The sequence below is a fragment of the Callospermophilus lateralis genome, unplaced genomic scaffold (assembly GCF_048772815.1).
Source record: "Callospermophilus lateralis isolate mCalLat2 unplaced genomic scaffold, mCalLat2.hap1 Scaffold_82, whole genome shotgun sequence".
Lineage (NCBI taxonomy): Eukaryota > Metazoa > Chordata > Mammalia > Rodentia > Sciuridae > Callospermophilus > Callospermophilus lateralis.
The window spans coordinates 1445499-1512173 of record NW_027516260.1 but is presented as its reverse complement, the minus strand read 5'-3'; the positions used below and the strand labels follow the sequence as shown (position 1 = coordinate 1512173).

At 37.5% G+C, this 66675-nt stretch overlaps 1 protein-coding gene and 1 pseudogene across 4 annotated transcripts; both read right to left on the bottom strand.

Annotated features, from left to right (window-relative positions):
* Window positions 1-22090: 22090 nt before the first annotated feature.
* On the bottom strand, window positions 22091-23341 carry LOC143641022 (sprouty-related, EVH1 domain-containing protein 1 pseudogene; annotated as a pseudogene).
* A 6535-nt stretch (window positions 23342-29876) lies between these two features.
* On the bottom strand, window positions 29877-30562 carry LOC143380401 (core-binding factor subunit beta). Of its 4 annotated transcripts, none has more exons than XM_077108471.1 (2): window positions 30155-30562; window positions 29877-30067 (listed from the first exon to the last, which is right to left on the bottom strand). In XM_077108471.1, the coding sequence occupies exons 1-2, from the start codon at window positions 30560-30562 to the stop codon at window positions 29999-30001; spliced, it is 477 nt and encodes a 158-aa protein (XP_076964586.1). In that variant the 3' UTR covers window positions 29877-29998. The 4 variants fall into 4 exon arrangements, with proteins under 4 accessions (XP_076964586.1, XP_076964588.1, XP_076964587.1 ...); XM_077108473.1 differs by having other exon boundaries at window positions 29877-30163; window positions 30281-30562; XM_077108472.1 differs by having other exon boundaries at window positions 29877-30280; window positions 30398-30562.
* Between the last annotated feature and the right edge of the window lie 36113 nt (window positions 30563-66675).

Sequence of the window (66675 nt, the reverse complement as noted above, 5' to 3'; positions counted from 1 at the left end):
TTCTTAACCACTGAGCCACATCCCCAGCCCTTTTTACTTTTTGCTTTGAGACAGTTGCTAAGGCTGGCTTTAAACTTGCAATCCTCCTGACTCGGCCTCCCAGGTCTCTGGGATTGTAGATTGCACCCCTGCCTGGCCCTACTGAAGGGTTTTGAGGGGCTGTGTGGAGCAGAAGCTCAAATAAGAACTATTCAGTGATCACAGCTCATTTTCTGAGTTTGGGGCACAGTCTTTCACAGGACTCAGTCCCTGCACAAAGGGATGTTACAGAGAACTGTAGAACTGCAACACGTGGTTACCCTGTGCAATCAGCATGGGTGTGAGTGGCATTGGATTCCAGTGGTATTCTGCATGGCAAGGCCAGAAAGGTCTCCCAGAGTTGCAGGTTCAGGATAAGCTCTGGGTGGCACCACCCTGCCAGAGAAGCTTGGGTTTCCATACCGTTTTGGGTTGGTGTCCCCATACCCAGTGGGCAGCCACAGAAGTAGGGTGGCCGCTACCCACAAAGCCACAGCCCAGTGGTTCCAGCCAGCTGCTCCTGAGACCTATGGTTCCTGGGCTGACCTGTTCTGAGGCTGTGGCGGCTGGTCCTCCTGATTGTGGATCCCCCTCACTTAAATACATCCCCAAGTGTCCAGGGCACAGAAAGTCCCCAGAAAATGAGGAAAATAAAAATCCAAGAACTGAAACACATGGGTGAAAGAATCTGTGGGTTGCTTCTGGTGTGTGCAGAGGAGAGCAGAGTGCCTTCCTTGGAGCTGAGGGCCACTTCTGAGACCAGTGTCTGCAAGTATGGAGCCAGGCCTCCTCTTGCAGACTGACTCATCAGCATAGTTACTTGGAACTTGCTGTTAAGGAGGGTTCTGAGGCAGAGTTCCGGCTCCGTGGGAAAGACTGTTGTGATTGATTAGCCACGCTCTCTGGGTTTGGAAAGGGGTGAGAGCGGGAAGGCAGTCTTTAGGTCCAGCCCCCTCCTGCCCCCCCCAAGACAGGAAAACTGAGCCCCTGGGTGGGCCATGGATCCCCCAAAGGCATGTTCCACTAAGGGCAGGAAAGCTGCCAGCCTGGGAAGCTGTCTTTAGGTCCTGACAACCGTGGGGTTTGACATCTTGGCCTGCAGGGTCTGACTTTCTCAGGAGCAGCTCATGCCTCCAGGCAGTGACAGAGCATCCCATGCCACAGTCCCCTTCTGGAAATGACAGGAATGAAGAAGGAGCCCTCGTTGGCTCAGCATGTGCAGGAAACCAGCAAGGAGCAGGTTACACATGCAGCAAAGCCCTGAAGAAGCTGATCGGGCCTGATTCCTGTGTCACAGCTCCCGGTCTGGGTGGGACCACCTGACAGCTATCTCCCAACTGCCTGTCACACTTGGTTTTCCATTGCTGAAGCTCCTGGAGGTGCAGCTTCCACATCCCTCACTGCCCTGTCCATTCCCGTGTGTGGGAGGTCAGCAGCACCCCGGCAGCATTGTGTGCACAACCTGGCTCTGGAGGGGATGGTGGCCCTGCTCGTTGCTCACTGGTGCCAGGTCATGCCACACTGTGCCTCATGCACTTGCCCTGATCTGTAGGAGGGCCTCTCCCTGGAGCTGCCCACCACCACCCACTCTGGAGCAGCCTGAGCAGGGAGCATCTGACATGTGAGCCCATCCTGGGAGTGCACCACCTACCAGCTGGACTTGCCTCCAGCTCCTTCCGAGTAGCCTTCAGCAAAGCCAGGTGTTTGAGAGTCCCATCCTTGGGGCTCGGGGGTCTGGGTTTGAGTCCCAGCCCTGCTTTGCTCCCTGCACAGCTGTGGGTGAGTTATGAGCCTCAGTTTCTCGTGTGTAAAATGGGCAGAGTAACTTACCTCACATGTAAGCCTGGGGAGGAGACAGAGGCCTTGAGGAGAGGCAGCCCCAGGTCTTCAGAGAAAGGAAGAAGCCCACCAGTCCCTGCACCACTCGGGGGTCAGTGGGATTGACAGCAAAGGGCTGGAGCTTTGGGGAAGGTGGGTCTGCTGGAACCCCAGACCGCCTCTCCATCTGAGCAACTTTGAGCAAGTGACATCATCCTCTCAGGGCTGATTCCCCATCTCCAAAGTGCACACGTCACTCCTGACTTTTGGGGTGGTTGTGCGGGTTTGGTCCATGGTAATCTATTTAAAACTCTGAAGTGACCTAGAAGCGAAAATGGGCTGTAGTTAAGAGAAGAGCGCGGCTGCTTTAGCAGGGACAGGCAGCTTCTTCTCGTGTTTACCATGGGGGCTCCAGGGAGTCCAGCAGATCTAACCCTGGGTGCGCGCCCCAAGAACTGGAATCCGTGAGCACAAAACCCAGGCATGAATGTTCATAGCAGCGACTTGCTCTGGATAGCCAGCGACCCATGGTCTGGGTGATGGGTCAACAAGAGGTGGTCATCCTGTAGTGGAACGTAACTTGTCGATGAAAAGGAGAGAGTGCTGTCAGCTTCACCAGCCAGGAGAAGCTGGAAACCATCAAGCCAAGCAAGAGGACTTAATCACAAAAGGCCACATGTATGATTTCATTTCTGTGAAATTCAGAGTGGCCAAATCCACAGGGACACCGTAGACCAGCAGTTGTCTAGGGAAACAGGAAGATTGGGGAAGGTGCAGGCCACATAAGTCAGGGGGTTTCCTTTGGGGTAAATATTCAAAGTTGATTGTGGTGAAAAACCCCAGAGTTGAATGCTTTTAATGTATAAATTCATACACTTTAAACTTATAAACTCACAATAAAGCTATTTAAAAAATAGGGTCATACTGAATCGTTTTCAAATACAGCATTCCAGGCAAGATCTTTGGTTGTGTGAGCAATTTTTCTGATTATATCCTAGTGAAGAGGAGGACAGATTTCTATTGAATAAATGCAAATAGCCACATAAATCCATCCTGAGGAAGGAGACTCAGGAGAGGTTCTGAAGTCAGGATTAAAAGCCAAGTCGAATACAACCCACTGTCCTTGTTTAGCACCTTCACACTCTGGAATAAGCTGACCCTGTGCTTGAGGACAGGTCATGGGGTTCTTTGAGGCCAGGACTAATTTAATAATAATACTAAGATGCTGTCAACATGCAGAGCATTCATGGTTGTTTTCTTCAATACATCCATAAAAAACTTTTAAAAACTGAATTCTCAATTTCAGTTTCCCACCACATCCTCAGCCCTTTTTTGTATTTTATTTAGAGACAGGGTCTCACTGGGTTAGTACCTTGTCATTGCTGAGGCTGATTTTTAACGCTCAGTCCTCCGGTCTCAGCCTCCCCAGCTGCTGGGATAACAGGCCTGCACCACCACACAGGGACTAAGTCAAATATTGATAATGTTGATTAAGTTCTGCTTTGTACTAACTACTTCATCATTTTTTTTCATTAATGATAACGATGAGCATTTGCTTCATGTCTTATTTGTCAGCTTTTTGTCACTTTCACTAAAATACCCCAAAAGATCAACTTAGAGGATAAAATATTTATTTTGATCTCATGGTTTCAGAGGTTTAGTCCATAGTCACTCAACCCCATAGCTCTGGGCCCCAGGTGAGGAAAAATATTATGGTGGAAGGGCATGGCAGAGGAAAGCAGTTCAGTTTGTGAGCCTGGAAGATTGTGGAAATCATGAGATTTTGGGGGACACCTCATATTCTAATCATAACACATGCAATTATCAATATGTTCTAAAGTATCTTTCTATAAATGATCACTTTGATGCTTTTTTTGTTGGATGGTGAATTTTGGGTTGGTTCCATTGCAAGAATATTTGGAGTTTTCCTTTGAATTGTGCATCATTGTGCAGATTAGTGCACCAAGATTTATCCTAGTATCTCTGATGCAAGTACAGTGGACTAACTATAGAGATGCATGCTTGCATACACCTTCTCCATTCATTGCAATACATTGTGGTAGACTCAGAAAGAAGTCTACTGGGAGACTTGTAGTGGGAGCAATTTTTTCCCTTGCATTTGTACTGTACCCAATGCAGATGGGAGTTTGATTAATCTTTTGGGTGATGGTCAGAGCATTGATGATGCTGACAACAATGAAGAATAATTAGGTTTCCCTTCAAACACAGAGAAAAGACTGATTTGTGCCACATGATGAGTTTTGGCCACCTAGGGTCTTGAACGTTTGAGTTTCCTGAGCCACTGCTGATTTTAGAAGTCCCTCCTGCTAAAGGAATATCTTTACTTCCCAGGATGCAATCACAGGCAGGCCCTGACACAGCTAGAAAATCTGCTGACTGTAATCAGTGAGTCAACCAGCAGTTCCTAAAACAAGCTGACTGTTGATGTGCTCTCCTGCTCAAGTCAGACTCAATGTTGAAGAATAAGGAGTTCATTCAGTAATAGCGGAGCTGACTTTCCCCCCAGATCCAGAGGCGAAATTAAAGCAATGCAACATTTTTGCCAGTTACATTCTGTTTGGAAAAGATAAATCATCCTCATGTTTGTACTCAAAGGCATCTAGTTAGAGGCACGATGATTTGCAGACTAATTTTGTCTGCAGGAATCACCTTTAACAGCAGATCAATATCAGTATATGTGTTTGCTCTGGTGAGGAAGAAAAAAAGCATACACTTTGCTGGTCAGGCAGGAGAAAGCTTGAGTTGCTACTTCTCAAATATATTATTGCAATGTTTTTGCCTAAGTCAAAAGGTCATATACCATAACATTTAAAATGCTAACAAAATCTTCATTAATGGTTTGAGTAAGCCCCAGTAATAACCTAACACAGTTGCTTACTCTTCCTTTAATCAGTTTCAAATGGGTTGAGATTGCAGTTTAAAGTGCATCTATTTCCTGGATTTCTTTCCCTTTATCTTTCTGGTTCTGGATGAAGGAGTCTGGAAGTAGGCAAGAAGGACTGAAGGAAGCCCCCCAAAAGCAGAGCCAGTGTCAAGGGCATGAAATGAACTTCTGAGTCCTGGATTACTCACTGATTTATTTAGCTTTGGTGGCTAGAGAAGGATGCATGAAAAATTTTCTGTACACAAGAATCATCTTCAATAGCAGCATTTTCAGTGCAAGCTAAGGATAGAAATGATTGGTGGAAAATTTCATTGAACTTTAGATAAAAATGAAAGTGAGCAAGATTATTTCTATTCATTTTTATTATGAGAGTGAATATCATTGACCAATTAAAATATTGAATGCTTTTTTTTTTTTAGTTTGGGGCCAGCATTACACATAATAAGATAACAAGTTCAAAAAAATTTATGCCCAAAGAATTCTTTAGTTGTCTTACTATTTTGCTTCCTCTGTTTCAGAGTGCTAGGCTCAATAAGGACAGAGCCATATTTTGTATTGTTTCTCTTTCATGATTTTTCTCATTTGCTAACCATTTGTGTAGATCTGCAAATTATGTAAACTAGTCTGTCTTTTTATTATACATGCAAAAACCACTGCTGCATGATTGTTAATTATTTTAATTGACCATTCCTGCTTTCTTCACTATGCTATTATCATGGGAGTGGATTAGTTATCTAGTGAGTTGGTTATCTTAGGAGTGGGTCAGTTATTATTGACAATGACTTTGTTATAAAGGTAAGCTCTCTTTCTCCCACATGCTTACTAGTTTTCTGTCATGGGATAAGGTAGCAAAAAGACCCTCACCTCGTGATGGCACTTTGATATTGGACTTTCCTGCCTCTAGACTATAAGAAATAAGTATATTTTAAAAATAAATTATCCAGTTTCTTTTTTGTTTGTTTGTTTGTTTGTTATAACAGCACACACATGCGGACTCTCTGAAAGCCACTAAGCACTGTAAACTGACTATACCCCATTTCTAACTAGCTTCAAACCTGTGTTGTTAACTTCAGCCCGAGGGTGTCCTCTGAAGAGTGTGAAGAAGGACAGCATTTTCTAAGCCATCATAAAATGTTACAGCCATTCCAAAGGTAGCCAAGTGACAAGCCCTTAAAAGTGTTGAGAATGCACATTGGCTCTGAAAAATGACTGAAAATGGAACCAACAACAAAACAAGACCTGTTCCTAGGAGTCTTGTGGCTTTTTTCTGTCATGCCCTTATAGCTGTACTTATTTCTAGGATCTAAAACTTGGAAGCTTGTGTTCATGTTGTCCAATTTGATATCTCCCAGAAAAAGATGGAGTGTGAGGCAAGGAACTGGCATTTTTTTTTCCAAAGATGAAGTTTGCTCAGTATGACAGCCCTTTCCCAGATCCATTTTAAAATTCTAAAGAGGATTTACCTATGTCTAGAACTACCTAGAAACTTCCTATAAGAGCTGATCAGTTGGCATTTGCCATGATGCTGAAGCAAAGTTATCAATCCTCTTTTGACATTTTCTTTGAGGTCAGTTGACCCAAGTGGTTGAAAGAATGAAGCTCTGCAGGGTCACTTAGATTCCAGGATGGCACTTGAACTGCAAGGGACATTCAGAGAAGGTCTACCATTTTCTTGATGAAGTTCTGGAGGTGTCAGCCGAGGCAACGTTGGATTCTCCGAGCATTTCTCTCTTTCATTAGCAGAAGGTAATTGGAATTGACGGAAGAGCCACAAGTGATTGCTTTCCTGGCCTCTTGGCCACCCTGACTCCTTCCATCATCAAATTAATTGTAGCTCACGAGGCAATTGTTTAAATGGCAGGGAACATTTAGAACCTGAACAGAATGCCTGGGAGAAAGGTTGCAATGTGGAGAGGAGAATTAAAGAATTCACTAACTGGATCTATTCAGGTCAGAACCATTACATGACTCTTAAGAGACAAAGTACTGCAGGAGCTGGCCCAAGGAGCTGAATGAATGCCAGGGAGGAGGTCAGAAGAAGGCAGAGCCTTCAAGGGCAGTTGCAGTACCAGAAGAGGTCATAACTACAGCAGCTCTAAAGATAAAAATGCAATGTTGAAGCAGATGTGTAAATTACTTTATGTTGTAAATTGGTGGTGGTTGTCATTCTTAATATTATTTGGCTTTGATGTTGTTTGGGAGAGTGTGGAGCTGGGACTTATAGAGTCTTAGAGCAATGTTTTTAAAAATATTCTTCAAGGAACATTAATTCAGTTGGAAGTTAATAGGCATTAAGAGAAAAAGAAATGAGATATGTTGGTCAAATAATTCTGGGAATTTTGACTGTCAAATAACCATGTGTTTCTCAAACCTTCAATATATATTTATGGGATTGAAATCCATGAGGTTTGTGTATCAGATGCAGGGTTTCCCCAAATTATCAGAGCATGAAACTAATCACAGCAGACCATCTCTACACAGTTAGTCTTCAGGAGAACAAATTTGAGGGGATGTTGGTCTAATGCATGTAATACTATCTTGAAAATCAAGCTGGAGAGAAGTACTCAATTCTGATTTCTGGATATTTTAGCCAGTAAGAAAAGGGTAAAGAAGGTCAGAAAAAATGGATATTTACCAACTTCACAATTTTTCCCAATCCTGGATCCAGCACCAGTATTTAAAATAAAATACTAAAGTTATAAGAAAAAAAAACCTGAGGAATATAGTATATAAAAACAGTGGTCAGTTAATCTCTGGATAAAAAGAGAGATTCAAATTTAAGTCCAGCATTTAGAAATTCTGGAACAATTAGATTGGGTTCTCTTGTTTCAAGATTATTTCTTAATGGGTTTGTGGGATATGTTTTGTGGCATTCATGAGGACTGGATGCCATTGTGGTTGAGGGGAGGCGATCAGTAATGTCATCTAGGCTTTCTAAGTTGTTATGGTTTGGATATGAGGTGTCCCCCAAAAGCTCAAGTGTGAGATAATGCAAGAAGGTTTGGAGGGGAAAGGATTGGGTTATGAAAGCCTTAACTTAATCAGTGAATTGATTCCTAATGGGATTAACTGAATGGGAAATGGAGGCAGGTGGGGTGTGCTGGAGGAAGTGGTTTGTTGAGGGCGTGGCTATGGAATATATATTTTGTATCTGGAGAGTGGAGTCTCTTTCTCTCTGCTTCATGATCATCACATGAACTGCTCTCCTTTGCCATACTCCTCCACCATGCTGTTCTGCCTCACCTGGAGCCCCGAGAGATGGAGCTGGCCTTCTATGACTAAGATCTCTGAAACTGTGAGCCCGCAAATAAACCTTTGCTTCTCTACAGTTGTTCTGGTTGGATGTTTCAGTCAGACTAGCAAAAAAGCTGACTAAAATATAAGTCTTAAGGGGCTCCTCATTAAGCTGAATATGTTCCTGGTCCAATAGTTGCTGGGGGTGGAAGCTGAGGGAGTTCTGTGTGGTAAACTTGTTTTGAACAGTCTCTTTGAATTAGGAGACGATTCTTGGCTGGAATTGTGGAAAAGACAGGAGAATTTATGGTCAGCTGTTTTCGCATGTTGAGTTTTGGTGCTGACCAAAAGGTGCTTGCTTACTGGTTTGTGAGCTCTAAATTTCTCTAGATCTTGGTATTCTGATTGGAACTTGTACCAAATTTGTGTAGAAAGAATATATGGTACAGTGGAAAAAAACAAAACAGACTTTAGAAAGCCAGAGCCAATCTCTTTTCTATGTCACTAATTAGGACTTTGGAATACTACTCAATTTGTTTGTAGATTAGTTTTCTTGTCTCTAACGCAGGTATAATGATATGACCTGCTCTACTCTTCTCTCGTAGATAATCACTTTGTTTCTTAATTCAGCAAATATTTTTGAACACCTTATTTTGTCCTAGACACTCTTCTAGGCATGGGAGTTGGAGTACACCAACTGAATAAGATAGAGTTTAATGCTCTTGTGGGGAAGGTAGAGAGCACCTAAATAAATCTATAAGATAGTGAAGAGTTGTTATAAGAATATATAACAGTATTAGGTGAGAGAAAGGCACCCCAGAGGATATGAAGTTTTAAAGTAGGAGGCTGAGCCAATAAATACCTTTTAAAAATATTTTTCCATAATTTTCCATGGGAATTTATTTATAAGCTAATAAAAACTATAACTTATAGGTTTGTAGATTTTTGTTCCTGTCCTATATGATTACTTTTGTAAAAACGTTAGCACATTATAGTTATACATAAAATGGGATTTATTTCAACTTAATCATATGGGCATGGAATATAATTTGCTCCATTTCAGTCCCCAGTACTTCCTCTTTCCCTCCCCTCATCTCTCCCCTTGTTCCCCTTCCTCTACATTACTGAAGTTTCTTCTATTTTTTTTAATTGATGATTTATAGATATGCATAAATGTGAGATTCACTATTGTATACTCATGTATGTGCATACATCATTTGGTCAATTTCATTCCATAGTCCCTACCTTTTCTAATATCCCCTCCTCTGCTTTTATCGCCTTCCTCTATGCTGCTGATCTCCCCTCTATTTTCATGCCCCCCCTTCCTCCTTATTTGCTCTAGCTTTTGCATAGGAGAGAAAACATTTGACTCTTGACTCTCTGAGTTTGGCTTATTTCACTTATGATTTTCTCCATTTCCATCCACTTATTAGCAAATATCATAATTTCATTCTTTATGGCTGAGTAAAACTCTATAGTGTATATATGCCACATTTTATTGATTCATTCATCTGTTGACAGGCACCTAGGCTGGCTGCATAACTTGACTATTATTATTCAAGTTCTAGAACTTAATTGTGCTGTTATAAACATTTATGTGGCTGTATCACTATAGTTTGATGATTTTAGTTCTTTTGGATAAACACCAAGGAGTGGAATATCTGGGCAATGTAGTGAGTCTATTCTTATCTTTTGGAGGAATGTCCATACCACTTTCCAAAGAGGTTGTACTAATTTGCAGTCCCATCAACAGTGTATGAGTATACCTTTTCTCCTATATCCTTGCCACATTTATTACTATTTATATTATTGATGATTTCTATTCTAATTAGAGTGAGAAGAAATCTCCATGTGGTTTTGATTTGCATTTCCCTAATTGCTAAGGATATTGAACACGTTTTCATATTTTTGTTGTCCATTTATATTTCTTCTTTTGCCCATTTATTAATTAGGTTATTGGTGTAAGTTTTTTTTAGTTCTATGTTTATTAATCTCCTATCATAGAATCACTTGCAAAGATTTTCTCCTATAGTCATTCTTTTCACATTCTTGTTTCCTTTATTGTGCAGAAGTATTTTAATTTGATGCCATTACTATTTATTCTTGAGCTATAGGAGTCTCAGTAAGGAAATTGTAACTCTGGCTAGAGTTTCAAGGACTGTGTTGAGCAGCAGTGGTGAGAGTGGACATCCTTGTCTTATTCCTAATTTTAGAGAAAATGCTTTCAGTTTTTCTCTGTTCAGTATGATGCTGGCTTTGTGTTGCAACATACAGCCTTTGTGATGTTGAAGTAAGTTCTTTCTCCAGTGTTTTTCACATAAATGGGTGCTGGATTTTGTCAAAGGCCTGTTTTTTAATCTATTGAGATAATCATATGATTTTTTGTCCTTAATTTTATTTATATGGTGACTTATATTTATTGATTTGCACATGTTGAATCACCCTTGTGTCCCTGGAATGGAACCTACTTAATCATGATATATTATTTCTGAATGTGTGTTTTATTTATTTATTTATTTATTTATTGTTTTTTAATTTGTTCTAATTAGTTATACATGTATTTTGAATGTGGGTTTTCAGTATTTTATTAAGGATTTTTGTGACTATGATCATTAGGGATACTGGTCTGTAGTTTTCCTTCCTTGATGTTTCTTTGTCTGGTTTTGCTATCAGGGTGATACTGGCTTTATAGAATGAATTTGGGAGTGTTCCATCCCTTTCTATTTCATGGAATAATTTGAGGAAGACTGGCATTAGTTCTTCTTTAAAAGTTTGGTGGAACTCAGCTTAGAATTCTCTTTGTTGGAAAGTTTTTAAATTACTGCTTCATTCTCATTGCTTGATATTGGTCTATTCAGGTTTTGCAAATCCTCATGATTCAACTTGGGTAGAGCCACATGGATCTAGAAATTTGTCAACATACTCTAGGCTTTCCTGTTTATTAGAGTAAAAATTTTCAAAAGTTATTGATGATCCTTCATATTTCACATATCTGTGGGTATTATTTCTCTTTTCATTTATAATTTTGTTGATTTGGGTCTTCTTTTGGTTAGTTTGTTAGGGGTTTATCAATCTTGTTTATCTTTTCAAGAATTCTTTGTTGCAATGATCATTTGTATTTTTTTTAAATTCTCAATTTCATTAATTTTTCTCTGATCTTAATTATTTCCTATATTCTACTGATTTTGTTCTTCCATTTCCATGGCCTAGAGATGTAACATTCGATTATTCATTTAGAAACTTTTTTTTCTTTTTTTAAATTTGTTTTAATTAGTTACACATGACAGTACAATGATCTTGACATTTGAATCAGATGAGATATAATTTATCATTTTCTGAGTGTACAGGTTGCAGAATCACATTGGTCATGCAGTCATGTATATACCCACGGCAATAATAATGTCTATTTTATTCTGCTGTCCTTCCATTCCCCTCTTCCCCTCCGCTCCCCTCCCATCACTTCTCTCTACCCAATCTAATGTGACACACTTCTTTTTTTTCCCCCTCACATTGTCATACCTGAATTCTGTATAACGAAGGGGGTCTCCTTCCCTCTTCCATGCAATTCCCACTCTCCTTCCCTTTCCCTCCCACCTTTCTTCCCTATCTAAAGGTAATCTTTTTCTCATGTTCTTCCTCCCTACCCCATTTTGAGTCACCTCCCTTATATCAGAGAAGACATTTGACATTTTATTTTGGGGAGGGAAGGAATTGGCTAACTTCACTTAGCATAATCAGCTCTAATGCCATCTGTTTCCCTGCAAATGCCATTATCTTGTTATTTTTTAGTGCTAGTAATATTCCATTGTGTATAAATGTCACATTTTTTTTTATCCATTGAAGGGCATCTAGGTTGGCTCCACAGTCTAGCTGTTGTGAATTGTGCTGCTATAAACATTGATGTGGCTGTGCCTGTAGTATGCCATTTTTAGGTCTTTTGAGTAGAGTCCGAGAAGAGGAATAGCTGGGTCAAATGGTGGTTTCATTGCCAGTTTTCCAAGAAATCTCCATACTGCTTTCCAAATTGGCTGCACTAATTTGCAGTCCCACCAGCAATGTATGAGTGTACCTCACTCCCCCCCCACCCCCACCCCCGCATCCTCGCCAGCTCTTGTTGTTGTTTGACTTCATAATGGCTACCTTTCTTACTGGAGTGAGATGGTATCTTAGAGTAGTTTTAATTTGCATTTTTCTGATTGCTAGCAATGGTGAGCATTTTTTCATACATCTAATAGAAGAAAAAGTAGGCCCTAATCTCCATCACGTGGGCTTAGGTCCCAAGTTCCTTAATAAGACGCCAATAGCACAAGAATTAAAACCAAGAATCAACAAATGGGATGAATTCAAACTAAAGAGTTTTTTCTCAGCAAGAGAAATAATATGTGAAGTGAATAGGGAGCCTACATCCTGGGAACAAATTTTTACCCCTCACACATCAGATAGAGCTCTAATCTCTATTTTTTTTTTAACATAGGAACTAAATACTATAAACTTTCCTTTTATAACTTCCTTGATACTGTCCCAGAGATTTTGATAAGTTGTATTTCTGTTTTCATTAGTTTCTACGAATTCTCCCCCAATTTCTTTTACAATCCATTCCTCATTTATAAGTGTATTGTTTAATCTCTAGGTGTTAAATGTTTTCAGTTTTTATTTTATTATTGACTTCTTATTTTATTCTATTATAATCTGATAGGATGCAAAGAACTTCTCTATTTTTTTTTGTATTGCCAAGACTTTCTTAGTTTCATAATATGATTATTTTGGAGAAGTTTCCATGTGCTACTGAGAAGAAAGAAAATTAAGTTATTAGTGAATAACATTCTATAAATATATTTTAAGTCCCTTTAATTAATAGTAATTTTTTAGAATTGAAGAGTCTTTACTTTATATCTATATGACCTATCTCTTGTTGAGAGAGGTGTGTTGGAATTAGCTAGTATTATTTTATTGGGTTTTATTTGATTTTTTTTAATATTGAGCAGGGTTTGTTGTATGTATATAAGTGAACTGACACTTGGGGCATATATATTAACAAGCATTATATCTTATTGTTGGGTGATTCCTTTAACCTGTATGATGTGAACTTCTTTGTCTCTTCTGATGAATTTTGGCTTGAAATCGGTCAGATATGAGAGTAGCCTCTCCTGCTTGCCCTGTTTCCACTCTGACATTTGCATAATTTATTCTTTCTCATCCTTTTACCTTCAGCCTGTGGATATCTCTTCTTGGAGGGTGAGCCTTTGGTAAACAACATATGGGTGAGTCTTGTTTTTTTAATCTATTCTGGCAATCTATGTCTTTTGATTGGAGAGTATAGACTCTTCACATTCATTGTTATTATAGCGATGATATTTATTTCATGCCATTTTGATTTATTTCTAATGTTTAATTCAGATTTGGTTCTTCATTAATTGACTATTATTCTAGTGAAAATCATCCATTACTGGCTCTGATATTTATTTTTTATTTCTTTTCTGTGAAATATCTCATTGAATATGTTTTAAAGTGCTTGGTTAGTGACTATACATTCTTTTATTTTCTGATTTGCTTATCAAGGAATGTTTTTATTTTTGTTGAAGGTAGCATTTATGGATATAGTAATCTTGATTGGCATCCATTATTTTTCAGGACTTGGTATATATTGCCCCAAACACTCCTAACTTTTAGGGTCTAGACTGAAAAATCAGTAGAAATTATAATTAACTTACCTATACATGTGACCTGCCATTTTTGTCTTGTAGTTTTTATTTTATCTAATTTTCTAATTGATTTTATTTTTTAAAAATGACAGTGGAATGCATTACAATTCTTATTACCCATATAGAGCACAAATTTTCATATCTCTCTATATAAAGTATGTTCACACCAATTCATGTCTTTATATATGTACTTTGGATAGTGATGTACAACACATTCCACCATCAATTGTCTTATAGCTTTTAAAACTCTATCCTTAAGAATAAATCAATAAATCAAAATTCTATTCTTATTCTGTGTATTAGGCATTTTAATTATAATTTGCCATGGAGAGAATCTTTTTTTGATCTTACCTTTTGTTCTTCTGAATAGCTCTTATATTTGTATTTCCATCCCATTCTTAATATTTAGAAAATTTTCTGATATGATTTTATTGAAAATGTTTTTTACCCTTTAGTTTCTTAACGTTGGAGGTTTGTGGGCTATTTGGGATGTTTTTTCCCTTGCTTTTTCCTATTGTTTATATATCTGCCTGTCTGCTGGAATGATTATCTCTTCTACTTTTTGCAAGGGACTATTTATTAGCCTCTCTTCAGTGCCTTAGGCTGGGAAAATATCCAAGTACTGATATTCCCCCTCAGCCTGTATCCTCTGCTGTGCCCATTACCAGTGCCACTGTGAGAAAAGATACTAAATCCTATTAACTGCAATCACTTCAGAGCAAAGCCATGTACTAATAAACTTTAAGAAAAAAGAACTTACTGAAAGTGTCCTCCCCAGTTCCTCTAATATAGTTATAAAATTGTAGTATTATTTTGGAATAGGTTGGGAAATTAGTTATTAAAGTAATAAAAATACTATCACACTATAATAAGTTATTAAAGATAATAGGTATTAAAGATAATAAAACTACTATCACACTATAATAGGGTTGAAAAGGGAAAAAAGGAAAGAGAAAAGCTAGAAAAGAATAATGCCAATCAAGAAAGATAAAAAATGGTGGTGGTGGGGGGCGGCAGGGATTGAAGTAGGAGAAGATAATGCAAGAGGAAAAGGAAAGACTAAGAGGAGCAAGTGTCAGTGGAATTAAGAAAACAAAGATAGAATGAGTCCAGTTAATGCTTTAAAACATTAGAAGAAATGCAATCAAATGAGTTGAAGGCTGCAAAAACAAATAATATGGGAACATCCATTGATTCAATAGAAAAATATCAATAATATCAAAATTGGATTTAGAGCGATTTATGATAACCCATCCTGAAGTGGAGTTGTTTTTTATTGAATTTCCTTATTAGGATTTCATCAGGATTTGGGACTTTTGGAAGATGCCTACCATTCCTTGGCTTTACCTCTAAATTTCCTTGGGTGAAGAAATATTGATCACACTAGCTCACCTCTGTTGCAATTCTAGGAGGCCCTCTGACCTTGTGTGTTGCCAGGTAATTACCAGCTTTCTGTTGGGTCAGAGGAGATTATTCCTAATCATTTCTGAGTTAGCAGCCAGGTTATTCCCTATTAGGGAGTGCAGTCTTGTGAAGAAACGCTCAGTGTATCCAGTGATGTCAATTCCAGTGTAGGCTTCCCTATGTACTTTTCTGGAGTGTGTGGAGTGTTTGGTCTAAGGTTGAGGTATTGCAGTCTAGTTGATGTGGCACTGGGTAGCCTTGAAGGGCTGCTGCATCCTCTGGGGTACATAGATCACAGGTCAGTGGGCTGTATCTGGGCACATGGGGTGATGGTTGGTGTCTGAGGTATGCTCCTCTGTAAGCCCCTTTGTGGGATGTACTTCTATTGTGAATGCATGAGGTTCTCTGTTGGCTGTTTGGGGTTATCCTCAGGAATTGACTTCTATGGGTCCATGCATCTGAATAGGAATTGAGTTAACTGGCAACTCCAGGTCTCACAGCTGTGGACCCTCTCATAGGTGCTGGGGGCGGGGGAAGGAGCTGCTTTCCAGGTAGCCAGTCAGTACTTGTTTATCAGCCCAGTGGCCCAAGTCTCTGTGCTTGAGGGTACTGAATATGCTGGCTGTTTCTATTAGGTACAGTGGTGCAGGGCTCAGGGCTGTTGTTAACTGCTGTGGGATCCTGAGCACCTGCTCCCCTCCACTGTGGCTTCTATGTAGGGTCACCGTCTAAATTATTGGTGGTTGTCTGCAACTGTGGGACCTGTTGGTGCAGGCTTCCTATGGGCAGAATGTGGCACAGAAGCCTCTACTCTGGATGCTGCAGATCACACACTCTGATCAGGGTTGGGTGTCACTTGGCCCATTTCCCCCTGAACTCCTGCCAAGGGTATGTGGTCTGCTGGTTGAACTTAGTGCTCCCTGGAGTAATTTGGTCAGTTCCATCACACTCCCCTTGTCTTTGGTGAGGCAGAGTGGGTTTTGGTAGTCTTTAGCCAACAGTGATCCCTCTATAATTCCTTCTAGACACATTACTGAGACAACCCATTTTAGGGGCATTCCTTATGATTTTTATTTATTACTATCTGTTGGAGGGGAGAAGATGTATTGATTTAATATTTACTAGGGAGCCTAGCTAACTGTAGACTACAAAATGGCTGCCCTGCCTGGCAGAGCATTCAGCCTACAGTTTGGGCTAAGCTTTGTGATCTTTACGGTCTTTGCTGGCCCTGGTGCTGTGCTAACTCATTCTGCTTTTGTTTCAACCAGTGTTAAGCAAATAACCTTATGGGCTTTTCATCTACCTCTCACTCTCTGTTACACCCCTCAGGCTCCGAAGCCTACCTGGTCAGGATTCAAGGTCAAGGAATTCTGTCCTTATTTTTTACTCTGGTAAACAAATTCCAGGTCTCTAAGTCTCAAGCTATTCCATATTGAATTTTAGAGTGTTTACTCTGTCACCCACCTGCCTGGTCAGTTGTTTTTTCACTGCTTCATGCTATGGAGTGGCACTGTCTAAATGCTTGGTGGTTGTCAGCAGTTGAGGGCTGCTGCCTAGCTCTGACCCACCATCTTCCGGTCTTGCCAGTGAATATCTTGGAGGAGAAGAAATATCAGGTGCCAAAGTGGGAGGTATAAATGTATTTGGCAGGACAAGAGACATTCCTGCCATCAACAACAACACAACAGAATGCACCCTGTCTCAACAGCTAAATCAATGAAAGCTTATATTCCACTTATAGTAGAGTCTGTAAGCATCAGTAGATATGGGAGTTTTTTCCTACCTCATCATTCAGGATCCAGGCTGGAGGGGGATAGTGCTACAATGGCTCCCAAAGTTGCCATGGGGATCATCATCAGTCCAGTTTGAAGAAAGCACGGAGTGATTGTAAATATTGCTGGAGTGATTTTTGGAGACAGGGAAATATAAGCAAAATAAACCATTAATGTGTTCCTCAATCTTATTTCACTTTTAGAGTCTGATTCTTTGCAGTTGCTTCTTGGGTCTCTCATCAATGTCTGCCTTTTTCCATCTCTGCCCCTGGGTGTCCTCCTGAGCTATTCATAAAGAAAGTTCCTCATTGTGTCTCTTGGAGTTTCCTCAGGGCTACTTATTTCTTTTCCACATGTTTTGATGCAAGCATTTTTTGAATCGTACCAGAAAATGACCACCAGGAATCAGACCTCTTCTACAAGTGCTCTTTAAATGTTTCATGGACTAAAAACCTTGAAGTTTGAAGTTGTCCAGACAAGCCCCAGGAGTAACTGTCACTTTTATGCATGTGAAGGCAACAGAATCTGCCATGAAAACCACCTGAACAATAACAATGACTGTGAGATGTGGTTGAGTGCTAGATGAATTCCTATTTAGGAGGGGCCCAAACATGAAAAAACTCACGTGTTACAATTGTCTGAATAATGATTAAATTTAAAGGATGAATAGGTTCCTTCAGGCTATTAAAACATCAGATACCAACTTACTGGTGTATTTCTAAAAGAAGCCACAGAATGGGGTTCAAAGTAAAAGCATCTACAGGTCAGTAATAGTGTTGCTCCTAGGACCTAAGAGACTATACCCACTGTGCCATTCACCCACAGGTTCAGTGAGGCAAAGGGAACTCTGAGTTTCATCCTCTCCTACTGAAGTCTTCTATCTAGTAGGACTTAAGCTGGGTTACTCAGGGGGCTGAACATCATTCTGACCCATCAGCCTATGGCATGGAAATTCTCCTGCTTCTGTGGGTTTCTGGTGGCCTGAGTGAACCAAGGCCACCATTGCAGTCCATGACATTTTAGCCTTATTCTAAGTTGGGAAGTGTTCCCACTCTGCAGGACAGGAGTGAGCTTGTTCCTCCTTCAGCCTTACATGTCACATGAGGACTGTGCTCTGCTCTGGACCTCAGCACTATTGGCTAGATCTTACCATGTTACCTAACTCTTCCCAGTTCTCTCCTGGAGAACAAACTCCTTCTCTATTTGCTCCTTAGCAGATGGCTAATTGGCCACTTTTGTCCTCGTGTTCCATTACATGAACTTTGCCCACATGTTAAACACCAGTTATAGACACCTCTGTACTGCCTGGTTCTCTGGAGATTGTATGGGAGTTCTTGTTTTCCACAGGTATTAATTGGTTTTCTTCAGCCTCATCTCACTATGATGCCCTGCCCTTCAGGACAGGTGAAGGCCTGCAAAAGCTGCAATGGGAACCCATCACTCAAGTCAAGATTTATTAGGGATACACATGGATGGAGCATAGAGACTTTCACAAATCTGGTGCCTTAAGGAGTTCTGTCTCTAGAGAAGAGCCACCTGAGGTTTTCAGAGAGTTCCAAAGTCAGGTTAAAACGAGAGAATGTCAAGACAATGATGTTTTAAAGATTAACTTACATATTGAGTCGCCAGTGACTATTTAACTTCGTGTTCCTTGAGGAATTTATAACCATCACAAGTGGATTGTTAAACTGTGCTCCCTAAAGCCCGTGGCTGGGAACTGTTAAGACTAAATTATTAACAAGAAGCCATATTTATAGAATGGATGAGATTCTAAAATCAGGTTTTCTGGAGTGTTTAATTAAAATGGCCTATTTAATTTTTTCCCCATTTTTGCTTTGTTCCTTATATTATCATCTTAAATTAAAAATCTTAGCACTATGGTTTTATTTTATTAGACTTATATTTGTTTGACTTCATATCATTCATCAATTGCAGGAATAATTATGACCATTTGATCATCATTGCCATAGTTATATAGGACTTCTGCCATGTTTCAAAATATTCTACCTCCATATCTTTACATCTTATTGTGTATGTGACAGTCCTTTTCTTTGATTTTTTTCCACATTTTGTATCCATGTATTACAGTTGTACATAATGGATTATTGTTAAACATTCATACATGTACACAATATTACAATATAATTTGGCCAATATTACTCTCCAGTACTTCCCCTCTCCCTCCCTGTCTCTCACCTCTTGGTCCCTTTCCTCTACTTCCTTAGATATTTTATAAAGGTGTTTTAGGATAGTTTTGGGGAAAATTTCACTTAACTGCTACCAAATACCCAACTAAATTATCAGGAATTAGACAGCATGAAATTATAGCTCATTCTCTGAGAAGTCACACAGACCCAGGTTTGGAAGTTAGTGCAAGTGACAGAATCTAGGCTCAGTTTCCAGCAGAGCCAGAATGCCTTTGGAGTGGGGAAAAGAAATAGCTTTTTAAATATCAATTTGTATTATTCCTTTCTTTACGTCAGTGGGCTCTGGTATAAGACTTGACAAATCCAGAGCATGTAAGGAAGTCTTTTAAGTTAATTTAAAGAGTTTATTTTTCTCTTTCTTTTTTGGAGTAGTGACATTGCCTTGCTTCTTCTTCATTTTCCTCCTTCTCATTTTCTATTTGATTTTGTTTCACTTTTCTTCTGGTTCTGAGGTAACCAGAATCCCTTCCAGTAGCTTTACCACATGGGCCTTTGAAGGACGATCGAGATTTCAACTATGGCAGTGACTATGATAAACTTCTTGGTTTGAACTGGCCCAAATCCAAATTGGAAGATACATAAGAAAATCAATAGTCAGCTTATTGTGTCACAAGTACCAGAAGGCAGTATGCAGAGGCCAGCTCAGCATTGCTGTTGCTCCTTTAATGATAGCTACTTGTTCTTCCTCAATCTCAGTCATTGTCTGCAGTCTATGTACTTTCCTGGAGAGTGTACTCAGTCTTTTTTTTTTCATCACATAGTTTTTAATGAAGAAACTTGTTTAAAACTGTAAAGGAAAAAACAGGGATGGGACGGTAAAATCTTTGCAGCAAAGTGGTTAAACAAATTGAAAATATTAATGCACAAACATTAAAATATTAAAGCATATATGTTGCATATAAAATACAGTACAGAACCAGGAGTTGCACTATACTGATTAGTGCTTAACAGAAGAAATGATTAAATTTGTTCTTCCCAGAAGTATATACACAGTTCATTTCCACAGCATTTTTCTATATAGCTAGCAAGTTATTTTCTTCAGTCATTCACACCTCGCTCAAACCTGAATTAAAAATTCAGTACTTACAAATATGAAAATTCATTCAAAAAGAGAACCATTATTTCCATTTCATCCATAAAAAGGAATTTTGAAAGTTAACAGTCTATTCTAGGAAACCAAGTTTAGCTGTAAACTTCAGGGATGAAGATCACCAGGTGTAGCAGCATTCAAATATATAAACAGTAAAAATAAGACTTAAAACTGCTGCTACAGTGTCATGTTTTGGATTTAGTTCATCCAATTGATTTTTAGTACAAAACTAGAAATAACCTCTTCTTCATAACATCTACAGTTAACAATATAATTTTCTTCTTTTCAATGTGAAATAATACTTCAAGATGATCTATGTACACAATGTTGTCAGTTCAAGCTGTCATATAAATATAAATGCTTTCTTTTTTTTAAAAAAAGTATTTTACACACAAGATAGTGTTATATACATTGTTCAGTTTCAAAGGGAGCAAAAGAAGAATGCTAACACAAGCTTAAGTTTGATATGTAAAACAAATGAGATATAAATGACATTTAAAACCTGCATAGAAAATGAGTTTCAAATGGTAGTGTGATTTTAATTTCTATCACCTCTAGTACTTCGAGCCATTAATTAAAAAAAAAAAAAAGGCACACGTCTCAACTTTATTACTGTAAGGGAATGTTCTTAAAGAATTCCTCATTTGGTTAGTTTTGATGTTTAAAAAAAATGACCCCATGGTATTTTAAAATGGTATGTTGGAACACATATCCTACTACTTTGTAAATTAAACAGCAGTAATACAATGTTCTGCAAAATAAATAAAATTTATATCTACAAGATATTTCATTCACAATGATGTTGGATTAAATACTTTCCTGGGATACATTAGCATACATTTTAACAAAATAATTTTGTTTTCGGCCAGTTTAATTAAAAAAAAATATAGCTGAGAAAGATCAGTGTTATATGAATTGTAAGTACTGAGGAGTAAGCTAAAACATTAGTAATGCAGCTGAACATATTTCGGTGTAGCAGAACAATAAATGGAGATTTCAAGAGGAAACTGTTTTACACCAACTATGCATTTACACTTTTTGCCTTGTAAAACGTTTGTTTTTGCAATATTATTTTTTGAAGGAGGAAACTCTGAAAGAAAACAACTTGCTGGTTGAATACCACAAAAAAAACAAAACAACCAAAACCCTTAAATTTTCTGTTTACTCAGTCTCTTTTTATATAAAAATAAGGGTTAAGTTCCCATCAGAACATTAGATAATTACATCTGTACTTTAAAAAAATGTTGGTCACACAAGGCTATTAGAATATCTTAAAGGTTTTTAGATTACCAGAATGTACAGATATAACTCAATATAAATTGTAGCCAAAGATAAACAAGGATGAAAATATCAATCATTCACATGGAATAAAAATGTTATTAACTAATGAGTTAAATATTTAAAATATATGGAATGTGACAGTAGATAAATGTGTATCTACTTCAGAATTAGGAAGGGCAAGAAAGGTTTAATATGTAATAATTCATACCTTACATTTAGTTAAATATAAACATTTTGTTATTTATACATAAAACTGCTTTCAGAAAAACAACTAATAAATGATTTAGTTGCACTTATTTTACTTCTTATAATTCCCAAGTGTTAACTTTTCTTAGATTGAAATCAACTGTCCCCTAGTGCATTTTTATTTTTAGTTCATGAATTCAAACCTTTAAATTCCCATCACCTAATGCATAAATATACAAAAATGCCAAAAATTAATCCCTTTTTGTTGGATCATATTTATGCTGACTTTTTATAGTCAATAGCCAAAAATGATTTCCTTCTGCAAATACTCTACAACCTGTAATGAAACATGCCATGCACTCAAGGAAAAAAATGCATGGCTAGCATCTGTGAAATGCCAAGAACTGATGAGTTCTGCTTCTTTCACGTGTGGCCCCAGTGATACCAGACAAGATTCCATATTGCTTGCCAAAAGCTTCCACAAAACCAAGTTAGCTAATTCCTGGAAACAAAGATTTTAAGCTCCTTTTGGCACTGGATCATTTCATCCAGCAGCTTTATGTTTCCCACCACAGCACCCACATGCCTCACCACAGCGATGGCACATTCTCAAAGGGACGTAGCAGCACATACATGGTACAATGAAAGACAAAGCTACCAGGGCTAACCATCGTAAGCAGAACTTGTCATCACTAGTGTCACATGAACAGGGATCAGAAAAATCTCCCTCTGAGTCTGACATACAATGATACAACATGCTCTGTGCACAGAGCATACAACTAACTTGATATATGCATCTTTTAATAGGATCTGGAGCATCCTGACATTTTCCCCTGACATTTTCTTCATGATTAAACCTTTCCTGGCAGTATACGCAGCGAGAACGTTCACCATCCTCTTTTCTTCATTTTGACTTCTTAATTTTTAATGAGGAAGAAGGCTGTGTCTTAAATACCACAGAGTCTTTGAGTGAACTTAACTTAGTCTCATCCCCACAAGAGTAGAGATAGTCTGACTTTTTACTGTCTGGTTTAGGAAAGTGAATATTGGAGTCAGTATCATCTCTCTCCAAGTCATTTTTCCACATGTCAGGATGTCTGTAGTCTGCATACCGACGTATTAAGATATCTCGAGGGTTTATTCTGACAATCTCATCCTCATCTTGAAAGCTGACATGTCTGATTGATTTCAAAGGGACCCTGTTTTGGGTCGTTAAGCTTCCACATTCCTTGGGTATTTGCCGCTGTACATATTCCACACTTCTGCTCTGAATGTCTAGGCCTGGCTGTCCAAATGTTATTTGTAAGTCATCAGCTCCTTCAGCTTCATTTTTCAATGCTGGGCATCCTTGAGAAATATCCTCGATGGCTCTTCGAATGCCTCTATCAAAAGCCCTAGCAACAGCAGGACTTTGAAAGGTAAGGCCAAATTTCTTGTCATCAATCTTCCAGTGGTGAAATGTTGGAGTGACCTTATTATAAATAAGGTCTTTTTTAAGCATACATTCCAAAACCACCATTTTGTCCCTGAGTCGCTCTCCACGGATAAAAAAGTCAGCCACAGCCATTCTCTTCCTGATGAGGGACTTTGAAGACAGTGACGCTGCTTAGTCCACTCCCTCCAAGGGGTAACCATCCACCACTTGAGTCATCTAGGGTCATCACCATAGCTCGCACTCGTGCATAACTATTATCGTTGTCAGAAGTCGCCGTCTCCTCGCTCATCTCCCTCACCGTGATCCGATCCGGAGATGGAGCAGCAACAGCAGGCGGGGTAGTAGCAGCAGCACCGAGGGGCAACAGACAGCGGCGGCGGGGGCGGGGGGGGGCGCGGGGGCAGCGGCTCAGGGGCCTCACCATGGTGGATGCCTCACCCAGAACGGTGCCCCCCCAGCCGGGAACCCCGGCCACCCCCGCAGGGGGGTGGCAGCAGGAATCTTTGCCGTGGCGACCCCAGCCTCTTCCCTCACCTCAGCGCCCGGCAAGGGAGATCCTGAGAGGCCGGGTGGAAAAGGGAAAATGGAAGAGGGGCTGCAAAGGCTGGCTGGAGAGCTGCTCCTCCAGCCACTGGGGTGGAGCGCCGCGGGGTCGGTCCGGCCAGGAAGAAGCGGGCGGGCGGAGAAGCCGGGAGCAGAGGCGGCGCTTCCCTCAGGGATGTGGCGAGGAGGAAGCAGAGCTCCGCTCGGTGGGGGCCGGCGGGGGTTGCCAAGCCCAGGCTGGGGGGGGGGGCGGCGGCGCGGTCCTGCCGGAGCCCACCCCACCATCTCCCGCCCCGCCGCCGGCTGCCCGCTCAGCCACCTGCGGCGCTGGGGTCGGCCCTCAGGCACGAGCGGAACCGGACAAGGGGGCCCGCGGCGGCGGACTCCTCCTGAAGGGGGAGGCAAGGGCGGCGAGGAGCGTGAGAGGCGAGGGGCAGACGAGCTGGTTGCTCACACCCGAGCCGGAGAAGAGCGGGCCAGCTCGTAGATACAGGGTCCCGAGAAGCCGCAGCAGAGGAGAGCAGCCGCAGGTCCCCACCAACCGCTCCGAGGGCCAGCTCCTCTCGCCCGCCAGAGGGGAGCTGCGAGGGGGGCCGCGGAAGCGCTCACACCGCCGGCTCCTTCCGCCGCCGCCGCTGCCCGAACCCTGGATTTTTCTTCTTTTCTTATAAATACATTTAATGCTACAAATTTCCCCTCAGCCCTGTTTTCACTGCATTCTACAAATTATGATGAGCTGCTTTTATTTTTATTTTGTCCAAACATCTTAATTTCTCTTGCAACTTCCTCTTTAAGCCATTATTTTTTAGAAATATGCTATCATTCCTTACTTTGTACGTTTAAAAAAAAAATTTTAAGAACTAAAATAATTTATAAAATGTCAGAAAGAATATTGGCCAGACATTTTATATATAAGGAATACATTTTGTCTTTCAAATTTTACTACAGAACTCATTGCTTGCTTTAAACAAAAGGAAATGAGACATGTTAGCATGAGATTAAAAAATAAAAACTTGGTAAATTATCATACAATAAAATTGTTTTTTTTTTTTAATTTTTGGTATTCCAGTCTATAAATTATAACACAAGTATAGATTCTTGAGCCGGTACCAATAAGGAAGCAAACCAGTTACACGACATCAACAACAATCCTCCCTTTTGCCTTTAAAATCATATACTCCCTTCAAAGCTAACATCTGGCAAAGACTAGTATGTTCTCTATAACCAGTTTCATCTTTTCATATTAATTTATGCTAAGTAAACAGAATCACATTGATCACTGAATCTTTAAAAGTGGCTTCCTTGATTCTGTATAATGCATTCAAGATTCAACTAATTTGCTACATACATGAATATTTTGTCTTTTAAGTTACTAATGTTATTTCATTGTGTTAATGCATTATATTGTATTCACCTGTCAACAGCTGTTTCCAGTTTTTTTTTCAATTATGAATACAACATTTAAAATACTTGTTGCCAGGTTTTTGTGTAACCATATATTTTAATTTCTCTGTCATAAATATCAAGCAGTGAATTGTTGATTGACTCTATAAGAAACTGTCAAATTATTTTCCAAAGTGGTTTTATCATTTTGCATTCCCATCATCACCCTATGACAGTTCCATTGATCCATATCTCATGAGCTCAGTACTGTACAATTTTTTGTTTTTAATTTTAGCTGTTACAATGTGTATGTTTCATTATCATTTTAATTTGCAAATTCCCAGAGGTTAATGAAGTTGAATATTTTCTTCAGATGTTTACTCAAGATCCTTAAATCCTCTTTGGTGAACGATCTGTTCAAGCTTGCCTATTTTTCAATTGAGCTATTACTTTTCTCCTTTACTCCCTATTGCTTTTTGAGTTACATATATATTTTTCAAATTATTTATTTACGTTTATGTGGTGCTAAGGACCGAACCCAGTGCCTCACACATGATAGGCAAGTGCTCTGCCACTAAGCTACAGCCCCAGCCCTAGTTACTTATGTATTCTTGAGACAAGTTCTTTGGTGATTTCCAAATATTATATTGATTTCATAGTTAGCTCCACGACATACCTTTTCATTCTTTTAACTTTGGATTTTATACTACAAAATTTTTAGTTTTAATGAATTCTGGTTTATTAACTTTTTCTTTAATGGATCACGCTGTTTTATGTCATGGACTCTGCCTAACCTCAGATCAGGAAGGTTGTCTATGTTTTATATTGAAGGTTCAATAGTTTATTTCTTTACCTTTCCACATAAATCCTGATGTCTAATTCCCTGTGTCTACAAAATATACTGCTAGAGTTGCAAATGGAATTCTTCAAAAATCTGTAAATCAAATTGGGAAATACTGACAGTTTAAAATTTTTTTTAATCTTCCAATCCCTAGACACAGTGTGCTTCTACATTTATTTAGGTCTTTCTTAATTTGCTTCATCATTGTTTAGTATGTTATATGTATAAAGTATATTATTCCCTTGGATCTACTGTGAACTGGGTTTGTTACTTTTTTTAATTGTACATTGCTAGTAAGCTATCTCACAATTCAGAGCAATTTGGTTCCAGAACCACCCACAGATAACAAATCCATAGTTGCCCTAGTCCCTCATACAAAATGGCATAGTGTTTATATATAATCGATACACAACCTCCCATATACTTTAAAAAAATAAAATAAAATAAAGAGAGAGTGAGAGAGGGAGAGAGAGAGAGAGAGAGAATTTTAATATTTATTTTTTAGTTATCGGCGGGCACAACATCTTTGCTTTGTATGTGATGCTGAGGATCGAACCCGGGCCGCACGCATGCCAGGCGAGCGCGCTACCGCTTGAGCCACATCCCCGGCCCCCATATCCTTTAAATCATCTCTGAATTACTCATAATCCCTAATACAATATAAATGCTACATAATCAGTTGTTATACTATATTGTTTAGAGAACAGTAACAAGAAAAAAGACTATGTGTTTAGTGCAGACACAATTTTTTTTTTCAAATACTTTCCATCCACAGATGGTTAAACCTGTAGAGGCAGGACCTGCAAACACAGAAGGGCAACAGTACATAGAAATAGAACTGCAGGGGGCGCTGGGTTTGTGGCTGAGTAGTACAGCGCTCGCCTAGCACATGGAAGGCCCTGGGTTAGATACTCAGCACCACATTAAAAATAAATAAATAAAATAAAGATATTGTGTCCAGTTACAACCAAAAAATAAATATTAAAAAAAGTTAAAAAAAACTGCAGGGAAGGGTAAATGCAATGCATTCTGGAACCTTGTTAAACTTCAGGTTTTTTGAGGGATTCTCTACATTGCCTCTTATCTGTATGCCTTTATGTCCTTCTGTTACCATATTAACACTGATCAGGATGTCTAGAAAAATATTTAATAAAATCCTTGTCTTATTCTCATTCATGGAGGAAAATAATCTTCATGCTTTCATCGTTAACTATGGCATTAACTATAGATTTTGTGGGTAATGGTATATTATTCTGTTTTTGAATAGTAGGATCCACTTTCCCTTTTTTTTTTAATTTACACAACTATACTTATGAGGTATTCTAGTCCACAATTTTTTTTCCTTCTTTCCTCCTTCTTCCTTTGTTGTTTACTGTCTTTGTCTGGTTTTGGTATCAGTTAATTCTGCTTCATATAAAGTTGGGAAGTGTTTCCACTTCTCATGTTCTGGAAAACATCGTCAGTGAAATAATATTATTTTTTCATTAAATATTTCATAGGCTTGACCATTTTAACTATTCAGGGTTTGAATATTTTTGGAAGGTTTTAACTATTAATTCAACTATTTTTTCTTTAAATCAGGGATTGAACCCAGGAGTACTTAACCTCTGCCACATCTTCAATCCTTTTTATTTTGAGACAGGACCTCCCTAAGTTTCTTGGGGTCCCATTATGTTGTTGAGGCTGGCCTCAAACTTGAGATCCTCCTGCCTCAGCCTCCTGGGTGGCTGGGATTACAAGTATGCACCACCAAGGCCAGCTGAATTCAACTTCTTTAATAAGGAATTAATTAAGCTTATTTGTTTCATCTTAGGTAAAGTTTGGAAGTTTGCTGGAAGGAACTGGTCCGTTTCACCTAAAATGTTAAATTTATGTCCAGAGAGGCTTTCTACATTTCCTCATTGTCCTCTGGATTCCAGTAGACTAACTACATTCCTTCTTTCACTGATAACACTGGTTCTTCCTGTCTTATCTTTTCTATCATAATGTTAAAGATAATCAATTTCTACTGATCTATGAAAAAGAAACCCAGCTTTTTTTTTTTTCACTACACATAAGTTTATTGTGAAAGTAAAACATGTAACACACAATATGGCTAATGGTGGCATAAGCAATCTGGTAGCTTAAGGCAAGTTTTGATGGAGATGAATTTAGAAAAGCTGATACAATGATGTAATTTTGCTTAAATATGGATTATGAAAACATATCAAATTGCATCAATAACTTAAAAAAAGTAGTTTTCAAGGCCTGAACTACTGGAGAAAAAGGGCTTATAATCTTAATGCCAGCATTAAGACAGACAGAAGCAACACAGTACTAAACGACACAGGGAAATCCAGTATTTACAGAAGAATGGCAACAGGAACATTTATTTATTAACATTTGATCTTATACTGGTGGACTAAAAGCCCTTAGCTGGAAGCAATAGAGAAAAATGTACCATCATCATGTTATTAAAAAAATACAAAGTGCAGAAGTCAAAAACCAAGGAGCTCTGTGAGAAAGTAACCTTAAAACACCACTGTAAGGATCACTTAAAAGGCGATTCCCTCAGGGGAAATTAGGGCACTGAGTGTGTAAACATGTGAGCTGCACAACACCAAATACCAACCAAATTCATTCATAGTACTTAGTTACACAAGATCAGCATGGTTTTTTATGATGTATTATTGTTTATAACAATTTAAACACACTCCTTACCATGCATGACTTCAAATATATAACAAATATTTTTTATTCTGATACAGGATATCTGTTTATGAATTAAAAGACCTATATACATCGAAAATCACACCTCCTTCATCAATCAAGTATATTTATATGCTTTTTAAATGCAATGACCTTATTCAGATTTCATTTTCTGAATTGTGTGTCAGTTTTTCTACTCTTCAAAATAATGCCATTTTGTTATGATAAAATACATTTTTGCAAAAATTCAGAAATGTATTAACATTTAATGAACATGACCATGAAAAGTATTCGTAAGTTTGTGCCAAATGACTCAGCACTTTCTTCCAGTCTTGTATTTAAAAAAAAAAAAAGTTGCACCCAATTTGACAGTAAGCCTATTTAAAAAATATTCTTAACTATTCATCTCAAAAGGTGCTAATAATAGTCCTTTTGCAAAATACCATATATAATTGTGAATGTTTTCCCCCAGAATAAAGAAAATGTATCCTCTGCACAGATGAACATTTTCTAAGACTAATCTTTCATTACCCAGTATTGTTTTTACAAAAGCATGCACTATAAAACACATAAAAGCAGCTATCTTAAACATTATTTTAATACAATATTACCTTTGTAGCTGATTCATCACTGTCTCCAGTTTAATATGTTGTTACATACATAAAGAAGCTCCAGTATCCCTTTTGATTGATTAAAAAAAAATCCCTGAATAAAACAGAAGCCAGCCTGTGACTTCTTTAGGCATTTCAGTAGAATGTTATCATCTATGGAGAATATCTCCACACAAACTCATGATTACAAAGCAGAATCTAAAACACACCTGGGGCAGATTACAGAGTTAATAAAATTTAAATTTTTATGTTTAAAAAGGAAAGAAAGGGTGCTCGTTATTAGCATTTAAAACGATACTGCAACTTTAACAACTGTAAACTTTGTGTAGGAAGGCTGTGGCAGACAGTTCTATGCTACTAGGTTTTTAGCTTGTAAATAATGCAAACGTATCAACAGTTTTTAAATGCAACAGACAATAAAAACAAAAGGAAATGAAGGAAAAAAAATCAAGACTGCCTATTTAAAAAGAAACTGTAACCAACACATCTAAAAGTATAAAAAAAAAAAGCAACTGATCAAAGAAAGCCCTTTGGATTAAAAACTTAAATTTGTTTTAAAATGACATGAACTTTAAATTAGAATGGAGGAAAAAAGAGCTTTACAAATTGATAGTTTCAACTGAAATAATGCCAACAAGGTAAGCTTGCATAGAAAAAAATTTCAAATTATTACTGGCTATATGCTTTAAAAATTAGAAATGTAGGTATTATAATCATAGTGCAAAACCATGGTAGTTTGTGATGTTTTTTACTGCCTTAGGTTTGAGAAATAGACCGTAGTACCTCCAGTTATCACAGTTTCTGGTCTTATAATGAATTATTTCTGCCAACTAGAAGCAATGTGTATGTAAAGATGGGCAGCACATTTGCTGTGCTACTATTAACGAAGTTTGAGATCATCACCACCACCTAAATTGGAACCAGGACTAGGGTCTTGTTGTCTTCTTGCCTCCATTTCCTCCTGATGTGACCTGTCTCTATCTTCAAATTCACGTGTCCTTCTCTGAGCCTCTTCAAAGGCCTGTTGTGCTAATGCATCCTCCTGCTGGGCTCGCTCCTCATCAAACTCCAGGCACCCCATACCATCCAGTCTCTGAAGATCAATCCAGCCTTTCCAGATAACACAGACTCCATTCAGAATCATGGGAGCCTTCAAATACACCTTGCCTGCTTCTCTTTCTAAGTCGACATACTCCCGGCTAGGTGTTTGTCGCTGTTCTCCCTGCCAGCTGGCCGGAAAAAACTGGAGAGACAGATTGGTTCCTGTGGCCACAAAAGCGATCTCCAAGCGCCCGTCGCAGCAGGCGTTCTGGAAGCGCGCCTGGCGCTCCTCGTGGGGCAGGTCCCTGAAGCCGGTGTACTTAATCTCACACTCGCGGCTCAGCTTTCTGAAGAATTCTTCATTCCCGAACATGCTTCTCTGGTCAGGCACGACGCGCGGCATCTTCCCGCCCTGAGGCCGTGTGGGCCGGCCGGGCTACGGGGAAGCGTGGGCACCCGCTGGCCGGCTCCGCGCTGACCAAATGACCGCCCACCCGCGGCGCCCCGACTCCCGCTCCCCTTTGTTTCAGGCGCCCGCCCGTGTGGGCTCCCGCTCCGGGGAGTCTGAAGTGCCACCGCCCTCTGGAGCCCAACCCACGCCGCCGTCGCCTCAGCGGTTGCCTGCCGCCCCCGGCCGCCGGAAACCCAGCTTTTAATTTCACTGACTTTGGTTGTTACTCTTTTCTTTTGAATTTGTTAATTTCTCATTTTGGTTTCATTTTTATCTTCTAGTGTTGAGACGGAACCACGGATTATTGATCTGAGGTCTTTTTGTTTTTCTAGAACTGCTTTTGTTTTTCTAAGAACTGCTTAGGCTGAATAAATTGACATTATATTTTCATTTACTGTCAGTTGAAAATGATTTTTAATTTTCCATGACCCCTTCCTCTTTTACCCAACTAAAACATTACTTAGACATCCCCTATCAATTATTTAAATACTCGGAAATTTTCCTGTTCCTTATTTCTTGTAGATTTCCATTATAATCTGAGAAAAATATTTTGTATGCATTCAATTGTCTTAAATTCGTTAAGATTTGTATTAAGACTAATATGTGGTGTATTTTGGTGACTATTCCAGGTATAGTTGTAAAAAAATGAATATTCTGTTCTTGTTGGATAAAATATCCTACAAATGTCAATTACATCTAGCTGGTTGGTTGGCAGTGTCATCCAAATATTCTATATTCTTGGTAATTTCTGTCTACTAGTTCTATCTATTCCTAAGGAAAGAATGTTAAAATCTTCAACTATAAACACTGCATTCTCTATTTCTCCCTAAGGATCTGTAAAGTTTTGCTTCATGTACTTTTGATTTTACTGTTATGTAATCACACACTTATGATTAGTAAACTAATCCTTTTATCAATTCTTTTATACTCTGAATGCTGGGTATTTTAAGTTTATTTTGTCATTAATATAGCAAATATTTTTCCTTTCATTACTGTTTGCAGGTTATATCTATTTTCATCTTTTCCTTTTCAATTTACTTACACTACTGCATTTGCTGTGAGACAACATAAAGTGGGGTCATTTTTTACTGTACTCTGACAAAGTCTTAATTACTGTGTTTATAGCATTTAAAATTTTTATGTAGTTATTGATGTGTAAGAACTACATCTATGATTCTATTACTTGTTTTATGCTTGTTTCCTGTTTCCCCTTTCCTTCCCTTTTTTAGGTTACTGGAGCACTTTTTTAACATTCCATCTTAATTTATCCATTGTGATTCTAACATCTATTTTATAAGTACAAGCTCTAGGCATTATAAAACATGTTTAACTTTTCAGAATCCACGTAAAATCAGCATATTACTATTTCAAATCGATTGTAGATTTTATATATATTACTACCTCCATTAAAAAACCACATCAGTTCATGTCATAATTTTTGCTTTCAACTACAAAATTGCTGAATAAATTGACATTATGTTTTCAATAGCCCATTTATTTTTTTAGGACTGACATGGAGAGAACAGTTTCTATGATAGCTAGCATTTCCATTTATCATCTTTCATTCCTAATATCCATATTCCATTCTGGTACCATTTCCCTCTGTCTTAAGAACGGCCTTTGGAATTCTTTCAGTTCAGGCCTGCTGGAAACAAATGCTGTCAGGTTTTCCTTCCCCTGGAAATACCCTTATGTCACCTTTGTTTGTAAAGGGTATTTTTGCTGTTTATAAACAATGCTTATCTTTCAGTATTTTATGAAATATTTTGCCTTTTTCTTCTCATTTACATAATTTCTGATGAGGAATTCAGTTATCAAAAATAACATATGGTTTTTCTCTGCTTGCTTTTGACCGTTTTTCTTTCTTTTTACTTTCCTGATTCATTATGACATTTCTGTGGATCGGCTTCTTTGGGTTTATTCCATGTTAGATTTTTTGAATTTGTGTTTAGGCTTTCACAAAATCTGTGAGGTTTTCAAGTCACTTATTTCTGTATTTCCTTAGCACCGATTCTTTCTCAAAATGCCTAATGTTTTTTTTTTTTCACACTTCACTGAGATTCTATTCAATCTTAAAACTGTCGTTCAGATAAATTTTTTTCTACTTTATCTTCAAATACATTGATATTTTCCCTGTGTCATCACACTCTACTAGTCAGCCATCCAGTGGAGTTTTTTCCACCTACTGTATTTTTTAGTTCTAACATTTACATGTCTTCTTTTTATCTTCTGTCTGCCAAGACTTTTCTCTTCATTTCTAGAGCATTCACAATTACCACTTTCCAATCTCAAGGGGCACCCTTTCTCATTTCTCCTACCAGAATGCTAGAGTTTTCAGCATCCTGCTTAGTCACACACTTCTGATACTGTATCTGCTTTGAGACCAAGCTGTAGAAAGTCAGAGAAAAGAAGGTGGAAGCAATAGGATTTGTCAATTGGACAGTAACTTTCCTATCCCTCAGAGTTGCAGCTGCAGGCTTCCACTACAGCTTCTGATGACATTATCACAGAGTTACAGAGAGAAAGGAGAAGGGGAAAAGGGGAAAGGATTTTAATCCTGAGTCACAGCTATCAGGCTTCTTTTGCAGATTATCTCCATCTTTACCCCTCTCTCTTTCTCTCTCTCTCTCTCTCTCTCTCTCTCTCTCTCCACTATCTAGGTTTCAGACTGTTGAATTCAGGTCCTAGGGTCACTGGAAGAAAAAAACTGTAAAGTAACAGCCATTTTGATGATACTCTGAATTCTACTCTTCTTTTTCAATCCACCTGGTATTATTTATTCTGCAGAGTCCTCAAATAGCTCTTCCATCCATTTTATCCTGGTTTTATAGATGCATTTTCAGAGGACGAGACTAGGTGTATGTGTTTTTTAATACATTATACACAGATATGGAACTAGCTTCTAACTTCTCAGTCAACTCTCACTAACTACTCAAAATTCTTATCAAAAGATATTAATAATCTCAAATAAGAAATGTCTAATGAGTTCTTCCATTCACCATGAGTCCTAGTTTGCACAAAAACTAAGTCATGGAAAGACAGCCATCACACTGCCAGAAAAATCCAATCATGTTTTAAGTAAAGAGTTTTTATGATTTCAGGTTGCAACAGCAAGGTTCTCAGAATTGTATAGTGCACTACCAGAAAAAATTATGCTTCCTCACTCCTTAGACTCTATGAAAATTGCAATGACATAATGATGGCACAGCAATGGGAATCTATGTGGATGATCCTTTTATAGGTAACTAGGTAAGAATTCTTATTCAACACAATACTAAAATGATTTTCAGTTGTGGACCCAAATTAAAATCATTAAGAACATCTTTTGTTTCCAAAGAGTGATCCCTAATCTCTTTCAAACTCTAGCTCCCGGGCTGGGGATGTGGCTCAAGCGGTAGCACGCTCACCTGGCATGCATGCAGCCCGGGTTCCATCCTCAGCACCACATACAAACAAAGATGTTGTGTCCGCCAAAAACTAAAAAATAAATATTAAAATTCTCTCTCTCTCTCACTAAAAAAAAAAAACAAAAAAAAAAAAAAACCTCTAGCTCCTATCTGGGAAATAATAATTTTTCAAAATTTAGATTAAACAAACAAACAAAAAAACAGAATGAGTATGGCAACAAATATCTTGGAATAAGAAAACTTGATTTTGGGCAAACCTTTAAATTTTGGGTCAGTTTTTAAGAAAATTTAGGAAAACATACAGAAGCATTTGTCTCTACAAACTAAAAACATTACTAATGTGGTTTAATCAATACTTTTTCTACATTCTGATTACTAAAAGACAGTTTGCAATACATTGTACAACTGGTCAAAGACAAATGTTTCCCTATGTTAAAAAAAAAAGTACTATACTGTAGTTGTTTATTGGAGATTTAATCTTGTAGTTCCAACAAAAAAGCAACAAATACTCAAAAATGAGTAACTGGTTTTCATTTCTTTTGTTGTTGTTGTTGTTGTTGTTGTTGTTGTTGTTGTTGTACTGGGCATGGAACCCAGGGAATCATGCATGCTAGGCAAGCGCCAACTACTGAGCTACATCCTAAGCCCTGATTGTCATTTCTTCAAAAAATTTTAAATGCTTTGCCATAAAAAAGTATTAACTCTAAAAACCTTTTAAATCTTTAGACCATCTTCATTCAGGCAGTGGGCATATCTGTACAACCACACAATGAAAAAAACAACCCGCATTTTCTGTAGTGAATACTGATGAGATCTTATTTCCTTCAAATTTTTATTTAATAAGTCCATACTTGTTAACCAGTTAAATGTCTGAATTGAATAAATCAATTAAGACATTATAACATAATATAATAATAAAACATCACAAGTTCAAACCTTTCTTCTATGCCTGTAGATTTGGTTGACCATTTTTTCTTGTTAAATGTGGCACACTGGCATTGGATGGAAAATGAGGGTTGGTGACAGAAAAAAATGCGAATAAAATCAGCAAAGAATGTAAACATACAACAGTGCAAATCCTTCACCATCAGTGGAAAACAACACAGTAAGTGAAGTAGTAAGTCAGGAAAATCATCTTTCAATCTAAAACATAGTCCTATATAAGGGAATTGTGAAATTAAAGCAAACATCTGAGAATAAGTTAACAAACTGAAGGGCTGGGGATGTGGCTCAAGAGGAAGCGCGCTCTCCCGGCATGAGCGTGGCCCGGGTTCGATCCTCAACACCACATACAAACAAAGATGTTGTGTCCGCCGAAAACTAAAAAAAAAAAAAAAAGTTAACAAACTGAAGAGCTTTATTAAAAGGAAATTTTGAGTTAGATGTTATGGTCAAAATTATTAAGAAGTTTTTAAAAGTTCAGCAACATGTCAGAACCAAACCATAAGAACAAAACATTAGCCATTAAAACACATATTATCCTCTGTTCCAAGTTCTGCAGGAAAGAACCTACAGGCCAACAGACATGCAGAGTAGTGTTAACAGCAAATCTGTTCAAGTTAGAAACTTATTGTCACTCCTTATCTAAATAAGTATTTCTGGTACTAAAGGCAACACCAAGCTATGAAATGCAATCCTAGTTTACCATTCACACCTATTTTTTAACTGCTTACTAGTTTTTTTAACTGCTCACTAGAAGGGCAAAGAATAATACAAACGACTGTGTTCCTCTTCATGTTCCTATGAAATAAACATGCCAAGAAGGAAAGCCATCTTAAAATAGAACTTTTTTGGAACAAAGATTCAGTATAAATTTGTGCTATAACTACAAATCTGTAAGCTTGTAAATTGTCCCCCAAAAGGGAGTTAAACCATGTAATTTTTGTACATATTATTAAGATAACAGCTTAAAGTAACATCATGTAATTTTATTTACTAATATTGTTCCAAATACATTTTCTTTAATTCATTTTGTTCCATAATTCCAGACGTGGAACACCTATAAAAACATAAATATAGTACACAATATATAATTTATAATAATAGATTATAATATTAATTATGGTAATATATATAAGCTCCAGATTAAAATTTCCAACCTACTTTAATGTACCTGGTAATTTTACTGAAGTACTTGCAGAATTGAAAACTTGAGACTCATTGGGTTAAAGGTTAATTAGAAAAGCTTTGCACACATAAGTTAAAAATGAGAGTTATAGTATTTACATATAGACCTCTCAAAAAAAGAAAATAAAAACTATTTTTAAAAATAAACAGTAGCCGGGCTGGGACTGTGGCTCCATGGCAGAGCACTTGCCTTGCACATATGAGGCATTGGGTTCAATCCACAGCACCACATAAAAATAAATAAATAAAATTAAGGTATTATGTCCATGTACAACTAAAAAAACATATTTAAAAACAGTACCATGGCAATACCAAAATTACAGCAGTTGTTCCCAATTGAATACACTGTAGGACACACTTCATATCCCAAGAAAAAGACACTTTTTTAAAGCTAACTTATTGCTCTCATTTTAGGCTTTACTCTTTTACATTAACATATAAAATTATTTATTAATAGTTTAAGATCATCTCTAAAGTAAAAAAAAGACACTAAAATAACAAGAGGTCAAGAAAAACTAGATTTGGGAAAGAAGCCCATGATATTTCAAGGCCAAATTCAGCTAGGTCTAATATCTTCTATACAGTATCCTCATTTCATAGCATTAGACCCAAGTATATCTGTTTCCTGTTTCCCATAAAGGCTAAATCAAGTTCACTTCTAAGTTCAGCAAGTACATCTACTTGGGAGACTATAAGCAGCAGAATTCACTAAGTCACGATCAGCCCCCTCTCTCCAGGAGCCAGCAAACTGATTCTGGCAACGATAAGACTGGGATTGCGAACAAGCTCTTCGGTTTTCTTGGTTTTTGTTTTTGTTTTTAAACACTTACTTTTTAGTTGTAGTTGGAAACAATAGCTGTATTTTATTTATTTTTATTTTATGAGGATTAAACCCAGCACTTTGCACATGCTAGGCAAGCACTCTATCACTGAGCCACAGCCCAAACTCCCTAGTTTTTAAAAACACACAGCCTAGCTTAGTGCCTTTGAGTCCTATCAAGAAGTGTTAAAAGATTTAGATGGATAGTCAGACAGATGTGCATGCACACATACACACAGAGTGAAATACAAATAAGATATAAACAAATAATCTTCCAAAGCAGAGGTTAGTAAACTAAAGCCATGGGTCATACCCAACCAGCTGCTTTTTTTTTTTTTTTTTGGAGGGGGGGGCGCATAAGCTGATAATGTTTTTCACATTTTAAGTGGTTATAAAACCCTATATTATATCTTCATTTTGACTCTTGGACTGCAAAGGCTCAAATATTTTACTGTCTGGCCTTTTCAAACAATTTGTTGAATTCTTCTCAAAAGCAAAAACTATGTTCCTACAAATTGTAACATCTGAATGTGATCATATAAACAATCAATTTTTTATGTTAAAATCTAATGCTATTACAGCAACAGGATGATCCCAATTTAAACACTGGTATAAACATGCATGTGTAATATGTAGAATATACAGAGAGAAAAAAAAGGAAGGAAATCAACACCAAAATGTTCCTAAGTACTTATACCTCTTAGCAAATGCTATTATCACTTTTTATTTTTTCTGTACTTTCCAAATCTTAAAGTGAGCAACCACTGTTAAAATCAGTAAACAAACTATAGGGTACTTATATAGATCAAAAATACCAATGTCTTGAATTTAGTTCCATGGTTACTTTACATAGCTTCAGTTACATTTTGTATTCACCATTACCTCAAAATGAAACTGTTTTGTACATCATTTGCCATTCATAAAAAAGAGAAGGCCCTCTATTTTGAAAACCTTTACTCAGAGTTGTTGATCTAACTTTTCAGGGTTACCTCCTTGAAATTAACAGTTTAGACATATCTTAAGATACTTAATACAATTTGAAGTTCATTTCCAATATTGTTTACTATATTCACATTAGCTTCAATGTTTCTTTCAAAATACGCTATGAACAAAATAATAAATACATCCTATGTATATTTCATGTACTCTTTATAACTACTATACCAATTAACATTTAAAGTTATACTGAACAAAAAATTTCTTGTTGACAGTCACTAAACAACTCAAACAAAAACATCTTTACAGATAGAAAAGATTACTATTTTAGCCCAGCATAACTGGGTTGAGCCTGTAGTCCAGTTCCTGCTACACAGGAGGACAAGGCAGGAAGATCACTTGAACTCAACTGTTTGAGGCCAGCCTGGACAACATAGCAAGACACATCTCAAAAATAATAATAACTGGGGCTGGGGAAGTGGCTCAAGTGGTAGCAGGCTCACCTGGCATGCGTGCGGTCCGGGTTCGATCCTCAGTACCACATACAAACAAAGATGTTGTGTCTGCTGAGAACTAAAAAATAAATATTAAAAAATTCTCTCTCTCTTTCTCTTTAAAAATAATAATAATAACTTATTTTTTAAAATGCATTCCAATAAACTAAAGTACAATTAAACAATTTTGATTGTTCTCATGAATAGTAATTTTTCTTATTTAATAATCTTTAACTATAAAATTTAGCTATTATTTTGAGAACATTAAATTTCAAAGTATAAGACAACATACTAATATAAATGATATATAAAATACTATATGACAAATTGAACTCTAACTTGACAAATGAAAGGTGTATTATAAACATTAGAAAGCATTTTTAAAGTCCCATCTTTACTGTATCTGAACAAAAAAAAGAAAGTCTTTGCTTTATGGTTTATTTCCTTAGTTTATCTTGAAATGGCATAAAAGTTTTACTTCTAAATGATATTAAAATCTTAATTTAATTCTCCCAAATCACTAATTTAAATTTGAACGCCACATCAGACTACAAATGACAGTTTTTCTTTCCAAGTGCCACTCAAGTTTCTGTCTCCTTTATAGTATAATATTAACCTGTAAACAATTAAATCTCATTAAACATAAAAATAATTTTGAAGTAAAAATTACTGATCATGGCATGTATCAAAACTACTGCAAAGTAATAACTTAGCAACTTAACACTGACTAGTCTTAAATTTTTTATAAAATAGCAGATATAAGGATGTTTCCTTCCCTTCCTCTTCCAGGTACTGATAGAAACTGAATCATTTATTCAGAAAACACAAGTCACACTCCTCAGAACTTGTAACATTTAAAGACAAAAACTTAATCTCACTTTATACTGAATTACTACTACACTTTTGCAAGCAGACATATTCACAATTCAGTATTGACCTTACTGGCAAAAACTTAGTCAAATATCCTCAATATATCCAGGGATGAGTTACTTATTTAACAGAAAAGATATCTGGACTTTTTATTACATCCAAAATAAGTCTACCCTGACAAGTATTACATATAAACAAGTTTTGTCAGTTATGCTTAATTATCCTATTTTATAGTTTAACAATATATTTTACAGTTCCACTAACAGACAATTTGGGCACTAATTCTAGGCTAAGGTTTCCTTTAAAATAACACCACCACCACCACTAGATATGCATTTAGTAAATCACATTTTAAAAGACCTTTTGTATAAGAACACATAATGTGACTTAGTTCTATAGCTAATAGCCTTTCTTAAAACTTTATGAAAAACTAATTTACTCTAAAAGATATGCAGGAACTCAAAAGATTATAAAACTGGTGGATTTCTATTTCTGGTTTCTGCCATAATGAATAGTAGGGGTTTAAGCCGAGCTGCTTTTTTGACTTAAAAGATTTTCATACAGTCAGCAACTTACAACAGGACATACTGTAATACCAAAATGGAAACTACTTAATCAACATTTCCTTGTGGAAACACAGATCATATATAACAGTCTATAGGAGTAAAGTTTTATTTTTAAAAGCTGCTTTTTTTTAAGCAACACAAGCTTTTTAATTTTTTTCCTGGTCTGTCAACACACTCAGTTCATTTTAGTTAATATTGATAATTTATCAAAAGAAAACAGAAATGTAAGCAGCAATATAAAGTCTATTTATTTATAGTGCTGAACAAAACCATATTTTCATCTTTGGAATACAGACTGCTGGTTTTACAATCCTGCAGAATAAATATGATCTTATTTTCATGTTATATATTTTTTAACCTGTTTCTAAAAAGGATTGAAGATATTTAGAAAATCCAACAAGATGTGAATTATCTAATAATACACAAATCTCCCATATTATAAATTTGAAGTTATAGCCATCTATACCATTAATAAAGAAAAGACAGAAAACCAAAAACTATTGGGCATGATTTAAAAATCTTCCTCTTCCCTTTCTGTCCACTCCCCAAAACACAGTTTAAATTAATAAAATAAAAACCTCATAATTGAAATTCCGTCAGTCTCACAGCTGTTCCTGTTGGCTTTACCACATGTAATTTCCAAATTCTAGCATGGAATAAAAACTGCAGGAAATGTTTTTTTCCATCATTGAGCTCTTCATTTAAATAGAAAAAAAAAACAATTATTCAGAATTAAACAGGTTATTATAACATAACAGAATAAGTGTTAGTGTCCTAAAGGGAATCTTTAAAAATATATTTCATCAAGTATGCATCATGTGGTAAATAAAGATTTATGTAAAAGCTGCTTTAGCTTCACTAAATGTCTTCTGTTTTATAATCTTTTATTGCATGGCTCAAGTTTATTAGTACATGGTTATGGGACAAGAACTGTGGTTACAGGCATACTTATTAAGCTTTTTGGTCTGAAAGAAAATTTGATAATTTTCTTTGTATTCACCATTTTGTACTCACTTGCTACCATCTATATATGTGGATAAATGAACCAAGTAAAATAAACCATGATATATATATGAAGACTGGTAACCTGGGAAATTAATATTAATACAGCTCATGACTCACACTTTTAAATAATCCTTCCAATATTCCTCATTCAATTGCCTCATTCTTTGTGCTTCCTCTTCACAATGTCTAAGCTCACTTCCTGAGTTTTCTTCTTGCAGGAATCAGCATTAACTGATCTAACAAAGTACGTACACTTGCTGTTGTCAGCAAAGAACAGAAGGCTGGAGAAAAAGCATTGTAAAAGCAATGTAAGGGAATGAAAACATTTCTTGTGCATTTGGTGGTAAAACCTCACTTGAATTGAAATAAGGGTGATCATAATCCTACTTTAATGTTTATATGGATCTGGAACATTAAATTAAATTGTAAAAATATTTAATATTTAAAAAGAAATACATACATGCATTCCAACCCATGAACTCATTTCATTTGATCCAGGGCCTGACCTTTAGTTGCTATAATTGAGTAAAAATAATGGTAATTTCTATTGACATGTATTGGCACTTAAATAGTTAATACTAGAGTCCAAGTATTCTTCATAGTATCTTAGCACAATCTTACAAAAGTTCTGAATAAACAAAAGTGCAACCCTCTTGAGGATCCTGTGTGACTTTTCATAATGGTTGGGGTGTTAATCCCCTGTGCCCAGGCCTTTTTCCAATTTGAATCATTAGATTCTGCTTACCTAAATCCTACTATCTATTCAACTGGTTCACTTATTCTTTATTTCTTTGTCTTAAAGCTCAAGGCTTGTACTAGCTATTAAAGAGGCAAATTGAAATAGCTTCTGGGTACCTACGTACTGCACTAAACACTTCCAATTCCTTAAGATTAATAAAGCAGTATTTCAAATCATTCTGTTGTGACTGTTTCAATTTTTTTTACCATTGTTTTGTGTGGCATATGGAATATTCTGCTTACTGGTGATTTTACATAGTCCTGGAATGTCTAGGTTTTATTTCTGTCAAGAAAATCTGTTAGTGATCAGCTTAAGTGCTAACACAGCTGTGAAACTAAAATCAAGGTTTTATTTCACACATTAGTAACCAAACCTGACCTACTAGCACAAGGAGGAAACAGTGTTAATGACCCAGTTCACCACTTCTCTCCCTACAATCCATTTACTCCCGACTATCTCACTATCTCTCTCCCACTCACAAATAAAACATGCACAAAGTTTTCCTAAATTTGTATATAGATATATATACATCTGTCTGTATAGATGCATAATGTAAAACTGTGTTCATATACATACACATTACTTCACCAGAAACATGTATTTCATAAAAATCAAAACAGAGCAGTGTATCTTCTTTCCTTCACAAGAGTAGCCTGTACAGACACTCAAGAGTAAAACAGAAAGAGGTCCATAACTCCTTAACTAAAATTCAAAAAGTTCTTAAAAAACAAAGTTTTAAATAAGTTATTTGGTGGTAAAACCTCACTTGAATGGAAGTAAGAGTGATCATACTCCTATTTTATTCTGCTCTGTGTATATTTTGGTGTTTCAATTCAGAAATATTGATGTACTTGGTTATAGGATCCTGCTATAGAGTTATCTAGGGAATGTTACATAATATGTAGTACATAATATTAATTCAGGTTTTTAAAATTAAAAGAAAATTGTGAATTCTAAAACAAATACATTATCAAGGTTTTGAATTAAGGAACTATGGAGTAATATCTTCATTGTTTTCATTTTCTTAATGTATATGTAATTTCTTTCCCTCTACAACTTTCCTTCATTGTAACCTTCTATCAGTTCTAATCTCAAAGACAAAGTAGTCAGAATAAGATCCATATGTCTTAATTCCTCTCTTTAATGTTTATTAATCTCTTTTGCCAAGAAAGACTTAACCTGGATGATATTCTTTATTTCTTTATTTGACTATAAGAGAGACAACAGGACATGGCTAAAGCATAGCAAGATTCACAGAAAAGATTCAAGCCAGGAATCTTTAATCTTAAGAATTCCTTGTATTTTAAAGACTACTACTATTTTCTAATAACAACATTTATATAACAATGTTTTATTTCTTCCAAGCTACCATATAGTCATGTGACTTTTCTACACCCTACCATTTGCAGAATTGTTGCACTTTTTAAGCCCACACTAACACATACCACATACAACTATTTCAACAGCTACCTCAAAAGTAATTCACATACATATCTACTTTTCAATTAGCATTTATTTTTTAAATTCGATGAGCAACTATTTTCACTGAAGATATAAAATTTGTTTTGAATTAAACCAATTTAAATCATCACTAGTCAAGAAGATTCCATTTAATCTATCTTCTACAGAGAATACAATCTTCTTTAAAACATTATAAAGCATGCTCTATACAATCACCTGCAGATATAGCTCTTTTCTTTAAAAAAAATATATAACTTTAGGGGCTGGGGATGTGGCTCAAGTGGTAGCACACTCACCTGTTATGTGTGACACACTGGGTTCAATTCTCAGCACCACATAAAAATAAAAATAAAGATATTGTGTCCACCTAAAACCCAAAAAAAGCTAACAGAAAAAATCACTAACAGATTTTGACAGAAATGAAATCTCTCTCTCTCTCTCTCTCTCTCTCTCTCTCTCTCCATATATATTAAAACTTTAAATCAGTACTATAGTTAATACTTACTGAAGTTAATTTTGCAAATTTGTCTGACAATTGAATAATCTAGCTGTTGAATTTACAATGGTAAATGAAACAGATAATTATTAAGTCATTGCATGGTGAATCAGCTCCAATCCAATAAGCTAATTAGATTTTTTTTTAAAGGAGAGAGGGGGGGGAGAGAGAGAGAATATCTTTTTTTTTTTTGTAGATGGACACAACACAATGCCTTTATTATTTTTTTTTATGTGGTGCTGAGAATGGAACCGGGTCCCGCCCATGCTAGGCGAGTGCTCTACTGCTGAGCCACAATCCCAGCCCCAGGCTAATTGGATTTTATGAAAAACTTCAGTATTACATGTAATACCATCAAAACCAAGAGAATTTTGAATTTATTACTTTTAAAAAGTAAACTAAGCACGGTGGTAGATGCCTGTAATTCCATCTGCTCAGAAGGTTGACACAGGAGGATAGCAAGTTTTTTTCTTTTTTTAATTTTTTTTATAGTTGTTGATAGACCTTTATTTATACATGGTGCTGAGAATCAAACCCAGTGATTCACACATGCCAGGCAAGTGCGGTACCACTGAGCCACAGCCCCAGCCCAGGAGGATAACAAGTCTAAGTCGAACTTAGCAATTCAGTGAGGCCCTAAACACCTTAGTGAGACCTTGTCTCGAAACTTTGAAAAAAAAAAAGGCTGGGATGTGGCTCAAGGATTAAGCACCCCTGGGTTCATCCCCAGTATCCCCCCCCCAAAAAAAAGAGCACATGGATTCTAAAACTTGTTTTTAACATTATTAAACTATATTAATTAGATATAAAATAGGATTGTCTAAAATTAATTCAATTATATCAACTGAATAGACCTGAAACTCAGCGTATTCATTTGTTGCCTTTTTTAAGACCTTGTTAGATATCTTGCTCACCAATATACCACCAAAGTCCACCCCAGTCCCTGGAGTTTAGCAGATATTCAATAAATACTTATTAAATGAATTTATTAATAAATCACATCTAAATTTAGAATCAGTAAAAATATATAAAGTGCTATGATTTGAATGTTTTTCCCCCCTCCAAAACTCATCTTGAAACTTAATTCCCAATACAACAGTGTTAGGAGGTGAGACCTACCTTCATGAATGAATTGAAGTTGCTATGAAAAGGGCTTAGAGTGGATAGGTTCACTCTTATTCTTATGTCACATGAGGTTATAACCATTCCTCCTTGTCTCAGCAAGGCAACATCTTGGAACCAGCAAACAACAGTTGGGAGAATAAATTTCTGTTCTTTATAATTTTCAAGACTCAGGTAATTCTGTTATAGCAGCATAAAATGGACTACTGAAACATAATTTTTCTGTTAAGTCTCCCTTATTTCAATAAACTGTTTTAACAAGCAACTTTTATAAATTCATGTTCTAAGTCACCATCGGTGCTGAATTTATTACTGAAAATACAGAAAGTTAAGGATTTATAGCCTAAGATCTAATCTTTGAAAATGAAAGACCTAATTTTCCACAAATGTGAAAAAAAAACTCTACTCCTTAGTATGGGAATTTAAGTAACTTATTTATCTACAATCTATCTACTATGTGCTTAGCATTATGCCAGATATTCCAAATAAATATATAAACAATATAAACATAAATGTAAGAGGAAAGCCAGATGAGTAAATAATCAAACATGACTGGCAGAGTTAACAAATCTTACAGAAAATAACTGAAAGTGGTTCACAGATGAGGTGGCAACTTATCTGACTGCCACAGTAATGAGCGCAATATGTGAAAACTGAGGGAATGCTCAATCCAAGGTATCAAAAAAAGATATTAAGAACAGCATACCAGCATAAAAAAGTGTCTCATTCTATCCTGTGCTGCTCTAACAGAATACTGTACACTAGGTCACTTCTAAAACTATTAATTTATTAACTCACAGTTCTGGAGGCTGGGAAGTATGAGGTCAAGATGACACAGGTTTGGTGACTAGTGAAACCATTCAATTCTTCCAAGATAGCATTTTACAGACTGTTGTCTGGATCCTCATGTACCAGAAAACAGAAGGCAATGGGCCAAAGGAGGCCAAACTTACCCATTTATAATGACATTAATCCCTTCTGTGGCTAAATTATCTCTTAAAAGTCTCATATTAATCTTGTTAAAATGGAAATTAAATTTCAACATGAATTTTGAAGGGGACAAACATTAAACAATACCACAAAGGTAGAAAAGTAAAGAATACACACACACACACACACACACACACACACACACACAGAAAAGTAAAGAATACACACACAAACACAGTGTTTTGGTTTTGCTGATGCTGGGGATTGAACCCATGGCTTTCACAATGCTATGGAAGCACCCTGCCTGTAAGATACATCCCCAGGAAAAAAAAGAAATAAAAACCTGTATTTTAAAAGTAAACCATTTCAGTTTAATTAAAATTAAAACATTTTTGAGATGGATCTCATTTTCATAAAGCATTCTTTTCTTACAACACCCTTCAACAAAATAATCTAAATCAAATGTTATTCTCTTAGGAATCTAAAATTATAGGATAAAATTTATAAATAGTCCTAGAAAAATAACAACCTGTTGTTATCTTTAATAAGTAGAACAAATTTTATATCATTTTCTTTTACGTCTAAAATCACATTAGTGATGGCTTCAAATCCTTACTTTTCATTTTCAGCACTTTTATGACCTTCACATCAGTCACTCTAAACTCCTGGATTTTAATTTTTTCATAGCTATTAATCTTATGTATCCAAAGTGAAACATAATTTCCTTTAGGACAAAAATCATACCTTAAAGAGTGTCTGAGGGTTCCCCTACATAGATCTAGAAATACAGTAGTCAACTGAATACTTACTATCTACTGAGATGAAGGCACTTACTTTTTTATAACACAGAGTACTTTAAAATATGTCAAAGAGGTAGACAGCCTTGTAGCTTTTCTTTATAGCTGATCACACTTGATAAGAAAACTAAGAAATAGGTAGGAATTATTCTCTTAAAAATTTTTAGTTTGCACCTTGCCATCATACCCCGAATTGAGTTTGACTACAACCTCTGAGCTTCGGAGAAAGTTCTATCAGTCATACAGCTATTTATCTTTCTGTGACTGGTTTATTTCACTTAAATCCTCAAGCCAACATTAAGAATTGAAAGGGGGCGGGGGATGTGGCTCAAGCAGTAGCGCGCTCGCCTGACATGGGTGCGGCCCGGGTTCGATCCTCAGCACCACATACAAACAAAGATGTTGTGTCCACCGATAACTAAAAAATAAATATTAAAATTCTCTCTCTCTCTCTCTCTCTCTCTCTCTCTCTCTCTCTCTCTTAAAAAAAAGAACTGAAAGGAAGGAAAGTTTTCTCTAAGATAATCTTGTATTTCTTAATACTACATATTCCCATCCTACTTATTATGTATATACGCTACATGATATAAAAGAAAAATGCTTTAGAAAATGCCCCCACCCAGACCAGAGTAATCTGCCATGAGGAGTATGAAATAAGAAATAAGCATGAAATTTAAATCCAGTTCCATCATTCACAAGTCATGTGACCCCAGGTAAAAAAAAAACACAGCTAGTTTTAGCCTCAGTTTTTCATCTCTAAAATGGACATGATAGGAGGGCCATGTGTTTAAAGCTACATCCAGTGTTGCTGTGGGTAGTAGCAGATTAGAATTTCAGTTCTTTTGCCCCCCACGAGATGCCTCTGCCTGAATCTGGAACAAGTTCATATACTGTTTATCCCTTAATGGAGAAAGACCATCATCCAAGCCCTTCAATTTTGCAGGTAGTATTTCTTGAGATAGGAGGCAATATTCAGGGAACTGTGTCCATATAAGGAAGATTGACAGGCCCCCAACATGACTGTTTTCATTTCAAAGAGGCAGCCACACCACCAGGAAGAGGAGTGGAATATATTATTAGACAAACGAGAAGCCAGGGTTCCCTTTTGTAGCCACCCCCCATTTCTTCTTGCCATGCAAATCTGTTTCTGCACTTTCTTTCTCCTTGTTCTCTCTTCCCCTTTGTTCTCCCCTCTAGACTTTCTTCACCATTTTCTAGTGGCTCACTGTTCAAATGCCCCCTCCCCTCTCATTCTTCTCTTTAAGCAGGCATTTGCTAAGTGACACCACAATTCACAGTGACAAGCCATAGGACATTAGGAGTTCTGGCTGACCCCAGCATCATTAGTTAATTCTCAGAGATCTTTGTATTAGAATTATGACTTGCGGTAGCACCTTTGCCTTGTGAAATGATTGAGTGGCTGGTTCTTCTTTTCATATTACTTCCATTATAATACTTCACAAAGCACCTTTCTGCTTAAGCATAATGTTCTAGATAGAGGAGATCTTTACTTTCCTTATGGAAATCTAACAAAGAGCTTACGTTAGCATTCAGGTATCTTTATAATAATAATAATTTTAAGGACAAGAATTCTGAGACATAGATAAGTGGAATAATTTTTTTTCTCTTTTGAGTGTGTACCCAAACCCAAGGTTATATGAAGACTAGAACTTATCTCCCCTGTCCAAAGGTCCAACACTTTATGAATAAACTACATTTACTCATTGTATAGTCCATTTTCTGCAAATGTGATTATCCATTCTAATTATGGTATTGTAATGGATCTGCTCCTTGACTTTAAATAACCCATTTCCAAATTTAGCAGGTCACCTAAACTCAGCTATAATCACTATGAATGAAAGTATCTGCTAAAACTCAGGTTCCTTGACATATATTATTTCTCATAAACCTCTGAACCATGGATTAATATACTCAGCAGCCAAGGAACCTGAGAGGGAGAAATGATGATGGTAATGTGCCTGGAATTTAGAAAGCATCTTAAAAATAATGTTTATTAAATACATGGTCCCAAATCCACAGCTATGTAAAGGGAAAGTCAGGACATGAACTCTGGTCTTTTTATGGTTCTGTCTGTGTTTCTCCTGCCATGTTTATTTCTGATCACACCTCCAGGAATGCTCTGTGTCTCTATGGGAAGTCCTCCACTCAGCTCATCTCTGCATTCCTCCAGTGATACTCTAATCCCCCTGCAGTCTGCTCAGCCTTCTTCACCCATTATTTTCTGCATAGCCACACATTATGCTCAAAGTTTTGTTGGAACATTTAATAAACATTTTGTAGCATTAGAATTATTTGCTAGCTATTCTGTTTTTCCAGGGACATTTATTCAATCTGGGATTCGTTCATTTATAGGACAGATATTGGGGCCTAGTATGATCAGGACACTGGTGAGGACAGGGGTGAACAAGTTATACAGGATTTCTGCTCTTATGGAGTTCATATTCCAGTGGAGGTAGATGAGAGGGACAGACATTTAATAAGTCAATCACTAACCAAATTAATCATTAATATAACCAATAATCATTGCCTTAAAAAAAATCATCAGGGTAATGTGGTAGAGGATACATGGGGAAGGTCATGTGAGAAAATTAACAGCTCACTTGTAGGGAGTGCCATTTGATTTGAGAACCAAAAAGGAGGACAGAGAGACTACAAAAATACCATGAAAAGGTGCCTTTCAGACAAAGGCCTGCAGGAGTCCCAGACTGTGGAAGGTCAGAATGACTAGTGAGGTCAGGGGGGTAGTGGCAAGGCCCAAGTCCAGAGGGGGGACTGGACAGACAAATGTTTAATCTCCTAAATGTAGCAACTGGCCAAGTGCTAGGATGGGGAGCCTGTGTTTGGGAGTCAGGCTCAACTGGGACAAAAGCTGCCTTTGGACAACTTTCTACATTCTTTCTGATTCTAGATATTCTTATAGGAAACAAAAATGGAGATAAAGAGAGAAGTCAATATGAGTGTAAAGTGGAAAGTGTGTTGCAATAGGTGTGAGTTGGGAACTAGCAGAACAACCAGGTCCACAAAAGAGTTGTGGTGTCCATTAAATGAGGTAAAGAGAATCTCCTAAAATGAGACCTGCGCAAACAGATTTTTTTACAGTTAGTGATATGTCACCCAGAGATGAAAAGGTGGAAGAGGACAGGTCTGTGCCATCTTAAAGACCACCTCTAAAATGGGGGCAGCTCTATATTCCACAAAGACAGTGTCAAGTTTTGCGATCACGCTGGTGCCCCTCCTCAGAAGGGAAGGCCTGGTTTTGGTGATCTCACTGCACAGCACATTGACATATGAGCACAACACTCTCAGATGCTGACTCTTGCTTTTTTTTTATTCTAAAAGTAGAACACACTGAACCATAGGTTTTATTCTTCTCTAAACCCAATTTACCATTCTCCCCACACCCATTAAAGATGGTATTTCAGAACTCTCAATCACTGAAATAAAGAAATACATTAGGTCAAAGGAAGGCAGATGGAGAATTTTCCCAGACTTCAATATAGACCCAGGGAAGAGATGGCCAGGTAGCCAGGGTTTCTGCTCAGCACTGAGCATCAAGGGAAAGCTCTCCTTGGAAGGTATTTTGATGTAATAGGACTTCTTTCTGCAAAGGAAACGTATAAAGTGTTTTTGCAAAACTTTTGGAAGTTGGAATCAGTCCTTCTTGCTCAAAAAAGAAAAAAAAAGAAAGAGAGAAACCATAAGCAGTCAACAATAATTAACTGGTAATAAAAACAGAAAGGAAAGCATCTTATTGCGAGAAGCAAATTCAGAAATTTAGGAACAATGTTAAATGCTAAAGAAATCTGCTAGCCACTGTGGTCCTATAAAGAAATGTAAACCTAATTGTTTTTGACTAAATAACCACATTCAAAAAATCATATACAATGTTTTTCTTCATAATTGAAAAATGGTCCATCGATTTAATCTTTGGTTTAGTGGTCTAATACAAACCTACTTTCACATAAAGCAAAAAATTATCTCTTCACTGTTTTTTTTAAGTTTGCTCACTAAATTTTTTTTTCAGGATACAATAAATTGTCTGTTCTCTGTCTTTTCATTATGTATTTTTATGCCTTTAGGTCTCTGCCTGCTGGCTCAGGGTGTAGAAGAAGAAATAACATTCTCAACAGTTTTTCCCAGATAAATATCCTATTAATTGCAAGTAATATTTCCAATATTCAATGGGGAGTCAATATATCACATGCTCTCAAGTCTGGGTTTTGCCTGGTGGTGTTTGCTGATACTAGTTATTATATGGATGCACACATATCCATACTCCCCACCAGAGAGTGCCTGAATTAACTTGTCCAGGATTTGGAATCACGACAGTGTGTGAAGTCAACAGGATCATTAAACCCAATCATATTTTCAGCCTAACCTGATATTTCACTAGAGCCATTCAAATCAATTTACCCAACAGAGACATTTGTCCCTGGCCTGTCACCACAGCCCATACCAAGCATCCTACATTTCTTTATCTTTTGGCAGGGCCATAAGTGAGCGACACAGAGGGTGATGTATGAGAACTCAAATAAGTCATAAATCCCACAGCCCTTCATCTCCCGTCAGGCGGACTGAATTTACACCCCCTGGCCTTGGCAATGGCTCTGAGCTCAGCTCCGAGAAAGTCAACTTAAAATGACACACTCTTTTAGGAGTGAATCTCCCCCTCAGTGTGGCACTAGGGAGCCAGAGAACACCAAAGAGAAAGGAGGGAGGAGAGACGTCAGGACACTTTAGTCTCTAACACAGGTAGAAGCCATAAGCTCTTTTACCTTCAGAGCTAAGGTACCTTGTGGGACAAGGGCATTCTTCCTTCATTCCAATTCTAAGTGACCAGAAGACATTCATTCTATTTTTATTTTATTTCTAGCTGGTATGAACGTGTAGATTTAAAAGGTAGCAACTGATGCTCAGAAGACACCAGATGTGACGTTCATGTATCACAATTACGAAGACTTGCCTAAAGTACTCCAAGGAATTGTACACCTGAGTCCTCTGTCACTGGCAGAAATGCTTGTCATAGGTTTGAGAGCTTCCTGCAGGTATACATTTGTGCATGCATGTGTTCAAGGGGTACCTTTGTCATGCTCAAAGTTCCCAGTCTTTCCGTGAAGTTTCCACAGTAGCTTTTGAGATCTCCTGGGACCAGGGTTTGCCCAAAAGCTCAGTCTGTTTTGGGATAAGGAACCTGAGGTAATACTTTCCACTTGGCTCATCTCAAAAAAAAAAAAAAAAGATATTTTTAACTCAAATTATAAGCTAATGTGACATCACCTAAAAAATATTGGGAATTTGGATTAAATCAAAAGGTACTGGAAGTTAGGAAAAAGGGTTGAAAGAGTGGCCAGCAATTGTTGGAGATGCTTTAAGATGTTCTTATCCAAGAAAAGTGGAAATTTTGTCATTCATACAGAGTGTAACATTCACCCACAGAACTTAGTCGGGTCCCCTCTTGCCTTCCATTCATTTTGATAGTCAAACAACACCACAAAACAGTAACCAGAACTTTCACCAGATATCTTATTATCGGTCCTTCTTAGTATACTTCTTGAGTAATGTAATTTATTTCAATGTCAGCAAGGAAGCCAAATCCCTTTGGGGCCATCACTATCATAAACCACAATCTGCTGTCAATGTATTTGTCCTTAGCTGCTCCTTGTTGTAACTTCTTAAAACTGGGGGGGGGGGGCGAGGGGGAAGGGAGTGAACTAAAAAACAACACAAAGTAATAAGAATGTATTTCAGTCCTGACTTCCTTCCAAATTCTATGACCTCCATTTTCACATTTGCTTTGTTTGTTTGTCATTATATTTGCCTATAATTTACCCCAGGGTTCAGAGATAGGGACAAACAGAGAGCAGAGCACAGGGTACCAAGCTCTCTCTCACAGGCAACACTGTCATTGTGAGGCAAGTGTCTGGCACACCCTCCTTTTGCTGTTAGAAATTGTTTTTCTTGTTTTCAGAAAACCATCAGAACAAGATCATATTAAATTTGAAAAGTCAGGCATGACGTTGCTTTAAACAAGGGAGACCATTTGGTATCTTGGAATGTTGCTATAAGAAGCTAGAAGTGGGAAAAGTATTTGCTGAATATGAACAACCCACTGATTTCTAATTTCAGTAATTTTATAATAATGTTTCTTATGCATGTCTTAAAGCACCTAACAGTGTGGAATAAAATACTTTTTTTTTTTTAACACAGAAAGTCTACCAGCAAAACGTCAATACATTTCAGATTTCAAAAAGGAAATGATTATATCAAGCAGAACAAAATCATGGGTGACTGATAATATTTTTCCTTCCTGGAAAGATTTAAATTCAGATGGATGAAATTATGACCAAGTTACTAATATTCCACTATCACAGTAACACGCACACACACACACACACACACACACACACACACATGCATGCACAGGTACATATAGTTCATAGTGAACAGCAGAGGAACAATTAGCTCCATACATCCACTCTTTATTTTTTTTTTATTTTTTTATTTTTTTGGTACTGTGGATTGAACTCAAGGGCACTTGACCACTGAGCTACAACCCCAGCTCTTTTATGTATTTTATTTAGAGACAGGGTCTCACTGAGTTGCTTAACATCTCATTTTTGCTAAGGATCCTCCTGCCTTGGCCTCCCAAACCACTGGGATTATATGAGTACACCACTTCGTTCAGCTATCCACTCTTAAAAAAATAAATAAATGGGGCTGGGGATGTGGCTCTAGCGGTAGCGCGCTCGCCTGGCATGCGTGCGGCCTGGGTTCGATCCTCAGCACCACATACCAACAAAGATGTTGTGTCCGCCAAATACTGAAGAATAAATATTAAAATTCTCTCTCTCTATCCCTCTCTCTCACTCTCTCTTTAAAAAAATAAAAATAAAAATAAATAAATAAATAAATAAATAAATAACTAGAAAAATAAAGTTTATTTTACAAATAAAGGTAATAATACTTAGACATATAACTGGAGACAAAAAGAGAAACAGAAAGTCTCTGAGAAGAATTTGGAGTGAATGTACCCCAGGCTAGTGATTTTATTTCACATGTACCTGTAACCCTTTGTAGAAGTGGAAATTGTATAACTTAGATTGCATTATATTGGGGATATAGGGCTCTCAACCATATGTGTCACTTGACAGAGAAAAACAGGATTGATAACAGTTATTGATCTGAATGCTTTGGTTTTCTGGGATTAGGATGCTCTATAAGCATAAAGTACATTTTACTAGGGGGGGAAATCATGATTTCTATGAATATGTAGGCGATGGACAGAAATAGGACCTGTTCTTTTCACATGAATGGTTGTCAAAGGAGACTATCAGATACGTTTTCATAAAAAGGCCAAATACGGCATGTTTTATATAATGAAAAGAATACATTAAGAACCTCGTGAAAATGAAAAATGAGACAGAGTCAGGGAGTGAAGCCTATAAAAGGACAGTCCTCTCTTAAAATAATTTATCTCAGTATCTTCATTCTTAGCCACTATACATGGATATAACTTCAACTTTACCTATTATATGTCAAATTTATCTTGTCTGCTGGCTTTCTTCCATTTTCCTTTCATAGAGTGAACTTAGAAAATTTACTTCCACTTAAAAAAAATGGTTAATATCAATAAGAGATAAGGGTCCTTTTCTTAAAAGTGTAAAGCAGCTAAAGTTAATAAATTTTATTATGGCTTGTGAATTTCACTCATTTAATTTTAATAATTAATTAATTAATTTTACACTTCTGGGAATCAAACCCAGCCCTTGCCTGCTAAGCAAGGGCTCTACCACTGAGCTACAGCCCAGCCCCACCCATTTATTTTAAGGTGCTCTGTATATCTGAGGAACAATTTTTAGACATGAGATGACTTGATAATTTTCCCCCACATGACTTTATGAAAAGGATTAGTTTCATAAATGAGTCTCTTATTCATTTTCCAGAGCATTCACTTAGAATGCGGAATCATTTAGAATAGTTTAGAATAATGATTCCTAATAGTTAGCTTTTGTCAGATTCTAAGTGAATGCTCTCTAAAATTCAGTTCTACACAATCCCAAAGGTTTCCCCTACCTCTAACAATCATGTTCAATTTTTAATAAATCTGGAATTATTTTGTGTTCTAAAGTCTCAGTCATCAAAATGTACTCTGAAAACTTATAGAGCAATAAACCAAAGTAGGTTACTTAGAAAAATGCTATTATGTATAACAAGACAATAGCATCACCAAATTAATATATAAGCATCATCCCAATACCTTGTTATTCACAGTACCTGATACTTCACACCTGCTTTTCTGTCCTTCTTATTTGACTCTCCCACTCCCAAACGCAGAGGAAGGGCAGACGCCATGATTCTTATCTCACAGATGGTATGGCAAGGCTCAGACAGTTAAGCAACTTGCCTAATAATTGTTTTTGCAAAATAAAACATCTCAGTCTTTAAACTTTTAAATGTCTTCTCTTAACATTCTTATTTGATATACAGTGTGTTTATATGTGTACCTATATGAAGAAAGGGCCATGCTGATAGTAATAGTTCTACATGTGATGGTTTATGCCTTCATAGAAATAACTTTGTACTATGTTTTTAGGATGATTGTCTCCCAAAGGTCCAAGTCTTAAAGGCTTGGTTCCCAGTGTGAAACCATTGTGAGGTGGTGAAACACAGTTGGGGCCTAATGGAAGGTTCTTAGATCACTGGGGGACATACACTTAAAGGAGATTATGGAACGAATCCTTCCTCTCTGTTTACTGGTTCATGATGTAAGTGGCTTTGCTCTGCCACATACTCACTCCATGATGTTCTACTTTATCAGAGACCCAAAGCCATGTGTTCCACCTGCTTCTTGGACTAGAAATATCATGGTAAGCACACCTTATAAGTCATGATCCATTAAAACTTACTAATTCTGAAGTGCCCTCTATTCTGAACCAAATAGTTAACATTTTTCTTAAACTTCAGGAAGTATAAAAATCACAGTGGGGCTCAATCCAAATGTTGGTTACAAGTCTATCACTCACAAACTGAATGATTTAGTAGGTCCAGATTGAGGCCCCAGAAATAGTAATTTTAACAAGTAACCCAGATGTTTTTGAATAAATACTAAAAATTTATATTATGCTCATAAACACAAGCTTACTATGGCCCATCTCCATATTCAGAGAATACCACAGAAGCAGAAAAAAATATCTATATAGCACTGGATTCCAGGAACTAAAGCAATTCTATATCACAGAATGGCTTCAACTTGTTATAGTTAATGCCCAATAAAATTTTCAGCTGAAACTAGTCTCTATCCCACAGCTGAATGCTTCACTGGACCTCTGACAATCTCCTGAAACAATCCTAGGACCAAGCAGAAAAATGAGAGGTCTTGGTTACAGCAGTTCTTATAGCTTGGCCTTTTTTCCCTAAGCTGGGTTCCTTAAGACAGTGTCTTGAGGCTGGAGTTGTAGCTCAGTGGTAGAGTGCTGGCCTAGCACATGTGAGGCACTGGGTTCAATCCTTAGTATCACATAAAAATAAATAAATAAAATAAAGGTATTATGTCCATCTATAACTAAAAAAAACTTTGAAAAAGACAGTATTTGGGGGTTTTCCAACATATTAATAAAATCAGGTTCTATACCTGAACTATTTTGAAATTCTAAGTAGCATTTGTTCATCCACTGCAGTTAAAGCAGGTCTACTCAAAAAGTCAACTCTTTACAAAGAGACATATCCCCAATCCCCTGTATTACTTGAACCACATATTCATTGTTCCCAAGAAAATTAAGAACATCTGGAAGATACCAGTGTTCTGTGGCAATAACCACCACCTCCTAAACATCTAAGCCCAACATCCAGATATACGGGAATGTGACCTGCATTAGGTTGATCCTTTCATTAGATTCTCACTCTGTATTTCACTCATTCAATGAAGACAGGATTCCAGAGCGCCTCCTCTGAGACAGGCACTGTACCAGGGAACAAAGCTGCAAAGACAATTTATTCTAAACTAGAAGACAAAGTTTCTGCCCTCAAGGTGTATGTGATGTGAGAGAAGAAAAGTAAAATAGTAAACCCAGGGTGTGCAATGTTAGTATAGAGGCCAACTCACTATAACTCACCCGCAGTGCAAGGGTGGTCAAAGATGTTTCCTGGCAGAGGTCAAAGTCTGAGCCCTGAACATCAAGTGTGAATTAGAACTGGAAATAAGACAAAGGGAACATGTGCACATACTGGGAACTCAGAAATCCAGGAAAGAAGAACATTGTAAAGGGATAAATCTCTGGAGTTGGTGACAAAAATAGGTGACAGTTATCACAAATCACCTTCCTAACTTTCACTAACACAAACCTATCCAGTAGGTGATATTATCATCCCCAGTTCAGAGATTAAATAACTTGATTCCACAGTGCTAAAATCACTTGCTCATGAACACCAAGAAGGATAATTAGGATTTGAACTCAAGTTCTGGTATTTAATTTCCTAACATCACCTTCCATTTTCTCTCTCCAGGTAAGTACTGTGCAGAAAAAACACCAAATGTCATGAGACAGGGTGTGGATTTTGTCTGAAAGATATGAAGAGCCATTGACTAGTTTTAACCAATATTTTCTAGTAAAGCTCAGCAAATATCAGAAAGAATTGGCTGTGGTGTGGAGAATGAATTTAATGGAGGAAGAGTAAAAGCTGAGAACCCAGTTATGATGTTTCTGAGCCTCAGTGAGTAGGAAGATTTGCAAAATATCAAAGTGGAACTAAAAGAACAAGGGGGTTAGTTGATGTGTCACCTTTCCTATCCAAGATTCTGGTAGGTTAGAGCAATCTGCAATTTTTTAACCATTTTTTGGTCATTCTGTTAAGGGTAGATGGTAGAAATGGTCTGACCTCAGTCAGTGACATTTGACAATATGTAGGATTCATAATCAGCTGAGAGCTCTGTAAACATAGGGATCTTGTCTGAATAATTGTCTTCTCCCCAGCTCTAGCAAAATGACCACAGAAAAAAGTACTCAATGACAACTTGATGTTTGAAATTTGAGGGAATTAAATTGAATTCAACTTCATTACTGAAAATTTCATTAAGTTTCAGGCTGATGAAGATATGTATGATTTTTCAGAGAAAACAGATTTCCCATCTATATATCAAGTGCCCTCCAAATACTAATTGCCTCTAGTTGACTTTTTAATGATAAATCATTAAGGTTAATTACATTCAAACAGGATGCCAAAGAAACTTTTCCTAAACTAAAGAGAAGAGAAACAGTCCCTCCACTTACTATTTTCTCATTTGGTTTTTAATTTTTTTTTCAGAATTTCATTTTTGATTGTTCTGAGGGGAATCCAGTGCTCAGAAACCTATATGAGCCCTCTTCACATAGCTTTGCAAACTCAGCAGCCATTATTTTCCCTAGGACCACAATTACCAACAAACAATGACGATAAAAATTGGAGATATAGTTTGATTTATTTACATATGGTTCCAATTAAGAGGCATGTTTTTAACATGTTTATGCTATAAAATAAATTTTGTTCTGTTTGCAATTCCCTCTTGTTTCAGGAAGCCCAAATGATTATAAATTGTAATTGATTAACTCTTGATACCGAGTTTGATTCTGGATACACAATATAAACAATCATTAAAGGAGGATTAATTTGGCTACACCAGATGGATTCCAATCTGTTTTGCAAGTTTATTGCAACTCTCATTTTCTTACAGAATTGGGAAGATGGGTTAGTTCTCCCTGTCCTTGTGAACTCTGTGGTGCTCTCATTTTTGGCTGGGGGCTTTCTTCAGGAGCCAAGGAAGAGGGAGGTAATGTGCAAATCCCCAAATCCTGTTTGTATAGTTTTTTCTTCTGAAACTTCATATGACAACTTCTCTTACAAATCATTGATTTTATTTCAAACAGGATTAGAAAAATAGATGACTTCAAGTGTATTACACGAGTTTTCACAGATAATTGTTTATGATATAGAATCATATAGAATCGTTTACAATGTATTTCCGTGATGCTGATTTTATGAAATTTTAACTATTTAAACTTTCCTGAATTTAACATTCTAGATGTGTATTTTATAAAATTTAAACTCTATGAAATAAAGCAAAATAATTGCCTCTGAGCAGCTAACAGAGAAGTCCATTCCCTATCTTTCTTTTAGAATTAACATTTAACAGAAAGAAAAGCTTCTATCATATGCCTGAGGAAATTCCTAGCCAGAGAAAAGAGATACTGATAGGAACTTAGTCCAGATGGGCCATTTCCAAAGGAAAGGCAGAAATGCAGAGTGAAGGCAATCTCGAGAAAAAGGCAATTTCAAACAGAAGTATCATGAACATATACCATCATTCTCCAAAAATGGGAAGGGGTCATAAAAATAGCTGAATAGAAACAAACGGATAAGGGCAGACAAAAAGACAAGTGGCCACACACACACACAAGTCAACACAGGAATCAGAAACACAAACAATTGTTAAAAGAACAAAGAGGATTGGGGAGATACACACCAAGTCTAACCCATAAAATGAAATACAGATATCAGTAGCAAGATATCGATACAAGCAGAGACAGACAGTCTCCCGACCAAAATGGAATAAAAAAAAAAAAAACATGCAGAAGCACAAAAAGCAATAAAAATGCAAAGGAAAAAATTGTTTTAAAAGCCCTATAAAAGAAAGTTTTAAAAACTATCAGAGGTAAATAGATAAATAGACAAAAAGCCATGTACCATGCAGTTTAAGGTATTGGAAATCAGTAAGAGTCTTTTGAAAGTGAATAAGTACAGATATATCTATAATAAAAAGGACCAAACTGTGAATGCTGCCGGTCTCTGAGGGAGGCTGTAAATCAATGAAACCTTGCCCTTGAGGACGTATGGGAGGATCTGAGCAGCTGCCCAGGCATGGCTCGTGGGTCGGCAGGATGCCTGGCTGCTGAGCATGAAAGGTCCTTCCCTGGGACTCTGAATGAATGGGTAAAATAGCAGTTGTCTGTCCAGAACCAGTAATTCTCCACTGAGGATGATCTGGGTCCCTCCAAGGGACAGTAGACAATGCCTGGAACTATTCTTACTGTGAACATCAGTATTGGGAGGGGGGAAGATGCCACTGACATCTAGTATGTTAAAGCTAGGGATGCTTCTGAACAGCCCACAATACACAGCAAAAACCTCCCACCCAAAGGATCATCCAGTCCAAAATGTCAATAGTGTGGCTGTTGAGAAATTCTGCCCTACAGTCTGTTCACACAAGGAGAAAATCCTTTCCATCCATCTGCAAACTAGAATTTGCCCTCCCTGAGATAGAACCAAGGATGTTCAAGTCAAAACTCTCAAAATCATTAACTTCTATCTTCATGGTTTTGGGGGGTTTGTGAGTAAGCACTGAAAAAAGACCTAGGGGAAGTCTATTAGGAGGCCTGGGTCCTGCTGCCCATCAATTAGCTGAGTGGTTTGGGACGTATAACTGTCCCTCCTTGGATTCCCTTTTGTCATTAGTAAAGTCGAGGGATGCCCTAGATCAGATACCCTCAAGCTTTCTACATTTAACAGTCTCATTTAAGAAGAAAAAGAAAAAAAAAAAAAGAGGAACAAATCAGTTCAAAGCAATTATACTTTCAGTACCTGTTAACTGAGAACATACAGACTATTACAATTTAGTAAGATTAAAATGCACACACACACACACACACACACACATATATATATATACACACACATAGGTGTATATACATTAATTGGATTTACAGACAATACCTGGGTTGCTCATGAGTTTATACACTGCTTACAGTAATCCTGAGGTCCTGCCCCCTTGACTACCTTCATGACTATGTTTAATGGCTCTTTCAAAGACTGAAAGTACACTAGGGAATAAACAGAGAATGGAAATGCCACTGGGGCCATGTGGGAGCAGGGATGGGAGGAGGCAGTAAGCCCAGTTGTAATGGTAAGAAACTGCAGACTTTATTCCCCTGATGTAAAGTGCAATGGTCCCTCAGTTCCTGCAGATGCCTGCTACTATGGAAATGGCTGTTCTTTATTTCAAATCTTACACATTCTTAGAAGACATCAGACATCTGGATTTTTAAATGTTGATTTGAATAATTCAAACTCTAGGGGCCAAGCACAGCACGTTCGTAGAAAGAGTTTAGCCCAAAATAAGAGTCCATTTTTTTTTTAATCTTTGGGTAACTATCATTTGATTTAATTCAATTTAAAATTTAGTATGATTGCCTTAAAGCTTCATTAAAAAAATCAAATAACTAAGAGAGGATTAAGAGCTAGATATCATAAAATATTTTTAAAATATAAGTACATATATACTCTTTTAATTATTTCTCACATCCACTCCATAAACAAATTCTATCAGATCTACATTTAAAATATATCCTGAATCCAAAACTATTGTCTTAGTCCAAATCACCAGCATCACCAGCTTGGTTCCCTGTCCCTGGTCCATCTACATTCACTCTGGCTGCCTCCCCCACCAACTATTTCCCATATGGTAATCAGAACTATATTTTAATATCATTAGTTTGTTCCCTTTAAGAAAATATTCCAACTTACTATTATAAGGGTTCATGCAGTGTCTAGCTCCTGTATTTTTCTGTCCTCATTTCTAATCTCCCATTTCTTTTCTTTTTTTTTCCCAGAAATACTGGTCTCTTTTGATATCACTCTATACCTTCTCACCTCAGGACCCTTGCACTAACTCTTCCATTGGGATGGAAAGCTTCTCCCCAGATATCTACAAGGGCAACTGTTTTCTTTGCTCAGGACATCTCAGAGATGCCTACCAAACATTTATCTAAAATAGCACACATGCTTTTCCTCTTCCTGCCCCCCCCACCATCCCTTTATACCAATTTAGTTTCCATTATTATTATTTTTTATAATTGAATAGGCTATCGCACATATTGTACATTCTCTCCAGTTTATCTGTAAGATCCATGAGGGCAGGCATTTTTGTCAGTTCATTAATATAGCCCCAGGGTAAACCTTTCCCCAAATAGCTGCTCCATTAGTATTTGTAAGAGAAATTAATAAATATATAAACATAACCCTCTGACAAAGCAGAAGGCAGACACAAGTCACATCTTGTGATATGTTCCAAGTTTCAGCTGGTGATATGTTTGCAAATAATGAGTCTCCAGCCTGCAGACTCAACTGAAGGCTTCTTAAGATCTCTTGGGGCAAGTTGGATCTCAGAAAATCATTCAAGTCAAACACATCAGTGCAGATTAACTCACATGCTGGTTTCTCTCCTCCCTTTCTACTGCCATCTCTCCTCTCCCTCGCCGCACCCCACATACCCCCCACACTCTCTCTCCAGCCAGCTCTCTCTCCTTGCTTTCATGCCTTGTTTTGAGCACACTTATTGCTGTTTTGCCCCACATCATCTTTTCCTGGGGATTTCCTTGCTGGGCTGAGCATTGCTGAGGGCTTGCTTGCTCTCCCTGTCCTGTGTTTGCTCTCTGGGGGAGACCGCTGCACTTGGCCTTGAGTGAGTTCCATTTGCAGTGGATCTCATAGTGAGAAAACAGCAAAAGAACCAGACCCCTTCACACCACCTTTTTTATGTGGCACAAAAGCTTTGGCAGCTCCTGGATCACTGGACTAACTGGAAAGTCACCTCCACACTCTTCTCATGGCTCTGAAACTCCCACCAATGACTCCTTCCTTCCCCCATCAACACCCCAGGCAACATGAGTCTCCTCCACTGCAGCAACCTGGAAACCACTTACATCTGTACTTGTGTTCTCTCTCATCTGTCATTTCCCAAACACCAGTCATTTATACTGCAGTAAACAGTACATTAGCCACCAGACAGTTCCTAATCTGTCATCCCTTTTGTTTGATCCACTCCATTCAACCTAGGAGCTGCTCACAAAGATATCCCCTTGCTAATGAGGAGTCAGACTCTACCCTCACTCACAGTTTGCTCTTGGCAAAGGGGGTGGAGGGTCCTGCAGAACCAAACTGTGACCTCCTTGCACTTGGTGACTTCCTGATCCAGACTGCATTTTAGATAAGACATTTCAGGAACGCTGAAGGAGAGCTCCACGTGCAGAAATAGTTCATTTATTTGTTCATGCAGGGATAGACCTAATCATTTGATATCAGTGTTTTATGTTACCTGCCTCATGCTGTCAGAACACAAAGGGTATAACAAATCTGAAAATCAAAGGGGGTCATGTTTTCCAATGCCAGAGTAGTGGATTAGGCCTCAGGGTTCTAGTTCTGTTTCTGCTGTTAACTGAGTTTACTTCAATCTAACAAGAGCTAACATTTATCGGACACCTGGCATATGTTTTAGTAAAAACATTAATATCTATCATCTCAAATCATCTTCATAAAAATTCTATGAAGGAGACAACAGCATCATCCCTATTATGGAAATTATGAAAAGAAGTCGAGTAAGTAGTAAGTCAAAAACATATCCTAGACTATCCAACTCCAAAGATAAGGTCTGAAGGAAGCTCTTCTATTATTATAATTATTATTATTATTATTAGTGGGCAGTGGCAGGTGAGAAAGCTGGTAGATTCACAACTTCCTTTGGATTTGCTGTTAAGATATGCATCTGCTTTCTTAAAATGTAGCACAGGCAAAGAAAGGTCACATGCCACTTCAGGGAGTTCAGACTCTAGACTTGGCAGTTACATGCCTTTTTTTGCAGCTGCGCCAACCTGGACTGCACACTCCTGAAGACCTACGACCCTGTAATTCTCATGTGTGACCCCCTTGCCTGTGTACTTAATCTGGTGTCTTGGCCCCTAACTGAAGAGGACATTACATTGTACCTAAATCCAGGCTGCCCTATATGTGCTATGGCCATATTTCAGGCAAGTGACAGCTACCTGCTGTCACCCAGCAGCAACCTTTAATTCATACTAACCTGCACCAGCTTGGTAACCAGCAACTGGAGGTAACAGATTCTTTATTCTAGGTCCAATTCCACGTCCCCAAGTCATCCACTCTCCCAGCTGTTCTCTTTTCTGTTTCGCTTTGTTTCGTAAAGATAGTCATTTAACTTCCCGTCATCTTCAGCTCCTAATTGCCACAACCAGATGGAATAACTCACTGCTGGGTGAATTGGAGACTATTTCATTCTGTGACATTGACTGAGAGAGTCCGTGTCCCCACAGGAGAATTCTGATTGAATCACTTGGTTACTATGTCTCTCAACATCTGGCAAGATTTTGCCTTTCCTTTTAACAAAATCAAAGAAGAATTTATGATTTTTTAACACATTCCAAGTAAATATACACATAAGTAAAAGTTTTTTAATTAAAAAAATTCACAGATAGAGGCCTGTGTACCCAAAAGCTTTTGCTTGGTCAATGTGGTTGTTTTGTTTTTCTGTTAAGTGCTTTAGTGAAGTACATGGGAATTTTTGTTCTGCTTTTATGAAGAGCAGAAGTAGGGGAACTCAGAATGTGCTTTGCAATATGTACAGACATATATATATATTTTTTCTGGGCTCATGCATGATTCTTGCTCATGTGCTTTTCTTATAAACCTTGCTAATTGGATATCACGCTGCCATTCCCTCCCACCAAGTGTCACCTTTCAAAAGCAGGGCTCCTGTGTGTGATTTGAGGTGATGGGACTGTTGAGCTGATGGTCCCAGAAATTGTTATTGATCCTCATTAAACACCTGAGATGTGTGAGTTATTTTCACATACCTCAGTATCCACGGGTCAACACTTTCACAAACATCCAGAGAAGATTTCCTTTCCTCTCTTAAATACAAGATAAATAAATCTCAAATATTTCTGCAGTTCTGTTAGTGGGGTGATATCTTCCCCTATTGCAAAGAGTTTATTGGATTAGCTGGGAGGAGATATCACCTCTCTTGATTAAATTCTTATATTTAAATTTTTTTTTATATATTTTCTCTACTTCAACACAGGCTCAGTATTTTCTCTACTTCGACACAGGAAAGGGGAAGAAATGATGGTTACTGAGCACATCCTATGTGCCACATAATAAGCTGTGGGCTTGACCTCAAGTAATTATCACAGTGACTTTAAGAGGCAGTGTTATTATTCTGTCAAATGTTTGATGAGGAGGTCCACCTTAGAAATGTAAGTATCATACGCAAGACGCCACGGGCACCAGGAGACATGGCACTATTCAATAAAAAGCCAATCTGACCAATATTCATATCATCTTCACTTTAATGCCTCTCCAGGAAAAAAGAATGGAGCATTGTATGCATGTAAGACTTATTCACGAAGTGTTGCTATGGCAGACATAATACACTGGCTCAGTAAGACCATTTATTGACCCTAGCCAAATTTCCTAGCTTTCCTTTTAGCTAAAGGAGTCATGTTAATTCTGACCAAGGGTGACCAAGTTGACATATGTGGATTTCCATTGTCCTGTTCCTTCCGCCTATAATTTCAGCCACTGCATGGTGACTAAGAGACTAGAAGCCAATGACAAAGCATGATGAAGCCGAACTAACAGAGAGTGTGACTCCCCAGTGGCGAACGAGCAGCTGCGCCAACCTGGACTGCACACTCCTGGTTCTTGTTGTGACCATCAACCTCCAACTGGTTAAGATGATGTTAGTTTTATTTCCTATTAGCTGCAGCTAAATCCAATCACCTATCACTAAAGAAAGTAATCTAGCCTCAGGAAGCCGCATCTTCAGTAAGATAAAACTGTTTCTATTGAAGCACTATATAAAAAGGACCATTTTATAGACCTTTTAGGTTTTAAGAAAGTGTTCTAGAAGGAAAAGATCAATATACCAGGAGAAGGGAGGATAAATTTCATGGAGCAGGAAGGAATTGATCTGTATCTTTTAGAAAGTCTAGGAAACAGGGGGCCCTTTCTGTGAGGCCTGGAGTGTGAAAAAAATTATGAAGAGCATACACCTGGCATGCTCCAGGGATATGAACTTAGCCCCACAGTCAAAATGAGGCTGGATGATTGAGGTGGGGTAGATTCTATGCATTGGGAAGGCAGTGTCCAGAGCCTCTTACACTGCAAACCATGGAAATTCTGAACAATAAAATAGCAATGAGTCAAAGTGGTGCTTAAATTAAGAAAAAAAAGTTCTGATAGGAGATTGGTTGAGGTGGAGAGCAACTGGAGGGTGGAAAACCAGCAGAAAAGTGCAAGAATGGAGACATAAAAGGATAAAGACTCCATGAGAAGAAGCCGCAGGGTTGCATGCTAAGGAATAGACTATAGAGACTTTATCAAGAAGGAGCTCAGAAGACTCAAGGAGGAAAGCCAAGGTATTAATAGAGAATGTGGCCAGGTCTCCAGGACAGGAGCATGGTGGGAGGGTTGGAAAAATATGAGTATGAGAGAACTGGCTTGGTAGACAGTCAGCCCAGGGCCCAGCCAGCTTTCTTTCAATTGACACAGTGGGACTCTGAACCTCTTTGCACCTCAATGTCTTCATCTAGGAGGCACAGGGACTTCGTGTGATCTCTTTTGACCTTTATGTTCGAGGTAGCATTAGTTAATAGTTATTAAATAGATACTTTATTCAAATGCTATTATCATTACCAAGCGGAAAAAGTTGAAAAGGTGTCTTGTTGGCAGGAGCAAGATTTCACTAATGAGTGTGATTTTCCAGTATTTTGGAGAAACTGACAGAGTACTGATATCAGAAATCCAAACATAAGTGCAGCTTTTTTGGAGATAATTATAGCATTATACAAATTGCCGCATTTTACCAACCCCTGGAAAGGTACTGTTGCCATTATACCTCTACAGATGATTAGCGACAATGACCAACCCCCTCTAGGCAATATGAACTTCCAAGCTGCCAGGTGCTACAAAAGTTTCATTTACTCACAAATCTTACCCCTTTCTATATTTGAATACCGTTCCAACATCTAATTGACATTGCTGTCACTCTTCTGTGTATGTGTTTAAAGAATATGCTATAGAATATGTAGATGTGACATAACATTACTGCATGTTCTACATTGGATGTGAGGTCCTAAAAAGTTCCTGTCAATGGAGGAATGTTCAGAGGTGGAATAATTACATTATAAAGCTGTAACCTAATCAGTTCTTCCTAGTTCAAGTAGACTGAGTGACTCGAAGTCAAGTGGGGCATGACTGGAGAAGGTGGGTCAGTGGGGGTGTGAACTCCCAGGGTGCATCTACCCTGATGCTCCCCCACTTTCTCTCTGCCTCCTTGTTCCCCTGCTTTCCCTTGCCCCATTCTTCAGCCATGATGTTCTGCCTCCTCTTGGACCCAGAGCAATGGAGTCAGCCATCTACAGACTGAAACTGTGAGCCCCAAATAAGCTT

Bases quoted from the DNA above. Each gene is read 5' to 3' on its own strand.
- LOC143380401 (XM_077108470.1), bottom strand. From the start codon at position 30,562: ATGCCGCGCGTCGTGCCTGACCAGAGAAGCATGTTCGGGAATGAAGAA.